Raw genomic sequence first — 71,013 nt, 5'->3', positions numbered from 1 at the left:
TGGGCAGTGGTTTGCCGAGAGGTCAGAGGCGCGGACGCCGAACCGTGGCAGCTGTAGTTAAGGTTAACTATTAATAGGATGGGTTCAATGCAGAGGAAAGTAAATGAAGGAAGAAAAAAAACTTGTAACTGGTAACAGCAATGAAGAGTGAGAGTTGCCTGTCATGCAGTTTCCTGCGACGACACTGAACATGAACAGGGACACACGCAAACTATTCTGTAACACACTTATCACATGTGTAATTCTGATTCACCACTGAGGCAATGGCTTTGAATCATGACTATAGGCTTTATCTTGTAAACACAACCGTCATGTGCGTTTAAGAGCAGTTCCGGTGTTGACCTGCAGAGGGACACCTCGCCTCACTGGGTCCAGGGGTCAGTCTGAGACAGAACCTGTGTCAGACACATCAATTTGAAGAGCCACGATGGCAGGTTGACGTTACAGCGGGCAATGCAGAGAATCAATCAGATTTAACCACAGGGGCTATCATTACAGCTCATCTGGCTCATATAAAATACACGAGGGGTGTTTGAGTAAACAACTAGTTAAGGCATGCGGGAAAGAAAAGGAAATAAATTAATACATGTGTGGCTCGAAAGATGCTTTTTAAAAAATAAAATAAAAAAAAAACTAACAATAAATAACTTATGTCATCCATCCATCAATCCTATCGGGGAGTCGAATGTGCTGCAAACCCAGTTACATAGCCAGTGCCTGTAACTCAATAGTTCAATCTTTAATTTGTTGGGGTTTTTTTTTGTTGTTGACTGCAGAGACTTTTCACACAAATTTAGTTCTATTTTCATACAATAAGAACTCAATCATTTAATCTCAATCTTAAAAAGAAGACTCTTAGATTATCATAACAGAAATATGAAGAAACTTTCAGTGACATCATGTACTACAATGGAATATCAGTTCCAGTACTGGATATACCTGATGTCTTTCATAAGACCTCTCAGCTGTGATGTGATAAGAAGTGATATGGATTAGTCCAGGGCCCAGTGTGGCGAAACGGCTTGCAAGAAGGCTCCAATATGTATATCCACAATGCAACAGTTATAGGAGGGTTTTTTTTATTTTTATTTTGAACATTTCACTCTATTTTACTCCAGAGGTCATTAAAATTGACTTTATGTTGAGACTGGAGTAATTTTCCATAATCATTGCTTTGTTTTGTGCCATTTCTCATCACATATACTGTGCGCCACAAGAAAGCAAAACTTTGAAAGTTTGAATTTGAAGGTTGTTGGGCTGTATGTGGCCCCTGGACGAGAATGTGTTTGTCACCCGTGGATTAGTCGAAGCTTTCTATAAGTCACGCTTTGTGGCGAGCATGGACACACAAGGAACAAGCAGTACACTTCTTTCTCTGTATCTCTTGTACTTTTCTGATATATAAGATAAAATATTTGTTTTTTTATTATTTGGGTTTTGGGTTGTTGTTGTTTTTTTTTTTTTTAGCTTGTTTAGTGTATTTTTGTGATTACAATCAAATACAGAAATGGACATAAATGGACATAAATGGTGCAGCAGACAGACACACAGACCAGACAGATAAGAAGATGTCAGGATAAAACACACACACTCTCTCTCTCTCTCTCTCTCCCTCTCTCTCTCTCCCTCTCTCTCTCTCTCTCTCTCTCTCTCTCTCTCTCTCTCTCTCTCTCTCTCTCTCTCTCTCTCTCTCTCTCTCTCTCTCTCTCTCTCTCTCTCTCTCTCTCTCTCTCTCTCCCCCCCTCCCTTAAAGTGACAGCTTTGGTTGGAGGACGAAGAAAAAAAAAAAAAAAACTAAACAGGGATTTCACCAGGGACAAGGGTAAGGGAATTGGCCAAATTAATCGTAACCATCATGAGGTTGTTATATCACTGCCACATCTGTCCACGTCTGGCTGATTGGCCCGGACGCCTCCTGTGCGGCGCGTGTTTGCGCCACCGCTGTCCGTGCGCAGTGCGCTGTGGCTCCGGTGCGCACTGAGCAGCCATGCCTCCGGCGCGGCCCGGAGCCTCAAACTTTCATCAACAAAGCCCCCAAAGTTCGCAGAAATCGCCCCGAACGATGAAGGTAAGTCACGTCAATCTCCTCTGACAGTCCGTGCAACAGGGTCAGGTCCCTCTGGAGACGATCCTCCACGGCGCCGTTTTCTCTTTTCATCCATCCAGTCGCGACAAATCCCAGCTCATTTTGCTGGAGTTTCTTTTTTTCAAATTCACACCTGTTGATTTGTCTGTCGATTACTTTGAAGACTCACTCAAGTTGAACATGCGAAATGTAAGAAATATCGGATGAAGCAGCAGAAGTGCATCCTTCATGCATGATGAGACTTTGCATGCATGGGCATTATGATATTAATGTGTTTAACTTGTCCTGTGTTGTTCCATCTACTGTCCCCCCCGAAAGCGTTCATCTCCACACACTCTTATGGCTTCTCTCTTTGGAAACAGGCCTTGTATTGTGACTTTAGTCAGTTTTCACTTGAACCTCAATGTGCACGATTCTTGCAGTCGTTCTCTATAAACGCAGTGAAGAATATTGAGTGTTTTGCAGCTGTGCACGCACACATTATTTTTCTGCAAAGTAATGGCTAATTGTGGAATTTCTCCCGTACATGCATTTAAAAATCATATTCAGTACTCATTCAGCTCACCTTAAAAATCCACCACCATTTAATTGACTTTACTAGATACAACTACCGGCAAAAGCTATCGTTTACACTTTGGTCCCAATTCAACATTTAGCCGTCAAATCTGCATAATCTGTTTGGATTCAACCTGAGATTTAGTGATATGTGATAGAGAGTGGGAGCAGATGGCCATCATATTTTCTGAGTCTGGATCTGGCACAAAAAGGGCTTCCAAAAAACCACATAATGCAATATTTCTGTAAATGAGACAGGTTTAATCCCCACTGTGGAGGAAGCATGCCAGGAAGTGGAGGAGGTGAGGTGGGAGGGCTGAGGGTTAAGTTAATATTAAATCATGGTTTGTTTGGGGGTTTTTTGGTTGTTTTTTTTAATAATTATTGTAGTGCTCCTGGGTGCAACAGTTGAAAAATGCAATGTTTAGAAACTTTGGAAGATCATTGCAAGATCTTTTTCTTTTCATTGATAAATAATCTGGAAAAATTCAGTTAAGGACAGCTACCCTTTAAGAAGGAACAAAGTTAACGTGGGACATATGGGGTGTCAAACTGTTGCTCCTCTCTATCAGGGAGACACAGTTCAGACATGTGTGACTATTTTGACTCGGTCTGACCTCCGACTGGCTTCATGTGCAGAAGGTGACAGACTCACGTTGGCACGCCAGCAGTCTTTTTGTCAGCTTCTGGGGGACAAATGAATGTCCAGTCAAAAGCATGTTGGGTTTTTGTTTTTTTGCTCCAATCAGCATACCTATGAGCACTGCATGATATCAAGAGGTATTGTCATGATGATGTGAGTCACGATAAAAACACATCTGCAGCTCCCAAAAGCAGCGTTTCAGATGCGACTATTTCCATTTATTTCTATTTATTTAACAACAAATTATCAAACGCCAATAATTTAAGCTTAGCTTGAAGTTCTCGGCGTCTGAAAGGCTAAAAATCTGGTGATCGTATCTATTTTCTGGGATAAAATCATGACTCTTTGCTCCAGGTATTTGGGTATTTTTTTCACGTGGCGTGTGTCTGACACGTAGACAATGAATTCACTCCCCTCTGACCTTTTAAACAGTCCGCTTGTCTGACTGAGTGAGTGAGCGAGCGCACTCGCCACTGTACCTTGTTAAGTCCGCGTAATTGCTTTTCCAGCTATGTGGAGGGTTTAGACAGGAAGTTTTAAATTCATTAGGGAGTGATTTTGGCCGTGCGCGGTTGTTGTTGTTGTTGTTGGTGGGTATGTGTGTGTGTGTGTGTGTGTATGTGAGGGCCCTGTCAAACCGCCAGAGGAGGATTTTGGCCCCAGCTGCTGTGCACTGACACTTGGCCTTGAGCCTGCAGACACACCCATGTCAGCATCAGCGGCTTACATCTTGCAAATGCCCCGCGGAGACGCCACATAAAGCAATCTGCTCCAGACATATGGAGCAAATAGTACAAACGAGGACCGCAGTAATGTTCAAAAGTTTCTCAAAAGCTTTGTCAGTGATCTAAATATGTGTTGACAAAGCGTCAATGGGATGTTTAATTAATATGTCATGGGGGCTGTATGCAGGGCTGAGCTTCAGGTGATGCTTAATCTACACTTTCTTAAGGATTAATCTTAGATAATCAGGGACAACATGGCAAGATACTGAACTTTAATTCCCCAATGTTCCCGTCACTCATATGGGGGAACATTTCAGACTTTAACGTTTTAGAAACAGACACTTAGAGCTTCATCCAAATAGCTATGTGACCCTGCTCGTCTTGTCGTATAACCTTTTATAGACCTTCTAAATGTTTGTCAAACACAAATGAAAGCACATTTTTTTAAATCGTTCCTGAGAAATCCGCAATAAAACATCACATCCATTTTCATTATATTAATTACACACACACACACACACACACACACACACACACACACACACACACACACACACACACACACACACACACACACACACACACACACACACACACACACACACACACACACACACACACACACACACACACACACACACACACACACACACACAGTTGGTCCACCCATACAGTAAATACATCATTCCCGCACAGTAAAGTTCATTTAGGGCCCTTTTTTGAATCTATTTTTAAATCCATTAATGAGAGTCAGTGTTTGGCTCCGGTGACGAGAAGTGCATTACCAAATGGGTATTTTCTAATTCTGGACGTTTGTAATTCATATTTCCGCACGTGATTGAAAAGCTCACAAGAGGACAAGGTTGATTAAAAACAATCTGTTTATTTATGAAATAATCTATTCTATTCTCAGTTGACATCTTTTTCACAGACGGAAATGTTCACAAATTGTTTATGCAGAATAGAATTGATTAAACCTCTGCACTCCTTTGTATGAACTAAATCTTCAAAATGAAAAGTAGAAACAGAAATCACTATTGTTAGTTCACACTCAGTGGAAACACTCATTCATACGGTGTAACATTACAAAGTGACATTGTGGAGTTGAGATTTCAGTCGAACTTCAGTGTTCTTTTTTCATTATTATTTCTTAAAACGTCAAGAATATACTCAATTATTAATTATTTTTGTCTTTGAAAAATAAAAAATTTAGCGCATATCAAATGTATTTGTAATCCTAATACCGAGGACACATACTTTCCTCTCAAGTTTAATGAACTGGAAGCGTTTTAAAGGTGATCTGGATCGATCAGCCTCAGCAGTATGACCACCGAGCGGTCAGTTAAATAATAATGAATGTCTTGGCTGTGAGAAGCAGGAAAACTCGTCTCTTTGTGATGGACAGATGAAGGCCGAGCCACTATTCTGCATGCGGTCCTAAAGTTATGGATGATCGGTATCTCTTTAAGAAATGTTATTATTCTGTGGTCCAACCAGAAAATAAACACTAACTAATTAAGAACAAGACATTACATCATTACTTCCACTGTTAAACAAGTGTGAATCTTAAAAAAAAAAAGTAAATTCTACTCGGATCTGCTTTTTATCAAGTGTTTGTATACTTTATTTATGTTGATCATGTTGATTGTTCTTTTGTTTACACTTTTCACTTTTATTTACATCCATACAGTTTTTGATGACCAATATGTATAAACTGGAGTGTATATTTGATTGTTTGTTGTCTATCTTCCATTAATACAGCAACATCCCCGCCTCTTTGCATGTCTTCCTTCTATCTGTGGTGCTCGGAAATGCTGATGGCTTATGGGTATTGTAGTATTTTGTGTTTTGAAATAATGAATGAAACAGTAAAGATGGTAAGAATTGTGTTTTTGTTGTGTGGATGGATTTAAAAAGATTGGCTGGCATTATTTAACTCATTCACGTTCCAATAGATATATACATATATGTAAATACACTAACTTGAATTTTTTATTATTCATTTCACAGATTCAATTAAGTTAAATGTTTCTCGTCGTGGCCTGTTGCCTAATATTTTTGGATTTATTTATATTTGATTTAATATTTTATGTCTATATAAAATGATCAGAAAATTAATGAAACTTCCACTTTGAACGAGTTTTGAAGTCTTACAGATTGTTTCGACGGTGCTGAGGAGTTCATATTTATTCCTCGAGGTCATCATAATGAGCTGCATATATACTTAAAGCTGTATTTCCCTGCTTTGTGGTAGGTCTTGCCGTAGATAAATCTAGTAGGTCTTAGTTACTGTAGGAGCATCGCACTTGACGTCACGGTAGGAGAGGAGCAAAAGGTTAACCAAAGAGCTCAACGTAACAAAATATATTAACCACTTTTCTTTACATCACCCATTGTGTTGTGTGAGTGTTGCTGAAACCAGAGTGCTCCTTACTATAAACTTTAGTATTAGCACATGGATTCGTGTGAAATATAATTTATAGGAAGTTAAACGTCTGTATTTTGTGTGTGTGTGCTCTTTTTGTGTGCCGATCCGTTATGACTTGCTGGTATCTGTGTTGATCTGACAGAAGAGATCCCTCGGCTTATAGCACTGAGCTGCCCAGCCGGCATTAATCTGCTTAATAGGGTCAAAACTCTGATCCAAAAATACCGTCTCCACTAAGCGAGAACCCCGCCACATCAAAATCAAACACAGGGTCCAACATGCAAGGTCAAACATATTGCTTTCATTCCGACACTGAGGATGAATTTCATGGTATTTCTTTGTTCTGTTGAGACTTTATTTATTTATATTTGTTTAAAGGGACTTCTTTTTTAAATGTTTTCCAGCTTTGTTGTGTCACTGTCATTGACTAGAGTGAACACAATTTACATTTTTATCGAAACTTTCTGTAATCGTCAACAATATTGCATGTGATCAAGTAAAAAAAAATCAGCTGATTGTAAAAACCCACCCTCATTATTATGTTATATTGTTATTTCAATATGCTTGGCTGAATTATAGCCCTCTATATCAACATTAAAATAAAAATAAACATATCTGCAAATGTGTATTCTTATTTAAGTAATTTGATTGTATTTTTGTTTTATGAATAAAATAACTTCACATTATCTAATAAATATAAGAATGAAAACTAGCTGGTTGCACAAGAGGGTCATTCACTTATCATATCTTTAAAAAAAAAAAGTATTACCAACTGTATATATCCTCTAAGAGCAATATTATTGCAGTTTGGATCAAAATTTGCTAAAATATCCACTGTTTTCTTCATCGGTCCCTTTTATTATGCATTTCAATGTTTGCTATAATAACAATAAAATTAGCACTAGTTTTATATTGATTTAATCTGAATTGTCCTTTCTGGTTTTTTCTTTATTAAATCAAGTGTTTTTTCTCCAGTCCAGACTTTGTGAATAAAGAATAAAGTTGCTAAACCGAACCAATGAAACATGATGCTTTGAGCGTTGGAAAATAGTTCATCCTGATAAAACAAAACTGCAGCCAAGCTATTGTTGAGGTATGCAAAATCATCCTGTTATTATTATAACGCAATGAATGGGGTTGTTTTGGCTTGTCTGTGTATTTGAGGCAGATCATATTGGGTTTTATTGAATAAACAGTATTTTGCACTTTAACTTAAATATTGACCATACACAAATTTCTTACTAGCCGGCTAGCAAAGGGTCAGCTTGTACTTAAGTTAGATCCGCTTGAACATCTGTTCATCATGTTTACACATGTTTACACATGTGAAAAAAAAAGAAAAAAAAAACACCCACACAAGCAATGGCAGCTTAAAATGTACAGCAGCTCTGGGCTGCTCGCATTAGCGTATCTCCTGATGCACATCTCTATATTCACATGAATGCATTTTTTTTCTCTCTCTCCCTGTCTGTGCCGGGCTTGGCTGGGTTTGTGAGTGTCACAGCATCACATCCAGCAGGAGTTGTTATCTTCATGATAAATCCCCAGGTATTAATAGCATGACGAGAATAGTTGCGGCAGCACGGGTTTGGCCTGGGCCCCATATGACACCCCTGTTTCATGCTGTCCTGTCACCACCCAAGGTCATTTTGTCCCGATTGTTCTTTACCACCGCAAAGGATTCCTTGCATTTAAATGTTGGGACCAAAAAACACTTTAAATAATTGCAATTGGTCAAACATCTTACACTCAACTATTTGCAACTAGCATGTTTGCAGACAATTTCTCCATCTTGCTTTAACTGTCCCCGGGTCACGACGTGCCGACGGGCAACTTGGAGTCACCAAATGACCTTAAATGCATTTTTGTTGGACAATCAGATTAAAGCAGAATCTCTGGAGAACACCCCATTTATGCTCAGAAAGAACATGTAAACATGTTAAATTGGATGCAGTCCGATATGCAGTGATAATATTTATTAAATATTACAATTATATCAATTTTTCTCATATTCAAGTCACTTCAATCATTATTTGCACCAAATATGCAAAACAAGTTGTTGTTGTTGTTGTTGTTTTTTAGCTTGTTTGTACTATTTTGGGCAGAATTGGTTAACAATAACAAATTATTTATTTATTTGTTTGGTGTAATATAATGACTTCGACATATTGTGGCATTTGGAAAAAGCTTGTTTTTGTAACGAAACCACACACGTGTGTGCAGAGAAAAACATGCTGTAAACGTGAATAAAATCGAGAGAATCAAGAACAAAATCGAGAGAATCCGATATTCTAATAGACTGATGATGAATCGGATGCCATCAGACGAGACTCTCAACTATTAAACTGCTGATGCGGTCTATAAAACTAGAATACGGACTGCAAGTCACACCATTAGAGGGGCCGCCATGTTTGTTTATACGTGCATGAGCAGAAGGGACTATTTCTCACGAGGGTGGGATGCGCACGTGCAGTAACAGCGCTTCGGCAGGCTCTGCAGGAGGGAGTCACAACCGTGAAAGAATCTTTCCACCTTGGGAGTCGGTATAAGAGCTTTAGAGATACAGTGAATCTGACGTGTAAACTGATTATTTTGCGGATACACTTGTATTCGTTGCCTTGTAAAAAACGGCCTAATATAAAGTTTATTATCAATAAAACATGCGAATGTACAAACAAAATAGAATAAGTCGAAACGGGAGACATGGTGATCACACAGCGTTGACATGACTCTAAACAGTAGTTGTTCACACATACTCTCGAAATTGTACAAGTGGATTTTTGACCTTCCTGGATGCCTTCGTGTGTGCAAATATATTTTTACAGCGTGAGGACAGGAAGCTATGGCGACCTGTGCCAGAAGGTCGCTTTGTTTAGTGTGACTTCAGATCAGCTGTAACCTCTGTGGTTTCTGCTGAGTGCCTGGGGGGAGGGGGGGCTTCTCTGCTCTAATAATGGCACGCATGAGAAAATCACTTTGTCTGAATTACTGCTATGTTATCTTAACGTGTGAAAGAGCACACGGTTAAAGAAAAAGGGTTTTATAAAAAGATAATGAAGAAGTTCTGCTGTACGGGAAGTAGACAGCAGCTTTGGATCCTCTCTCATCCTCCTCCTCCTCTCCTCTGGGTCTTGTCCGTCAGGTTAGCGGAGGTGTTGGAGCTCAATAATTGATTGTAATACTGTAAATAGCTCAGTTATGGATACGGTCTTTCTGGAAGAGTAAGTGAGTCGAGCATGAAGAAATCAGATAATCTAATGACACCGTTCCAGTCGGCAAAGCCTTGAATACCTCAGCGAGATCACTGAGACACACACACACACGAACGCACACACACGTGTGAGCGTGTGTGTGTGTGTGTGTGTGTGTGTGTGCGGGAGGCTTTTGCCACAGCTCTGGTTTCGACTGCAGCGTGAGGTTACCTGACGTCGTCCATCGTAGATGAGTTGCTCTGATCCCCGTTGAGAAGGAAGCAGAGAGCAGCGGCGGTGAAACACCTGTGGAGCTTCAATATCTTCATCTTCTCTTGAGTTGTTTTATAGATTATTAAATACAGCGTTTAATCAGAGGAAGGTAAGAAAGTGTGTCTAATGCTAACTTATTATTCGGCCTGCCTCTTTTAGAATCTTTACAGTGCGGCTAAATTGTGGTTTTTCCATTGTAAGTTTTTTCCGCTTTTAACATAATTGTTTCACAAACATGACAGGTGAAGATGAAACGATGATATCAGGTCATCGGCCACCTTTTATATGCTTTGATTCAATTTTCATTCAGTCCACACAATGGTTGTCTAAGCCCGCTTTTCACGTATTTTCTGCACCTTTATTTGTTTCCAAAGCTGTCATTTAAAACAGCATTTCTTTAAATTGCAGCCAGGAAGCCTTTAAAAAGAATACATCTGTGTGACTGGGTAGAAAATAGATGGCAGCTACACACTGAGATGATTTATTTTATTACTTTGATCTCGATTTGCGATTTCACTCCAAACAATAGCTACCAATCACCAGTAGACAATCAATTTAACAATTGTTGACATGGTATTGCAATCCACATTTTCAATTTATTTTCATCGGAAATCTGGCCGTCACTTCCAATGCAGTCAAACTTTTTGTCTTATTCGAGTTTATGAAATCCACTCTGCATATTATGGGAGCTGATAACCTTAAAAGAGCAGAGGACAAGAGGTTTTGATTGAATTGCTCTTTTGTTGTGGTTGTTTTGTTTCTTGTGTGGTTTTGCATGCGTGTTAAAGCCGATTCTCTTTTACACTTGCGCTTATAAACTGTCTCTGAATTTTTCTCACAGTTTTTGCTCCCTTTTTTTCCCCCCAGCTCATCCTTGTCAAACCCTTTTTCTCTTGATAAATCACTCTTGATTCCCTGCCAGAGGTCCTCTCCCATCAACCCGTCTATCCATCCGCCCACCCATCAACACCCATTCTGTCTCATTGTCACTTCACTCTTGCCTCGCCGTCCTCATCCCACCCAGCGCTTCCACCCACATCCGTCTTCCTAACAATTTTCATGTCATCCTCCTTGTTCACATTTGGTCTTGTCTCGCTTGCGCTCTTTCTCTCACTCTCTCTCTCTTTCTCTCTCTCTCTCTCTCTCCCGATGGGATTGGTATCACTGGCTCTGGTTTTAGGTGGTGACTCATCTCTGGAGTCTTTAATTAAACATCTGCAGCCGTCAGCACCCGGTCAGACACTCACACACACACATATGGGATCACACAGAAGTCCACATTTAGATGAATAGGTGTGAACACACCTGATAGAAAGTCCCAATGGCTCAGGTGGGGTTTTTTTTTTTTTTTTTTTTTTAAATCAAGGACATAGATTTAGAAATATTCTGCTTTCTTATTGACAAATAGAAATGTGGATCAGTGTAGTTTAAATGTGAGCCCGGGTGTCTGGAAGAAGGTAGGCCACCGCTATCACAGCACAGCCAGTAAATTATGTACTAATGTATGCGCTGCCCCAGTTACCTTGCACCGTCCTCTCCTCCGACAACCTGTTTCAGGGTCAAGACAAGGGATCCGGCTAGACTCGTATCCGAGGACAGGTGTTTGTGATTGTCTGCGTACAAAAGAAGTGTGTGTGTGCAACACGTTGCCCGTTTCTGGCTGCGGTTTCGAAGGTGTTGAGAGACACACAAGGATCATTTGCAAGATATAATAAATAATCCCGAGCTGGACTGCATCAAAATACCTTCTTGTTGTTGTTTTAGATCTATTCTTCTCCTTTTTTTTCACAGTTACATGACTCATCTGTGCCACATTCACGGGCTGCTGGAAACAAGACTTTACTGCAAACATTTATCCGTTGAATAAAATCAAATGCTTTACTACTGATACGCTCTTTTTCTTTCCATCCTCTTGCTGTCTGACCTGTCTTCTTTGTCTGTTATGATCGCTCTCGAATGCATTTTCCTCTGTGTTTGATGACAGATTATATGCGTTCAGACGTAACACTGTTACTTGATGACGGTTACCATTTAACATGCTCTTATTTATGATATCCTCACACTGAATCTGTTTTTCTCCTTGTCTCAGACTCTACAGGGGGGGAAAAAGAGCAATGAGGACTTTCGCTTTGCCCGGTCAATGTGAGTTCTGCTGAAGATTGGATGCATTCACACACTACTGCTGCTGCTGCTTCTGCTGCTTCAGGTGACTGAGTCTCCCACCTGTTGCGGTCTGTGTGCGATTCTCTTATCCTGGTGTCCGAAAGCTTTACACTGGCTGCTCCTCAGCCATGGAGGTGGCCCTGGTAGACTTTGAGAGCCTGGATGGCCTCGGCGGCAGTCTCGAGGATGAGGCGGACGCCTACGCCGATGAGACTACAGCTCTCACTGTGGACATGCCACCAGAGTTCAACAGTCCAGGCAGCAGCTACCGTCTGCGAGCCCATCGACTCTCCCATTACAGCCCGGTGCACTCCTGCATCTGGGAATCCACTTCGTCCTCGCCTGTTCCACAGATGCTGGAAGTACCTCAGTCTCCGCTCCTGTCCTCTCCGAACAGAGAGGGACCCGGGAACTGTGCAAGCATGATCTCAAACTTCAAGCTGCTGCTGAGCAGCGAGGGCACGAGGGAGAGCGAGAAGATCTTTCACCGGCTCACTAAGGAGTGCTGTGAGGATCTCTTCATCGATAAGCGGGGGCTGGACGACGGAGACCAGAAAGTCATCATCAACATCGCCGGCCTTCGTTTCGAAACGCAGCTGAAAACACTCGACCAGTTTCCTGACACTCTTCTTGGGGATCCTCAGAAGAGGATGGACTACTTTGATCCGATGAGGAATGAATACTTCTTTGACCGGAACAGACCGAGCTTCGATGGGATTTTGTATTATTACCAGTCGGGGGGTAAGATCAGACGACCAGCTAATGTTCCCCTTGATGTCTTTGCGGATGAGATTGTGTTCTATGAGCTTGGAAGCGAAGCCTTGGAACAGTTCAGAGAAGATGAAGGGTTCATAAAAGATGTAGAAATCCCTCTGCCGAGCAACGACATGTATCGGCAATTCTGGCTGCTGTTTGAGTACCCAGAGAGCTCCAACGCAGCCCGAGGTGTAGCACTCGTGTCTGTGTTTGTCATCATCATATCCATTATTATTTTCTGCATGGAGACATTGCCAGAATTCAGAGACGACACTGACCCTGTGGTGACCACGGTAGTTCAACCTTTCAACCAGTCCAGGGGTTTATCCTCGGTGGAATCGCCCGGCGGAAACCCGACAACCTTTACTGATCCTTTCTTTATTATCGAGACGGCCTGCATTGCCTGGTTCTTCTTTGAGCTGTGCATCCGATTTTTGGTCTGCCCCAGCAAAAAAGAGTTTTTCCACAACCTCATGAACATCATCGACATCATATCCATCATCCCTTACTTTGTGACGGTGGTCACCGAGATGGCCACGACGCCAGAAGAGAGTTCGGGACAGAACATGTCTTTAGCCATTCTCCGAATCATTCGCCTGGTCAGAGTGTTTCGTATCTTCAAGCTCTCGCGTCACTCCAAGGGCCTGCAGATCCTGGGACAGACCTTGAAGGCCAGCATGCGAGAGCTCGGTCTGCTCATCTTCTTCCTTTTCATCGGCGTCATCCTCTTCTCCAGTGCCATCTACTTCGCCGAGGTAGACGAGCCCAACACGCAGTTTGTCAGCATACCCGACGGCTTCTGGTGGGCCGTGGTCACAATGACCACCGTGGGCTACGGGGACATGTGTCCCATCACCGTGGGGGGGAAGATGGTGGGCACCCTGTGTGCCATCGCAGGTGTGCTGACCATAGCTTTACCTGTACCGGTCATCGTTTCCAACTTCAACTACTTCTACCACCGAGAGACTGAAGCGGAGGACAAGCTGCCTTTGACCAATGCTGTGGAACAAGCCATGAAGGCCGAGGCAGATAATAAAGAGGGCAGCAACTCCTCGCTCAATAAAGCCAACGGCATCTGGCAGACTGACAGTAGCAAAGGAAAATAATTAAAGCAAAACACACTTTTCAAAGAGGAGAGACTCCCCCCAAAAGAAGGAAAAACTATCAACCAAACTGAGACAGTGTGGAGATGAGAATAATGCCGAGACTCTGAGTGGGATCGATTTACTATTCACTGTACATTATGAAAAAACATGTTTTTATACCTTACGTACCTCTTCTGTGTTTCATTTCAAATTGAAAACCTGAGCAGGCGTGAAATTATTCACTATATATATTTTTCATGGTTTAATTTACTTCATTTTGGAAATCTTAGTTTCATATAAAACAATAATAATTCTTTTTCATATTTCATCACTATATACAACAGGACTACATTAACAGACTTTATACTGTGTTCATTTGGTCTTATTTCCATTATGTTGGTCATCATTCATTTTATGAACAGGGATAAGTGTCTTTTATGAACCTGAAGGCAGCAGTTTCATCTCATGGCAGTAAAGCGTATTCATAAAACTTACAACTAGTAATATGAAAACTACAACAAACATATGCTTTATATTCTACCAGCTTCCTGTTATTTATCTCACAGTGTAAAAATCATAAGGAAAATAATTTACCATTTATTTTGCTTGAAATAAACATTTCGCGTTTGATGCTGATGATAAAATGCTATGATGGTCAGTATTTTGGAAATAAGACCATGCTTTCAAAAAAAAACCCATAAACCTTACATTTCCTGAAAGAGTTGTGTGTAGAGTCGCAACCTTGTTGCATCTATTTATTTTAGAATGTATTGTGAATTTTATGTATTTATTCAGTTTCTTTCATTAGTCGCAAGAGTTTAAAAAAAAAAAAAGTCTCCACTGCAAAGAGTCTAAGTGTTTCTACATAACGTATTATAACGGAGTGCCTTGATCTATGTATTATTGGAATACTGTTGAATTTGCCATATATATGTAATCTCACTAATATTTCCGTTTATGACTCAGTATTTCTCATCTCGATTTGTTTGACAACACATAAGCTTGTTAAGAAACTATTCTGTCTGTGTCCTTGCACTCGTTTGTGATTATACTCATTATTTATTGATATATATTTCATTTGGGATATACGTTTCGTTTGGACCCAAATTACAGTTCATCAAAGTACAAGAGATTTATGTCATTGATCCAATCAGCTGACTGATATACCTGTCAATTCATGATGAAAATGTTTTATGACTGTGGATGTAGATCTTCCTTATGGAAAGCACTGCGAATATTCAAACTAAAAGGAAGAAGCCAAAGAGTTTTGCTTGAATTCAGGTTTAAAGGGAAATGTTACGGTGCAAAGGGAAATAAGGCCATAATGTTGCATGACCCAGGAAAAACTATAAAACTGTAAGGTTGTATGTTATCTCACTTCTTTTTTAAGAAACTTGTTAATCTGGGCCCACGATTTTAATAAGGGAAGGAAGGAAAGAATGTGTGGACCCTTTAACACGTCATTGTTTTAACCAGTTGACTAATAACAACACTGCATGAGGATGTGACTTCACGCTTGAGCGATTATCTCCAATTGCAGATTGTGGGGCTCATGATCTTAATCAAAAGTCTTTAGACTAAATGAGGCTGCAATGTGAAACATGATTCAGAGCCGCAGGTGTTTTTTGTTTTGTTTTGTTTTTGTAAACTGAGCGCTAAATATTTGGATGGTTTTTCTAACTCAAAGTTAACTTTCTTTATTCTGTGCAATGCATAATTAAAACTAGAAGAACTTTAACTAGACTAGCGGCTTAGCCACCAGGTTATGATGTATTGGGGTTTTTACAGCTAAAACGTTTCAAAGGAACTTCAGTGTGATGAGATGAATGGGACATTTTTTTGCAGTTTCGCAGTTTCTTTGGGCGAATTTATTCAAAAACGATGAGCCGCGAACATCCCAAAATCTAATCGATTGGTACTTGGATGATGATAAATCATCCCTGAAAATGACATGGAATTCTGCTGAGTAGTTTTGTGGAAAACCTGGTCAAATAAATACATACAAACCAATAAATACACCCACATAATCATCTTGGCCAACTTTCGTTGGAAAACGTAATAATTTACCAGGCAGTTTTCAAAGATTCGCTGTGGCGACCGTAGACAATCAACATTTGCACAAAAATGAATCATGTCAAAGGATTCACACATTTTTCCGCCTCAATTCATGGATGTTTTCTGGGTGTTCAACAATCAGCTGTAGGATGGCAATGGTTGTAATCCTTAAACATGATGGAGGTTTTTTTGTTGTTGTTTTTTTATTTTTTATTATTTAATATAGCTGTCTGTAAAGTCACTGTTCAACTGCACAGGTTCAAAGGGAAGCTGTACCCCCGAAACTCCCGGGATCGTCACGGCGACAGCCGGCCAGAGTTCATTACACCAACAAGACCATCTCACTGTAATTGTATGTATGGTAACATTTCAGTATTTAATGTACTGTGATGTATATGCAATACATTCTGAGATTTTGATTTGTGTCTTTCTTGTGTTTTATACGAAGTAGCCCGTGTTTGTGTATGGCATGTACATGTGAGAAAGACTGCACACACACACACACACACACACACACACACACACACACATGCATGAACTCAAACACTCAAAGATTGAGGACACATAAAGGAAGTCCGTATCGTTGGACGTCCTTCAGACATGGGGAGGATGCCCATCTCTGGTTGACATGGATCGGTCTGTTAACGCTTGTTAGTTTCACCTGACACTCTTCACTCTGGACTCGCCCCGACACCTCGTCTCACACTGAGGAAGACTACAGTCGGCTTAATGCATGCACACTGTCCACATTAGAAATCGTCAGCTCAGAATCCCAAATGAAATCATTCCGCTTAGCTAATAAGTGCAGTAGCTGTGGGAAAATAGATGCATTACAACATGAGATCTGAACTTTCACGGCTGCACATCTATACTGTTTCTACGGGATACAGCTAATAATAAATCAGAAACCATTATAGCTCTCGCAAGCATTTTTCTCTTGTTTTATAAAATTTAAAAGATGCCGTGTGACTCATGAAACCCATAATGACACATATAAAGGACAAATTGACAAATATCTTGTTTTCCTGGTCAAAGAGAGAAAATAAAAAACACAGGCAATGAAAATATTACAGGGAGTTTGGTGGCAATGAAATGTATGACGAGCGCTTCTTTTTCACAGGAAAAGTCAAATTAGCAATGCAGATGAAAATGTTTCACAGGCAACTTTAGAGCTTGGTATCATTCTGTGTCACATCGCGACTGTTGTGTTAATATGCAGGGTTGGGAACAATAACGCACACTGTGTGGTGGGAGCGACAGAGGAGTTCTCACTGCTTGTTTTGGTAGAATTATCATGATAAGCTCTGAGCAGGAGCCCTTAAAGAGGTGGGTTAGCGACCCCGGGTTTTTGACCATGAGAAAAGAGGAACATTCAGGGACAGTGAGTGAAAACGGAGCTGTGAAGGTAAAGAGAGAAAGGAGGGAGGACGACGGCTCGGAGGAGACGGGAGTTAGGAGCTCACATGATATCTGCTCAGTGATAACGGACTGTCGGCCACATGGATCCCTTACAAGCAGGCATGGAAATAGGTTACAAGTGAAATGGATCCTCGCGTCATATATCTGTATGTACACACACACACACACACACACACACACTACTACTGAGACACACGTCTGTATACCGAACCATGAAACACACGTTTAATTGATGAAGGTGTGAAAGGGTGCTTTGACTATTAGATCTTGTGCTTTTTTTCTTGTTCTGAGAGTCTTCAATGGAAAACCTCCAATGGTTTTGGACCATTTATAGAAAGGTTTGTGGTATTACCCAGGTGTACCTGAGAATAACCCCGTACAGGGAAGACGAATAACATGCAAACGACCGACAGGAAGGTTCACATCAGTTTTGACCGATCAGAGATTGGAGATTTGACCACCTGTCACTTTAAACTTCTGCAGACTGTGCAATCTTTTATCTCCACGAAACACTGTTTTCCTGGTTGTCAATTAACACTGATGCAGCGAGGTCGACACTTTCTCTCTGAGCGTGCAACCAGAGACAGTGCACCATTATTCTGAGGCTTTAATTCTTTTGGTAACAGTTAAATCCATTTTTCCATCATACTTCAACAAAGAGAGGGCCCTTGTTGAGAGATGACATATTTCAATATGAAGATAATCCAGGTTTGCCAAGTTTTCTAGCAGCTGTGTTTTGACTAGGAAACGCAGTTGAGCTCACTCATTTACATGGAATCTAATGCAAATTGCTAAAGGCCGTCCAAAATACCACGTTTATCTCTCAGACAATGAATAAGACAAAAGAGAAACAGTTTTGTTTCGTTTGGTAAATCTCTAAAATCGCATTCGATTACAGTCATTAGACACCTCATCAAATTTGTATTTGGAAATGTAATCCCGGGGGATTACCCAGTTACTCAGTAATAGATACTTCCAGAAGACATTTCCAGATTCCTTTTTCTATTTTGCCATTTTTTTTAGAGTATAAAAGGAAATATATTCAAATGTGTCAACAATACAAATTAAAAACAAATTAAAACAGTTTTAGTCGATAACCACATTTCATCAGATCTCATTTTGATTTTTACACTTTGATTGGTCCCATAAAGAAATAAAGAAAAACTATATTGTGTGTTGCAGAACATTCAAGTCTTATTAATGTGTAACTTAATTTACCGTTGTTATTATTCATTCCCACATCATATAGATTAACAGATGGGATGTTACATGTGGGTTGTTCGTCACTTTTATAGGGTCAGTTAAATTATGAACAAGCTTGATTAGTAGATGTATTTTCCAGAGGAAGGAAGAAATGTCAGATGCAAATGAATGAAGTAACGTAAGATTTTTCTGTCACTTCATATCAATATGATCTATATGAATACTCTCCTGTGCATTGCACACGCACACACCTCACACACATTGACAAAAATACACATACACATTTGTATTTAAAGGCAAAGCTTCACACCGATGTAGGTACAAACTATTTGTGTGTCTGTCCAGAAGGTTGTTTTTTTTTCACCTGAGCATTCCTGCAAGTGACAGAATGAGTGTCATCTTTAACACACCGTATGTGAAGTTAATCTGAGCTTAGACTGAATGTTCTTCCAAAGGCACACACACACACACACACACATCGACTGGCACATACAGACCAAAATATATTGAACTTTCACACAGTTTATCTCATATAAACACAGCTTCTTTTTTGAAACCAGAATAAGGTTTGTCTTGCATGACTTTTTTTTATTTATTTTTTAAATTCAATCAAGACACAATATCATTAAAATGGAAATGAACTACTTTACCGTATGAGTTTTGTGTGATCAGTGGACTGAAACGGCCCGATGGAAGATCCCTGTCAAGTGCTTAAAGATGCATGAGAGCGTCCTCATTAATGAGATGCTTTGATGGAAAGTTCCACGACTGAGTGTGAGATCTGGAGAGCGAACGAGACGACGCAGGAGTCTCCCTCCGTGTGTGTGTGTGTGTGTTGTTGTGCGTGTGTGTGTGTGTATAAGTGGTCATGTATAATTAACTCTGTCTGGTGAGAACAGCCCACCCGCCATAGAGATACAGTCAACCAGGGGTGCCAAACGTATTTTTGTTCAGGGGTCCAATTTCATCTTGAGTGGGCCGGACCAGTAATATAGTCCCACTAATCTAAATATCCTTTAAATAAAACTTAAAAGTTTGTCTTTGTTATGGCGCAGAGTTTACATGATGAAAACCAAACAATTACTGAAAATGACTACAAGCTCAACATAAAGTACATTTTAATGAAACCGTCTGGTGCAGAATTGATTGAAATTTCCCCCAAACTGCAAAATGTTCCTAAATCATGTTTAATTTGATATGTTTATAAGTAAGATAAGAAAGACCCAGATACAATCATATTTGCATTGTAAAAAAAACAGAATTCTACTTTTTGCAGTTATTGTTTCTGTGTAGGTTCAAATCACTCTATTTTTGTTTTTTAATTGTTGGAATATTTTGGTTTTGCTCTTGTTCTTCTTTAATCTAACAAGAATGTATGTTAAATTCAGTAAATAAACAGTAAAGTGCATGTTGTCATGACAATAAGTTGTATACAGTTATTTACAGTACAGTTGTTATTCACGCTGAAATTACTTTCACAGTTCACTGCAAAGCGTGAAGTTGCATGAATAAGCGATTCAAACGCTTAGATAATAACTCATGGAAACACTTCAAGTGTAGGGGAATTGTGTTTGCTTGTGTAGCTCTTTTAAAGAACTGCAGTGATCTGATTACAACTATTTAACTACAAATCCATTAAAAAGGATGTCTTGTGATACTGTTGAATTTGGGTCTTGGACAAGAATATGCATGCATAAAATAAAGCAGTTTCCACATCCCTCAAAAAAAACCAAACCAAAAAAAACAACGTACCAAATCATTGGATCATCTCCGGCTGTGATGGGTACATTTGTCCCTAAAAAACAAAAAACAAACCTCAAAACAAGCAGGAAAACAATTGTTGTTACTGTGCTGTGGAACAGTTTGCTACCTTACAGCCAACAGTCATGAGAAGATAAGAGCAGCGGTGGTTAAACCATTTCCACCCTGAGACCAATTCAGAACAAAACTGCGCTTCATTACACCGAGTCATGAGATCCATGAAAAAGTCATTCATAAGTCAAACAGAAGTCCATAATAGACGGAGGCTTCATCGCCTCCTCCAGAAATGTGACATGCGTGGCTCTGTTAGTGTTTTCATAACAGGGTTACCATTATTTTCCATAAAAAACCCGGCAGGTAAACGAATGTTTGGACTCGCTGTGCTGAGAATCACAAGGTCATGATGCTGATGACGATCGTATGAATGTTGCCGCGAACGTTGGTGGCGGTCGGCGGGGCCGTCGGCGCAAAATGGGAGCCCTAAAAATGAGGATTAGATGAAGGTAGAAAATGTTCAATCAAGAGTTTAGGACAAATGCCTGTTTTACGAGGAGCAGACATTTCTTGGTGCTGATGCGCCATGTCTTTTGCTCAATCTATTCAAATGGGATCCAAATTTAGAGATTTAGATAAAACACAGGAAAAGATTAGAAACTCCCCCGAAAAGAAACCTGTCAATCTGTCACTGGTTATCACTGAGCATAATCACAATGTCATATGGACACACACACACACACACACACACACACACACACACACACACACACACACACACACACACACACACACACACACACACACACACACACACACACACACAGTGAAACCTGACAACAAACATCTGTCTGTCTGCTGATTGAGTCAACCAAACTAATCTAAATGATCCCTCAGATTACACGTCTGTCTTCAGGACACACAACCAGTGGACTTCACATGCGCCATGCACAGTTAAAGGATTTTATACAACTAACTGGCATGACTTTTTGAACAAGCTTGACGCAGAATGGCAGCCGTGCAGGGTTTTTCAGGCCGTTATATTGCTGTTAATTGTTGCATATATAGTGATCGTCTCACTTTTGTGTGTTACATAACAAGAAGCTGAGGATCTGTTCTTATCTAAGTGAGTAGCATTGACTGAGAGACCGAGCCAACACAAATGGTGACCTTTGAAGCAGCTGCTGACTTTCTTCTGTCTGGTTCATCTCTCTCTATCGCTCTCTCTCTCTTTTTTTTCTGTCATATAACTGGTGTAGTACAAAGTACACCTAATACACCTTGACCAGGACAAAGGAGCTGCAACATTTCCAGAAATCAGACAGTGGCATACTTTATATTTAAGCAAATCACAATTGTTATGTTGTCATAATCCAGATTTTTAAAGGAATTTGCCAGCTACTTCAGGATGGTGTAGATTTTCCTGTGTTATCTGAACAACATGCTAAGAGCAATTTAAATCAGTTTCTCTGTTGCAATTTCAAAAATGTTCCACGTTTTATTCAGTAGCTACATGATAGGAAAATAAAATGTATCCGATGCTTTGACACAATCCTAATTGTACTCAGGTACCCTAAAATGTGAGCAAGTATCTCGAAAGAACCACATTTTCATGGGGTTAAAAAAAAAAAAGTGATTTCCGAATCGGCGTCATTTATCAATTGCTAAAAATGTTTTGGAGCAAATATTTATGTTATCCTGCGGCCATTTAGCAGAAGCTTTAAGCCCAAGTGACATTGATCTGACAACCTGAGGGAACACAGTAAGGTCAGATAGACTGACACACTGCACTCAGAGAGGAAATAAAGGTCGATCGAGTCTTACGTATTTAGACGGAAACATTAGTAAGAAGCTGTTACCAGAGTAACTCTAAATCTCAGAGAACTCTAAATCTCATTATTTGGAAGTTTAAGACCTACTTATTGCAAATGCCCCAGTATCGTGTCCTATATGACAGATTATAGATACATTTCTTTTTTTCCACTGATTTATGTTTCTTTAATCTGTGTGTTCATACAGAGCTTTTATCTACAGGGGTTTATACACACACACACACACACACACACTGTCAAAACAATCGACCGTCTGTCTTGCTGCTTAGATTCCCGTCTCGGTGTTGTTGAACTAATTTCCAGTCAGACAGAAAAGTTCAGTGTTTTAGTTTGTTTATTTTTTCATTTTTTCATTTGATTGATTTGTCGATCAGTTGGTTCGTTGTTCGGACCAGTCTTCCCTTCATTTGTTCACTCATTGCTTCTTTAGTTCGTTCCCTTGCCTTGTGCGTTTGTTCGTTTTCTCAGTCGCTTTGCCTTTCTCTAATATCTCTAATATTTCCATTTGTCCAGTTGTATGTTCAGTTGGTGTTTCATTGATTTGTTCATTGAGTAGTTTCCTCATTTCTACACTTTTGTCTTTGTCCCTTGAATTCCTTGAGATTCATTCCTTCTTCGTCCATTGTGTCCATTGGAAGGATGTTCAGTTGGAGAATTTACATTAACTTCATGGCTCCTTGATTAAATGTGGTTGGGATTTTTAACTTTTTTTCGTGAGAATATTCTATCAGTATAGAAGCAGAAAACCTCCCAGGTTTCTGGCCGCTGCCTTTCAGACACAGTAAGCCTGACCGTTTATCAGTATGGAAAACAGAGACACCAAAAACAGTAGACATGTGCATCTGCCCATGTGCCATTACAAATACCCAAAGCTGGCAACTTTTAGTTAATGACACCAGAGAAGCAGTTTATAAACTCCACCTGGTCAATCCGTTCCTTCGGTTTCTTCTTATAGTGACAACCATGTGTTATTTCTGATTAGCAGATTTATTTGAGCCTGTCCAGGGTGGAGGAAGTCCTCCGTGTTTTCCTCCCACAGACATGGACTCTGCTCCGTCTTTACAAAGCCAGCTGGTTGGCAGCTGACTGGCTGGATCAGTGGCTGATGTAGAACAGCAGCAGATGTGTGTGTTATCCCTATGATCCATCCACACCCATTATATAAGAGGATCTCCCTCTCTGCAGGTACAGGCCCGTTTGTTTGTTCCAGCGCTCCACCAACACATGTCACCGTTCGGACGGAAGTGAGAAAGATGGAAGTCATGTTTGAGGGAAAAACCACACAGCTTCAGATAACAACTAAAAATGAAATGTATTTTCTTAGTTTTCATTAGAAATGTTCATGCTGAGTTTTCGTCTCAGGACTAATCCGAAGAAGGACAATTGTTAGAACGAAAAAGAGAGTTGCTATTGAGTGAGAGTCATTTACTGTCTCATGGTGGTTTCTGAAAATGTTCCAAATAAAATAAGGAAACTACAAACAGGTAATGGGGCTAAACTGCCAAAAATAAGCGTGGCTAAAACATGTGATACAGCTTCCAATTGACAAAATAGCTGAGACGGTTATAAAGATCAGCAATTCTTCATTGTACTGTGTATGTGTGTGTATGTGTGTGTGTACCTGACAAGCTTCCTCATTTCAAAGAAACACTCAATTTGGGTTTGCCCATTCTCAAAACCGTATTTATCCGAAGCATTAATTATGCTGATGTTATCGGTGTTTGATAAATTCCAGGTCAGACCAGAGTGACTCTGCTCCGGTCTTGTGATAAATTCTTCAACTTCTGGGATTATTACCAAACAACATTTTTAACAAGAGGCTTCTTATTCCAGAACTAGGTTTACCCATTACTAGTTGAAACCAATAACACGAGGAGCATTTATAATCATGATTATATTGCAAAACTAAAATGATTTTATGATTTGCAATAGCAGTCCACAATAAATGCCAATACATCCTAATTACTTCAACAGATACGAAGGAAATATGAGCATAAAGAGTTTTGTAATTGTATACATTAATTATGATTAGACACATTTTGAGACATTATTCATCACTTTTCTGCACTGAAGTGGCCCTCCAGTGTCAGCAGAGGCCCTTAAACTTTCCAGCCTCCTCATCCAGTGTCCACTGGTGTCTCGAGGATTCACACACTCAGGATTCACATTCTCTGGACTCAAGACTCAGGACTCCAAACTCACAGATTAATCACTTACAGACTCCGGGCTCAGATTTGGGACTCACAGACTCAGGATTCAAAGACTCAGGATTCAGGAACTCGTGACTCACAGACCCAGAACTCAGACTCAGAATTCAAAGAGTCTGGATTTAAAGAGTCTGACCCAAGACTTGAGACTCAAATACTCAGGACTTACAGACAGGACTTGCTGATATACACGCAGGTATTTTGGATCCCAAATAGGTGGGAAATAAAAAGGTTTTCCAATCAAAACTTATTATGCCTACTATATTACCTGAATCTAAAGTCATTTGAAGATATCTAATGCTGGTACATTATTATATGGACACTTTTCCACCAAGATACATTTTTATGTTCTTATATTAATGTACCACTTTGAAATCACATATTTCATCCCAGCTCCCTCTAAGATTTATCTGGCTCTGCTACTAAACAGAGACTGAGACACAACAAATTCTCTTTATTTTCCACTGGAAGATAAATTAATAAAAGGGCATTTATTAGATGACAAGTGAAACATTAGAGGACATCTCTTTACGGTTTTAAGTGTGCCAGATGCCTGGAGGCTAAAAAACCCTCAGCAGGATCACAATGGACAAATCAACATGCGTCAGCCAAGATAAGTAAGAGCATAATAGTTTATTCATCTGCAGTCATAATCATAATACCAGAAGCATGTTAATATGTTACAAAATGGCAGAACTGAATCAACTCCAATAAACAACAAAAACGCCTTCAGCGACTTCTAATGTTCATTGATTCATCTGAATTCCCAGAACTCAATGGAATCGCCCCTGAAGAGGAAACGACGACGTGCCAAAAGACCACTGAGGCTTACTAGGAATTCACAGCGGTTCGGAGTATTAACTTACCATGAATCAAAACGCACATTCTGATTTAAAAACCCTGAATGAATGAAGCTGGACGGATACCAGATAATTAAAATGACATTCACACGTCCAGCAGCAGTAAGAGCGTTCCGCGGGCGCACATCACCACGCAGCACTTGATTTGTGCTCGTGGAGGTGAAGCAGAGTTCATTACTTCAGTCATTAGGTATTATGCAGGAGGATTGGGAGGGATTAACAATCATGTCGTTGTGCAGCACATCATGAATGGGCAGCACACATCAGTAATAAAGTGTTGAATCACCAGATAAAAAAGCAAAAAATGTCTGATTTTGGCATCAAAACGATCAGACACCGTTTGAAAATCCATTTTCACGTGACATTTTACATGAGAGCAACTTGATATCAACCCGTGATTATGGTATCATGAGTCTAGTTTTATCTGTTAATATCTCTGTTTTGGATTTGTACAGTTAATTTCTCATGTTCAACATCAGTTAGTAAAATGTCAACTGACACAATGACACTGCAACTGGGAATCAGTGAACATGCCCATGCTACTGAAGCGATATAATGAGCGAGAGTAAAAACAAAACAAAACACACACACGCACAAAAAAAAACTAAATAACTAAACATGGTGCAATTTCTTTGTTGATTATTTACAATAAATCCTGTTGCAACGTTAAATTATGATACAAATCTACTGAGCAATGCAGCTCATCTCACAACTTGCGTGACCCCTGCAGATGTAAAAGAGTAATTAATCAGCCTTTAATGGCATCTGGTGTGTCGCCAGGAAGCAACTTCTTTTCAGTTTAGCGATTTAAAAAAAAAAAAAGGAAATGAACTCTCAAAACACTCAAGGTTTTACAAAGAATACATTTACATTTCTGCTTGATGTGCTCTCAACATAGACAGGAAACCTGCTTTCTTGTTATGACGAGACTGAGATTTTTGTAGATTGGTCATCTCTGGACGTCTTCTGGATTGGCAGGAGGCTCGCAGTGAGGTGACGAGTGTCAATGTCGTACTGGCTCCGGATTTTAATCCACTGCAGCAGCAGGAAGACCAGCATGAACCTAAAATGAAGACATGATTCAAATCATATGGGAGTGAATATAAACATTGGTGTGAAAAGATCCTTAGGTTGGAGAAAAGATCGTGGAGGGATGTTGTCATACCTGTCCTTTATGTTCTTGTTAATGCTGAAAACAACCGTGCTGAAGAAGAAAAAGGAGCAATGTCTCACATTAAGCCAAGTCCAGAGCATGAGTTCAGGCATCTGCCTGAACAGATCCTCCAGTCTGAAGGACACAGAGAAAAAACAAACAAACAAACAAAAAAAAAAGCATGTCAAATTAGTCAAGGGTGAAAAATGTTTTTTTTTTCACATTTCAGCAACAAGGCGATTAAATAACTTTGCACAAATAAGTAATAATGACCAAAAGATTAGGAAGGATAAAAACATAAAAGCCAAAAGGTATTGCAACAGTTACATCATAGGACGAATGATAACTGTGAGAAGAGGCAGAAGCAAACAGAAAGGTCATTCAAAGAAAAGGGATCTCAGTTTGAATGGTTGCAATGAAGTCCTGATTGCAACTTATGTAATGTCTCCGTACAAGAAAATGTGAAAGCACAGGTTTTAACGTCACTGACATTTATCATTATGCTAAAGTCAAAAGATTTATTTTATATGATAACTTGATGTGCTTACGTGTGGCATAATACAAGAGATTAATCACGCACCCGACACATAGTTATTTTCTTAAATGCCATTATTTCTTCTTTACGGGACTTTAAATCTACTCAATAGTCTGAGAAGTTTTTATAACTGATGGTTTGATTCACCTTATTAATCCTACTGACATTTTTCTTGAGAGCAAACACACCTCCTCTACTTCCTCTATTGAGTCAAATTGAATTTTTTTGGGGTTCGTATCTTCATTTGACAAACTCAGCCGCTGTGCTGTTGTGTTGCGTTCAGCGTGTTATTCACCTGTTCCCATTCTGGAGTACGGCGTTGAACAGCAAGAAGGGAAGGAGCAGGTAAGTCACGAGCCACGCCGGGAGTCCAAACTTGCTCAGATAAGACACCACATTAACCACCATTGCTGAAACACAAATGTGAGCAAACTTAGTGTTTTGTTTTTTTTTCAAACTGAACTGTAATAAACAAGGAGTAAATGCTGCTGTGATTGTGTGTGTCTGTGTGTGTTAAAGCCATACCATTGTTCAGCATATCAGAGAACAATGGAGTGGCTTTGACCGATGGATATTCTCTGAGGTCCTGCTCAGATGTGTTTTCCTGCTGTGACGATTCGCGTCCATCCAAAGATTTCGGCTTCAGCACCTCCTCGTGCGTCAGTGTGGTAGTTTGGTTGTAGCTCTGCATCTCCTCCAACCTTTCTTGGAGAATCAAACATGGGGCCAGATCTGCCAGGAGACATACAGGCCAAATGTAGGTCAGCCTGGGAGTACAGATGTTTGTAAAGAACGATCTGTAGTTGGCTCACCGTGACACTGGAGGAACTGAATGGCGTCTTTGTAGCCTTCGTGGAAGGCTTGTTCTAGAGGCTGTAGAGGGAAACAACGCACAGCGACAGAATTAGAAGATTGGCCTTCTTCAGCAGCTTTCATGGATTCAGTAAAACAGGCCCGACCTCTAAACCGAGGGGGTAGAGCGCGTTGAGGACCCTGATGCCGTTCGCCACGTTGCCCTTGAGAGTGACCCCGGGGGCCATCAGGTCCATCATGCAGGGCGGGTCTGCCGGGCAGATGTCGATGTCCCCGGAGAACGGACACACCGTCAGCGTGCGGTTGGAGGACAGAGGCATCATGGGCTGAATGCCGCTGAAGCCACCATCCATGTAGTGCTGTAGTGGAAGTCGCGTATGTCAGGATGCAGACGGAACAACATGCAACAAGTTCACCTCAGTCAGACACGTACAACTCCCTGAAAGGTGGGGGGGTGGAAGCCGCAGTATCCCGGCACGAAGCAGCTGCACAGGAGAGCCTGGGGACAAAATAGTTGCATTAGTTTGCTTGAAAGAGGTTTGAAAAAAAAAAAAGAGTTGAAGTTGCAGAATTGAAGGCACGGTCTCACCTGCACGACGTCTTCTTTGGAGTGATATTCAGAAAGGACGATCTGCTGCCCGTCGGACAAACGCGTCACAGCCACAGCGAGGCGGCCGCTGGACATTTGGTGAGCGTCCGGAGGGAGATATTTGTGTAAAACATGCTCCAACCAGTGGAAGACATTGATGGAGGGGTTCAGTGGCCCGAGCGTGAGCGTCTTCAGCTGTTTGGCAAAACCAATCATCTCATCCCGAATGACGACTGGATTAAAACAGCAGAACTGGGATTAGACACGAGAGGCATCGGAAACAAACATGGAAGGACGAACCAGAAAGCCACTCACTCGGGTTGATTTCACAGACCACGGCGGCTGCAACCAGAGATCCGGCGGACGCTCCGAGGACGCAGGGGGCCGTGCGAAGCATCCATGGGGCAGATGTGAGGAAGCACTGGGCCACTCCTAACTGGTAGGTGGCCAGAAATCCAGATCCGGAGAAGGAGATGGACTGAGGAACTTCAGAGTAAACAGAACTGGGAGCCATGATCCAAAGTTCTTCGGCGATCCCGGATGATAGTTTTGTTAACCCTAAACGCTGAAAACTATCAGCTGCTTGGCAATCCCAGTCAAATGAAAGACACGGTGGAAACTGGGCGAGTGTTTCATGATCAGTCTTTTAAACAGGCTTCATGCCATTTAGATATACCTTATTTGTCATGCCCATGTGATGGCGCTCAGCTCGTAACACCGTCAATGGCTTTTTGTCTGTTTCCTCATGTGGAGTAAGACTGAAGCACTGAACGTTCTTCTGTCTGTCACAAATCAGCACGTAATCAAAAACAGTTTTTCTTGGATGCACAAAAGCTGCTTTTAAAATCAAGAAAACAATCAACAGGGTGTATTCCACTGGGGAGTGGTTGACCTTTTTATTTCTAAAGAAAGAAAGAAAAAAAAAACGATTGAAAATGTGTGTCAAAAACTGTTTGGTAACTCTGACCCTCCTCTGGCTACATTGTTGGGAAACATGATGAAGTTCCTGTGATTTTGTAAGAACTAAATGAGATAATCAATGACGTCCTGCTGCTGTGGCGCCCTCTGCAGGCAAAGCCTTGACACTTCTTTTACCGTCCATCCAACCATCAATGCGTCCATAGCATGTGTTTACGATATAAATTAATACATAAATAAAAGCACGTGGATGAATCCAGCTTCTATATTAAAACTTTTATTTTACAAAGCAGAAACAAAAAAACATTTCACAAAAAATACAAACGCCATAGGCTGACACAATCTACAAGTATAATGACTGGCCTTGATTCAAGCTGCAACAAAAGAAGGTTTTGTGTGAACACAGTTGTAATCCTCTCTGACACACGAATGATTCTGCTGTCATTTCAATGCTTCTCTGTATTATTTCCACTGCCTGTAGAGTGATTATGATGAGCCAAGTCTAGCAAGTAAAAACTCTGGTGATTATTTATATGGTTGAGTATTGGTATGATTGATTACTTCACAGTTGTATGCATCCCTTAATGTTAGTGTTAGTCCAGATCAGTTATACATGCATTAATTCACAGCAAAATAGAAAGGAATCTTAATACTACACGTTTAATACTCGAGTGCTATGTGGTCAACCTGCTTTTAGATAGTGCATTGAAGCTAAAACTCACAAGATAAATACACCAGTGTTGTCTCTGTGATTTGTCTTATTCATTCTTATCTCACTGGTGTGTCATGTGGAGGAGGCTGCGGTGAAACGCGATCGGGGGAAACCTCAAAGTGCCTCTCGACGTACTCCCGCACCGGACTGCCGTCTGGAAGGCCCTTCTCCGGAAGGTGCTCAGGGGACGCGGCGGGATCAACCTGCTGCTGCTGCTTCCTGGTGTCGTGGGGGAGCTTCAGGAACCTGGACGGAGCAGGAGAGGAGACCAAACGTGTTGGGACTTGCGCGCTGATGTGGAGAGACGGCAGAAAGGGAAGGACAAAACCCTAAAAAGAGGCCGAGACCTGAACAGGAGTTTCTGCCCTCGCTCTTTTTTGATGATGTTGAGCTTGTAGTAGTGTCGCAAAGCACGTGACATTTTCTCATAAGTCATATTGTCTCTGTTCTGTAAGGGGGAAAAAAAACAAACAAACAATGTTCTTTATGACAATCCAAGCTCTCATGTCTATTGGCTTTTGACTTTATTTCAGGTGAAACATACAAACACAGAATCTAACCTTGTGATTTCCCCACAAGCGTGCCAGCCCGTTCGGGTCCACCACCTTGAACACCAGGCTGTCCTGGTTCTCCCACCGGATGTAGTCTTGGTACCGATCATCACACAGCAGCTGATACACATAATCCCACAGCAGTCTGCACTCTGGCCCAAGATGTAAGAAAGAAAGGAGGAGATGCGGTGATATATATATATATATATATATATATATATATAAAATGTGCACATTCTGATGGCTTTTAAAGAAAAATCTGCACTGGCGATGCGCGTGGAGATACCTGGGATTCGGCCGCTGGCTGTGTGAAGTGGACTCCTCGCTCTCTCTCGACTGGACAGGTTGAGCGGCTCCGAGGCGTTTCCTTCGGTCCGGACGGGGAACTGAGCTTGAGGCGCTGCAAGGAGGACATTCACTGTTCCGTCGAAACCAGACAGGACTAAAGATATATATATGTGTGTGTGTGTGTGTGTGTGTGTGTGTGTGTGTGTGTGTGTGTGTGTGTGTGTGTGTGTGTGTGTGTGTGTGTGTGTGTGTGTGTGTGTGTGTGTGTGTGTGTGTGTGTGTGTGTGTGTGTGTGTGTGTGTGTGTGTGAACTGAAGAGAGAGAGAAACATGAAATCAAAACTCACTTTGAATAATAAAATGATTGTGTTCTACCCACTGTTGCGTTGTGTTTGTGCACCAGGACTTGTGTTCACGGCGGAGGGATTTCTGGGGGCGGGGCTGGGCTCTGGTGGGCTGCTGGATTCGGTTCTGGCGGCTGCGGTGGCGAGAGACGGAGAAACTGCAAGAGAGAAATATGAGGAAATGTGAAATCCCAAAAATGAAAGTAAAAGGGACTTTGCAGAAGCTTGGAACTCGTGATATTTTTCTAAGAGCCGATGTATTATTGAAGAGCGGAGATTGTTTTATCACTGGTGAACAAAGAACAGAACCAAGTTATTGTTTGGACTCTGGAGTTATCAGACCGTTAGTAACCAAAGGTTGGCCCATAAAAATAAAAAAAAGATTCATGTGTTAGTAGTGTTTTATGGTCCTGGTACTTTAGTGCTTCAGTCTATTGCAGCCTTGTGTATATATATATATAAAAAAATACTACATGTACTGTCTAATCTGATGAAAGAATCCAAATGAAAAACACAAATAATTGCATGTTAAAATCATATTTTCCAGAATTTTGCATTTTACACGGCGAGCTTCTGAAGTGATAATGTTCAGTTCAGGATCAAAATCAATATGAAAGATCAGTGGAGAGAAATAAAAAAAAAAAAAAAGCTTTCATGTTTCGTCTGAGCATGTTCGGCTGATCAGGAAGTATTCATATCCGCAATGTAACAGGATGAACGAGTTTGATTTGATATGCAACACAATCAACAAGTGTGTGGACTTCAAATTCAGTGTGTGGTGTTAAGATTACTTGTTGTGGAGATCTTCCTGGCTTGAGTCAAGAAGAAAAAGCTGGTTTGTAATTGTAGCACATCACATTTCTGTTGCCTTTTGTTGTCGTATCGGATTAAAAATGTATCCTTGAGCACTTTGCCAAGTCATTCCTTTGACAAAGACTTAGAAACTTAACTCCACTCTGCACTATTGACATATAGACTAAAACTAAACTAATTATAGCTTATTTCCCAATTTTACCCATGTTGTTTCCAGGATGCAGTACGTGTCCACATTACGGCACTCCCAGGGAGCTGATGGGGGTGAAAGTTCTAATTTGTTTGCATGTTGTTTGTTTGCTCAAGGACACAGTAGTAACCTGTCCGCTGTGGGAATCGAGCCTGCAAACCTCCCAATCCCAAGTCTGCTTCTCTCACTTCTGGGTAACTCCAGTAGTCTTGAGGTATTGCGTTGACGTTGATGCTGTGCTGTATATTACCGACCTGAGGAGTCGCTGACCCTGGGACACCTCGGCTCTCGGGCATCTATCTGGCAGCTGATTGGTCCGGTGACCACAGAAGGAGACTGATTAGAGAGGTCACTGACAAGACTCCTCCTTTGTTGCTTCACACACTGAAGGATCTCGTACAGGACGTCACCTTTAAAAAGAATAAAACAAAAAAAAAGCAAAGGGTGCACATGAAGTACACAGCCAGTCAGCACACTGTATATGCACACAAACATCATTTGTACCCGAGTTGGGGCAGCGGCGTCTGAAGTCTTCCTTGGTGAGAAGGCACAAAGCTCTCCCGTTCATCTCGAAGTGACCCCTCTCCGGCCGGCGCAGAGAGTATTCCCTCTGGGCCCAGTGGAGCCAGTGGCCCACGTCGTCCTTATCCCAGAGAGACGGGTTGATTCCTGAGGAGCACAGCAGGTTAGTCACGCAGCGGCTGTGTTTATGGATATTTAATGGAATGTAACTCCAATGCTCACTCAGTCTTCCAGGCAGATGCCACAAGTCTTCCTGAATGGGAGGATTGGCCAGGTCAGCTTGGTTAGAGGGGGGGTCATGCATGGTGGGAGGAGGGACACTGTTTTGTCCTGATGAGGGTTTGCTTTCCTCGTGTTCTACCTGCACAACATCAACACATGCTCATTAAGTGGGACAGTAATGCAGAGCTTATAAATGATCAAACATTCAGGATTAGCTTAAAACTTCATCAAAACAAAGCCTCGTGAAACAGGTTGGTTCTGAGACGTCCACTTACCTTGATCACAGGCGAGGGGGAAGTTTTCGCCATGGATTAAATCCTGCTGTGTTTTCCTCTGCAAAACGAACACGACTTCCCCATAAAGTCCACACATAAAGTTGGAACAATAAATCAAATTACCTATGAATCATACAACTCTGAGCTTCGGAGGAACAATACAAGCCTTCGAAAAAAATTATATACATAAAAAAAATAAAAAGTCTTTCACATTCGTACCTTCCGGGAAATGAAAACGAAAGAAAGTTCATCCAGGCAGGGGGTGTGTGCGCAAAAGACTGATTGGAGGAAGCAACTGCGGAGGACATTTCGCCAAAAAAATAAAAAAATAAATACAAAATCCGAAAGAGTTTATGAATGAAACGTAAAAAGTAGGACAAAATACTCTTTAATGAATGAAACAGTGGATGACGTCACATCCACGCTTGATCACCTTCATTGGGAAAGAAGAACTTTTCCAAGGTGAGAGGAAAAAAAAGAGAGAGAGAGAAGGGAGGATTGGAGTGATCAGAAAGCGGTGGGTGTGTGAGAGACAGTGTGACGCTACAGGAAGAAATTTGTGCCAATAAACAGTCCGGAATCGGAGCTCCTCCTCCGGGTTCCAGGAAGAAGAGCGAGCGGCTGACGGGAGAGGCAGGAGACGCAACGCAGGTGAAACTGTGGAATTACGCACAGAAAGTCCGGTTGCTGGTTTTCATATAAATGCGATGATCGCAGTTGAGGGTGCAGAAAATAATGCTGGAATATGTGTCGTTTATCTAGTTGAAGTGTGTGTGTGTGTGTGTGTGTGTGTGTGTGTGTGTGTGTGTGTGTGTGTGTGTGTGTGTGTGTGTGTGTGTGTGTGCAGATTTTCAGCTTGTTTTTATTTTTTTTTGCGATATTAACCCTTTTTGCATCTTTTTTAATCTCTTGGAGGTCGTGCAGAGAAACAGAAATCGCACGTATTGACGAAAGTAACATATTTAATGAAAAATATCTCTACATGCTATAAAAATAACATCTTTCACATGTGATATGTGTTCTATAATATATTGTGTGTTTTAAAATGGACATACAGTAACTTGCATTTGTTTTATATGTAAGTAAGTAAGTAAGTAAAATGTATTTATAAAGTGCTTTTCACAGATTAAATCACAAAGTGCTGTACAGTAGAAAAGGTAAAAACAACAATATAAAATGTATATACATGTGTAAAATTAAAGTGACACTAGTGAAAAAATATACACACTGAATTTAATTAAATACAGTGCACTAAAGATTTGCAATGTAAGTTGATTTATCATGATTTGTTTTTTAATGTACAACTTTCACCAAATGTCAGCCAACACTTATCTTCTCTCTCATTTTTTTTTTTTTTCCCTCTAGAAAATGTGGGCTGAAAAACTGGGGAAGCAGCTGGGCCACCCGACGCGCTCGGTGGCTGGATGGCTGGTCAGTAAGTTCCTCACGTCTCGTAACAAGATCTTGGAGGAAAGCGCAGTGCGGCTGAGTGGGATCCAGCCGGGGGACACGGTGCTGGAGCTGGGTCACGGCCCGGGTCTCGGACTACTTTCTGCAGCCAAACTGCTCACGGGCCCCACAGGCCACCTCATAGGGGTCGATTACTCTGAGTACATGCATCAGGTGAAGTGGATTGAATTAATAGCGCCATTGTCTCTTTTGCATGACACCAGTTTTAAGAGTAGCATAATAAATAACGAGTTTCATATTCTGTCATGTTCACAGATGGCAAAAACACAAATGGAGGAACTTATAGCCAGCGGGAAAGTGAGTCTACACCACTGTGATGTCGCAGCCATGCCTCTGGCAGAAAGCTCAGTTGACAAGGTCTTCCACTGTAACTGCTACTACTTCTGGCCTGACCTCAGGAAGGGAGCCACAGAGATACACCGGGTAATGAAACCAGGTAGGCTGAAACTCTGCAACAATCCAACACATTATATTCTTACCTGTGTTCTTCATGTATTGTATTGTCAAATGGGAAAACTTGTCATAGACTTTGTCCTTCTGTAATGCTGCAATGTCTAAATGTTAATGTCCCCATAGGAGGCCTGATGGTGACCACACTGAGGCAGTTGGCGGTGGCTACTTTTGCAGCAAAGCGAGTGATGCCTGGGGACAACTGGCGGCCAGAGGCCTACATGGCAGCTCTGAGAGATTCTGGCTTCACTGACGTCAGGATGGAAGATGAACAGCATAAAAGCATAACATTTCAGGCAATATATGCCACAGCATCGAAATGAGAACGTGTGAAAATGAGTTTTCTTCAAATATGAAAACCGAATCTGTGATTTATCATAATGATAAAGCCAAAGCGCGATCAGAACTTTTCCTATTTGGGAGTGGAGTTCTCTCTCAGCTGCACCCCATTCTGTTGGTAAAACACAATGTTGTATATTGTTTGAGAGCTTTGTGATCATTTTGAAACGTTAAAGCACATTGAATGCTGATACTTTAACAAATAAACTTGGAATAACAGCCTTATTTTGCTTTTGGGCAATGTGATATTCATCCATTAATCGATTATTATCTCCTCTCCAAATGGGATAGCAGTGGCAATATGGTACACAAAGAATAAGGCAGGGATGTCACTGAAACTTTTCCTACAGCTCCATACATCCATACGTCTTTCTTCTGTACTGATTTATTAAGTCCAGGGTCATGGGGTACAGGACAGTGTTTGTTCTGCAAAGAACCGACTCATCACAGGGCAAACACAGAGATACATTCACACTCTCACAGGGTTGATAGTACAACTCTGTTAATTTTAAAGATTATGTTCAAGGATGCCATCAAACACATTTGTGTCAATTAATTTTAAAGAAGAGACATACACTGTTTTCTATCTACGGCAGTTCAGGAGACGAAAGAATATATGTATTTTTATATTGGGTGTGCCAACAATTCTGTTTCACCTACTGGTTTACACCCTTTAGCAATGTAGGACTTCTATTGTTGTATTGGAACTTTACCACTGTATTCTGCCGTCACACAGTTGACCTTTATTCAAGAAAATCGAAGAGCACAGTTGATGATTTAGCATGTCGAACTAGGTGTTTTTCTAAAATGTCTTTATTTCCATGCTTATTAAGCCCCGTCTCCACCGCACACAAGTCTTGTACGTATATACATTTAATATAATCTATTCTTTATTCTCATTTATTTGATTTAATTCATCTCGTAACAACTTGTAATGTATTTTTTAGGTTCTATTATACGCTGTAGAAGAAATTCCCTCTGGGATTAAATAAAGTATTTCTATTCGTTTCTATTCTCTATTCTATTCGTGCATTTACATGCTATAACAGAAGCAGTCAGTAGGTGGGGATCGTTCGTCTTTTAATAAAAGGAAGAAGAAGAAGAAGACCGGGAAGCACGCACCGGTGACGTCATCACGTCAGAGCCTTGGAGGGAGAAACAAACGGGACGTGGCACGACTGTTAAAAAGTTCACAAGACTGAAAAGTAAGATTCGAATACGTGTTTTACATCGAGTAAATGTCGCACCGATTCTGTTTTCTTATTTTTGCTTTGCGAACGTATTAACTTTAACGTTGGCAGCGAGTGACACGCTAGCTACAATAGCCTCCTCGAGTAAAGGGGCGTCACACTCATAAATAATATACACTCATAAATAATATACCATCTATTATTTCCATGTCGTGTTTTTTGCAGGATGCAGAGGGCTTCTCGTTTGAAGCGTGAGCTGCAGATGCTGAGCACCGAGCCTCCTCCCGGGATAACGTGCTGGCAGACCGAGGAGCAGATTGATGACCTCCGAGCTCGTAAGACTCCCTGACCCGGTGTTTCTCACAGTTTCACCTCCAGGGACTCTTTGTCCATCAGTCCCTCTACCGAGACAGCGATTTAAAAAAAACATAGCTGGTGAATAATTATCATACACGTGCAACTAAAACGAAAGGCACCTATAGGATCCAGTCTTATCATCACATCAATAACAAACATTAGAACATATCAAAACAGGTTATTCCAAAGCTATACAAAATGTCCAGACGACCTGTGGCAGAGCTACAAACTTGACAAACGATATAAAGTTTTGTATTGTCGTTAAACCAAAAACAAAATCAAGCCTGGATAGCCAACATAACTCATATAATGCAAAATACCATTACCGTCCAATACAATGTGCTGCAATTGATGTATTGTTGTAAGATTAAGGAGAATTAGTGTTCATGGTGTTTTTTTTTGTTTGTTTTTTTTTAGCTAAACAGTAAATACTGATTGAAAATGGGCAAATGTGTTTCAAAAAGCAATTAATGAAGCTCAAATACATTAAACCATTAATTTTCCTTATTTCCCTGCAGAGATCGTGGGTGGATCAGGAACTCCTTATGAAGGCGGTCTCTTCTCTTTGGAGGTCAAGATTCCCGAGAGGTACCGCGTTTAAAATGTCATACATTTTTCTGCCACTTCCTGACTTTTTTTTATCAACTTTGACCGACGTGTTTTTGGTCTGGCAGGTACCCCTTCGAGCCTCCCAAGATCCGTTTCTTAACCCCAATCTACCATCCAAACATCGACAATTCAGGACGCATCTGCCACGATGCTCTGAAGCTCCCGCCAAAGGTTGTGCTGGATTTTCATAAACTGTGTTTGTGTTTTTGCCGTCGTTATCCGGGTTTGAAATGGGAACGTGCCTGCTTGTGTCTATAAGTGACAACGTTTTCTCTTTTGTCCTGTGGTTCAGGGAGCCTGGAGACCGTCCCTGAACGTCTCCACTGTCCTCACGTCCATCCAGCTGCTCATGTCCGAGCCCAACCCAGACGACCCGCTCATGGCTGATATCGTGAGACACACTTTGGAAAAGTTTTTTTTTTAAATATTATAGAAGCGATCTAAAATTAGTAACCGAGATCGAAACACAGATGTGAAGGCTCCTTCATGCTTTCTGCATCGTGTGTTCGTGTGTTCATGTCTGTGCGCGTTTCATAGCGTGACAATCCCGGAAATATTTCCACTTCTGGTGGCCGGCGTTCACCACCTTGGCTACAGTTGTTTATATTTCACTCAAGGAGTTCCGAGCGGTCTGGCTGTCTTTATATTTTAAATTGGGATTGTACAGACGAGGGATGCCCGAGGATCTCCTCACACACGTGGTCAGTCCATTGCTGCTGTTTGTTGCTCTGGCACATGCTCAGTCTGCAAGCTCACAAAAATTCGACTTGACCAGACAGGGGACCCGCACATGCCGGGATGGATCACGATATTTATGTCCCGTGGACGAAGAAATGCATTTCAACCGACTTCTTTTTTCCTTTTATGTGTTTCTCTTGCAAGTGTATAATAGATAGATGGATGGATACTTTATTAATACCGAGGGAAATTCGAGAAGTAATTTTTTTACACTCATCTTCTTTCCACTTGAGTGTGTATTATGTGGATTACCACAGAAATGTAGAATTGTGTCTAGTAAAGATAATTTTAATCTGTTCATAGCATGAACTCGCCTCTAATGTTTTTGAATTCCAGCCAAATGTTTTATGCCTTTGAAGAGGCAAACAGTATAAAAATTCAGTCACAGTTGCAAAGCAAATGTTTAAATTGTGAACTTTGGTATAATATTGTTAAAATTGCAGTTGTTTTATTACATTTTCAGGATTGTCATGTTTTGTAAAAGGAGAGTTCAATGAATATGAATTTTCTTACATATAAACACTTTGTTGCATCAAACAAAGACTTAGATTTAGAGTTCTACTTATTTCTAGATATTGATTAGTCTTTATTTCCTATTCTGGCCCACTTGAAGTTACCCCGGAAGTAAAATTGGTTCCACACCCCTCTGTATAGAGTGTTAGTATCATTAGAGAGTAAATGTTTGTGTATCCTGCACTTTTAACATGATACTTTTTTTGACTCTAGTCATCGGAGTTCAAATACAACAAACATCTGTTCATGGAGAAGGCCCGGAAGTGGACACAAGAACATGCTGTTCAGAAGAACATTGTAAGTGTCGATAAGCCACCATTGAAGAAAGATTATTGGTTTGTGACATGATGGCTGTTGCTGTGTTTGCTTCTGTACAAACGAGTAATGTGTAGTGGCTTTTACAGCCCAGGAGGTGGTGCTGTACTCCTGTAGAACGTTTTCTGTTAAGATAGCTCTTCCAGTTTTGCCTCGCAGTGCCAGCCCTGGGATTAAATCTGGTTTCTACCTGTCGTTATTCAGGGAATCGTGGAGAGTAACAAAGAAAATACCCCCGATCAGAATGTCTCGTCCCGAAAAAGAGAGTCCGCCAGTGCGCAGCAGGAAGAAGAGGCACCAAAGAGAACCTGTCTGTAGTTTTTTCTTTATAATGGTCTTCTCTTGAAGTACCGGTTAAAGAATTAAAACCTTTTTAATTTCATCTTGTGTTCATTAGTGAAATGTGTATATACATATATATATATATATATATATTTGTGTGTGTGTATTATTTGTTCTGTTCTATTAAATGCATTGATGTATTTTAATACAACGTCTTGACTTCTTTAGTTGTATGCAGGAGCCACTCGGCCGCATAAACACATGTACAGAATGAAGATGATAATTTTATTCAAACATATACCAGTTGTATACAAAGTATGTACATCCTAAATGGTACAAGGCTTTTGTGGGTTTTTTTTTTTGTTTTTGTTTTTTACAAACTAACAATTTCTTTCTCAATATATAAAATTATATATTTGCTGTTTATAAAAAAAAAAAGGGAAACAAACATCATAAGGCTGTAGTGAGTCAATACCATGCTAGTTCAGAGGTAGTTACATTGAAAATACACACATTGCTACCCTACGCTAAAGTCTGCAGGAGTAAAGATGCATCCCATTCAGTTTGAGTGACTGCGAGTTGTATACATGGGATCCAACCATGTAAACCAGACGAAACAGCTTGTGTGACCAGTTTACCGCCACACAACATTTTTATTTTTTTTTATAGCAGATATACTATCACACAGTTCTAAAGTTCTATATCAGAAAATAACATTTGTGTGGATTAAAAAGAATTAGCTTACACTGGTAACGTGACCCGGTGTGTCTGACGATGAGTCCCTTTTTTTTTTTTTTTTTTTAAAAGACCTTAGCAATAGGATAGAGTTTATATTTAAAAACAAATAGCAACTCCACTTAAAAAATAGAACCAAACAATCTGTATCTTCTAAGTTGCATTTCTCACAATCACATTTCATTACAAACATTTACACTTAAAAAAGAATCTACATTTGCTAGCTAAACTCCCCCCTGGCAACACCGCTGATTTGTCTGATGCGTTTTACGTTTAGCGAACGGCTTTTATCTGAGGTTTGTCCTCGACGTTCAAGTCCACGATCGACACAAGTCCACTGGATAGTGTCTTTAATATTTGTGTGATTATAAAAGTAGTTGCTGTTCCAATAGCAAGTCATTCTTTTTCTTGTAGTCTTGTCTTCTTTGCAACTTCTCCACTGTCCCTCGCAGTTTCTGTGCTCACTCTCTGAGATGCTCGCGGCGCGACAACTCAACGAGCATCTGGCAGTGCGATGATGGTCCTTAAATGTCTTTTAGTGTCCCAGCTTTTTCAGGCAGCTTTCTTAGAGGTTCATAGGCCAGAGAAGAGGTCGTGAAAGAGTGATAAAAGAGGGCAAGTGCTGTTGATCACAAACCCTCCAAACATTCATGGTCACTCTGGCTCCCTCATTCTGCCGCTCTCTCTCTATCTCTGGCAGTGGGGGTGGGTATTTGGCAAGGGATGAGGGGAACGGAGGAAGCGGAAGAGCAGTGGGAAAATCTGACGGGATCCAGCCGGGATTGGAGCGTCGACCCCTCGCTGCAAGCGGCGTCGGCCTCGGTGAGCGACACTTGCGTTGACGAGTCGGAGCAGGAGCTCTTCTCCGTCTCCACGGAGACCAACGAGTCAAAGGTGTGGTCCCGCCGGAGCTGTGGGTGGGCTTTCGGGCGAGGCCAGAAGAAGAACTGAGAGTGGTCTCTCGTGAAAAGGAGAAAGAGGAGAGGGTTGAGGCAGGCTGGCAAGGGCTGGAGGAGCAAGAGGACTGACTTAAGCACCTCCTCCCCCAGGGAGAGGAGACCCAGAAGAGAGCAAAGGGAGAGGAAAGCCACCGGCACATAGAGAAGGCCATTGGTGAATATTAACCAGGCGACATGTTTGATCATAGCGCAGTCCCACAGGCCCTCGCACTCCCCCCTCAGCAGCTCCCAGTACAGGCGGATGTATGAGCCAGTGACTATGAGCAAGCAGAGGGTGTTCATCATGATGAGAGCCAAGGGGAAGCCCAGGGAGGACGGCAGCCGAGAGATGGGGGGCGGCAGCGGCGAGGGAAGGCAGAAAGGTGACGACCCATACTCCCCAACGCCGACCAGGGGAAGGGAGGCCAGCGCGAGGGACAGGCTGAGGCAGAAAAGCGCGCACGTGCGCACGCTGCCGAGCGACGGGGACTTCCCGTAGGCCCGGGCGCACGTGACGCTGACGCCGCACTGCACCGCCGCCAGCGTCAGCAGCAGCACGCTCGCCTCTGAAGCGAACACCCACACCCATCCCGTGGCCTGACACCCGGGGCCCCCCTCCCAGCGGGCGCCGTGGTGGCCGAACTCCCCCAGCGTCAGAGCGTCCACCAGCGCCAGCGTACACGTGCACACGCCCGTCAGCAGGTTGGACGCGCCCATGCACGCCACGGTGAAGCGGAGCGGCGACAAGTAGCCGGGCGAGCCGAAGAGGGACAGAAGCAGGACGGAGTTCCCCATGAGAGACACCAGGGAGATGGACCAGAGGCCAACTCGCACCAGCCAGCTGCCCAGCAGGGAGTCACACGGACGGAAAGGACCTGGAGCGACGCAAACACACACACGACTCGTCAGCAAACTGCATTTACATCCACTTTTTTTTTTCTTTCGATTATGTTATTTGCTTTACCAGGTGTGGGTGTGCACTGGACGCTCGTTTGTAGTTTGGCTTCCTCGATTTCTAGCTGGAACTCCTCCAAGTCGGGGTCGTCTGTTTAGGGGGGGGGGGGTGTCAAAATTCAGTGTTACAGACTCATTTTGTCGACTTTTATCCAAAAGCGGTGTCTGGAAATCCATGCAACACAAACAGATCGAGTCAGGTCCAATTGTCCCTCGCAGGTAATGTGCATGATAAATGATGCCGCCTTAAGTGGTTGTTGCGATTTCAAATTCCTTCACAGTGGCAAGAAAAATATTCATTCACGATAATTGGCGCTCGCATAACAAAAACAAAAACTTGATTGGCATGTTTTGATAACATATTTCAATCAGTGATGTGTTATTTTGTAATTCAGTTTTATTATTGTTTCTTTGTGGTACGCCAAGTTGTTTTGTTGTTGTTTTAATGGCTTAATGGGTATAATTAAAGTTGAATTTCGGTTTATTTTCTGCAACCAGAAGGATCGTCTTGGTTGTTTGTGTCTGTTGCTGGGCAACTGTGGTTTCAGTGATACTCATGCGTTTCAGCCAGGTGTTGTAACACCGAGCACATCAACAGAATGGCCGTGGATTTTGATCTTACAGTGTGTGTCAGCGTGGATGGGGTACACAGCTACAGTCCTCTTGTGCAGGTCTTCGTTCGTGCTCTGCTCCGTGTCCCACTGACCGCCCGGTTTGTAGCTGTCACACGAGCCGTATACACAGCACTGGTAGGCATAAGGCATCTCTATGACCCTGCGGGAAACAGATTCTATTATTACAAGAGACAAAACGATCATTGCCACAACAGAAATAAACATATTTATGATGTGATCATCACTCCTCAACCCACTGGTCATTTGGACTGCATTTAATTCCTTTTAAAGTGATGGAAACAAAACATGTTTTGTTAAAAAATACAATTTCTATCTCTTCAGATAATATTTTATCTACATTCCATGTTTTTGTTTTATCTTTTTAAAACACCACTTTAAAAAAAAAACTTGTATTCTAAACATCTATTAATTAAATATGTTTTAAATGTTTATTAGTACTGATGTTGCCCTTTGACGACTCGTGTAGACATAATTATAATATCACTCAAAGAAATATACAGATTTAAAATAGAAACGTAATGGAAACCACCCATCTAAGGAATCAGCTATTCTAATGAAAACAGCAGGAGGAAAAAAGAAGTGCTGACAAAATGACCTGGAGACGAATAATATCAGTTTCATTGAGGATCAAGACTTGACGGCTGAGGTTACAGGGAGCTGCACTTTATGTCAACTCATATTTTAGAAGAAGTAAAAGATTTGATGTGGAGGAGGGAGACAAAGAGTGGAAAGCAGTTCTTCTCAGGTTTCCAGCAGCTTCCTGCATTAATTAGACAGAGTTGTGTGTATATTTGTGCTTTTTAAGTCTTACATTTGGTAATCACACTCAATATTGCATTTAAGTACTTTTCAACCCTTTTATTAATATTTTGTATGCCCCTTTTTATGGACCTTACCTATTTGGTCGTGTACTGTTTGTGAATTACGTTAGCCTGCATGAAAAATGAAATACAAATATAATTTGACTGGATCTTTAGAGTTGACATTTACTGTACACTTAAAGCACATTAGGAATGATGAAGGGGATCATTTTAACACTTTTAGTGTGTGATGACTTCTTTTTTAGGTGCATGCAACAATGCATTTTTAGGAAACCCTTGTGAAAAATCAAAACATTTAAAGCCTGGATCTACGTGCTTTAAGACACAAACACTTTCTCCAGCTTCTATGCCAGAACTTCTGTTTTGGGCAATGTTCTACAGTATTGCTGACACTGCACTTTGATCACATGCCATCTCAGGTGTCTTTGAAATTCACTCTTCATTTTCACTTCCACCACACCTTACGAGGCCTTCGGGGGTCTTTGTAACAAGAATTGACTTGCTGCTAACAAATGCTTGCTGGTTGTTGTAATGCAGCCTGGGAATGGCTTGCAGGGGGAACACTGTAATTAGTAAGTTGTCATACCTGGCAGCTCCTGCTTATGTTGACGATATTAATAGGAACACTGTGAGAGAACCGATAATTTAGAAGGGGAAGGGATGCATTATTCCTCACAGCCAAAGGATACACACCTGCACCAGTAAGGAGCCAGGTGCATTCTGTTTATTAAATCTTAACCGTTTTTTAACGTGAAAACAAAGATCGGAGACCACATAACGCACATAATTCTGAATGCTGCAGAGTGTATGTTACCTCATATGGGGGAAGTGATCGGGACTGAAGGCCTCGTATAATTCTGTGTTCCCCCTCAGCTTGAGATGTGTGAGACCACCCAGACCGCCAACTGGCACTGAGCTCAGATGATTTTCAGTGAGGTCCCTGAGAAAGAGAGAAACAAGTGATGAATATAATATACAAGGCCAAGCTAAAGTTTTCCAAGTGTGTTGTTATTGTAGAGGATACTGGATATCCCCCCCCCCCCCCCCGCTCCCCTGTAACAATAAGGCCTTGTCTCATTGGCGTTTCAAACGCATCTCTATCAGATTCCCACGAGATAATACTTTCTGTCAGATGTGGAGTGTCTGTTTATTTAACCAGCGAAAACTTCAAAAAACATCTTCACACAATGAAGCGATTTTGTATTGGCATGACCTGAGCTCCTGGCCACACTGGGTTTTTTTTTCAGGCAATAAATACATTTCAGCGTTCTCTGTGGATTCAGTAGTTGAGTAGTTTTCGTGGCCTCCACTTGTCAAGTGCAAAGTGTTTGTCAAAGCCCAAAGCTTGAAGATACCAATTATCTTTAATTAAAGATACAGAGATTCAACATATCATTTCAGGAGGTAAATTGACATTTGTTAAAAAAAAAAAAGAAAACACACACACGCACACAAATGAAAGCTTGAAGTCTTAGTGATTACTGTGGATCTGTGTCTACTCACAGTTTGATCAAAGAGTGGAGCGAAGCAAAGGCATCCGGGTGGATCCATCCGATCTCATTCCAGCTCAAATCACTAAAAACAAAGGAAAGTGAAGTCACTTGGAGTGAAAGGGAAGATGTTTACACACTGAAACTCGTGTGTCATCTGTTACTGCCACTAGATGTCAGTGAGCTGTCACAAGTCCACATCGTTTGATCCTAAATAAGTGTCTTTGGTGGACGCTTTGGAGTCCTGGACAGCAGGTCAACATGACCGACCGCTCTGTAAATAGCTGTGGTTTACTGTGTTTCCTGACACAATTCTCCCCCAGTCAGCATTAATGTAATCGGTGAGCCTTTTAGGCTCTGACCCTGTTTCAGGTTCCCTGGTTGTCCTTCGTCGGACGATATAATAGAGTTTTATCGACGGCATGCCAGCGACACCTTGCAAGATTTGTTGTTTTGGAGAAGCTCCGACCCATTTGTGAAAGCGTTGCAATTTTACCTGTCAGTGGGGTTTTTTTTTTTTTTTTTATTTTAATGTGGTAAAATCACATAGTTGGATACCATTGCGCCAGCAATTATTTAAAGAATGTCCGACATGTGAGGAAAAATGAGCTGTTCGCACAGAGGTTGACTCACAGTGCTCGTAGCGAAGTCAACTGCTGGAAGGTGCTTGACTCTATCCTCTTGATCTGATTATGTTGTAGCCCTCTGTTGACACACATATAGGGTTACAGGCTGTATACACATTGCAGGGTGGGGATCTTTCTGATGCATTTGTGCGTAATTGTCTTGGCAGTAAAAGTACTCACATCTCCTGCAGTGCGGAGCAGTGAAAAAAGCTGGGCAGATCCGCTATCTGGTTGTGAGACAGCTCCCTACAGAAACACACACAGAAACAAAATCACAAGCTGTCCACTTTTATATTGTGGAGGAATTATGAGGGTGACGCATGACGATGCTTCTTTTTTTTCAGTGCGACAGGGTTTCATAGTGGAGTGATGTTACGAATGATTGCTTGAGGGTACAGCTCTGCACATTTGGGTCTTGGGTATCAGTTGTTTTTGGGTTTTTTTTGCGCCTCTCACTTTCCGTTCCCATGTGTGTGCATTTTACTCACAGCACTCGCAGGCGAGGCAGCTGCTCGCAGAGATCCAGAGGGAGAGCCGAGAGCCCGGCTCGAGTCAGAGTCCTGCAGAGGGAAAGAGGAACATCTGATCATTGTTGAAGTGCGAGCAGGCGAGAGGATCCCCGAGTCTTGTGAGTCTAACTCGGCCAGACAGGCAGCTGTGTAGGTTGGCCAGACCTGTCAGTGGATGGCATAACTAGCCGACTCCTCCCTATCCTTGTGTAAGTGTCCTACCCTGGAATCCTAAAGCACACAGTGTGTCCCTCCGGCAAAGTCTTATCTTATGTGGACACCTGCAGATGTACTTCGGTTCTCCGTCCTTTGTGGCTGTTGGTTGAGTAATAATGCAATGGGGGTGTTGTTGCTTTAAAGGAAACACTCACAAAATCTCCAGGCTGGTGGTTCCTTTTAGATCTGGAAACTCTCGTATCTGTGTTGCCCCATTAAGGGAGCTGCAGTCAGACAGGGAAAAAGAAAAGAAGAAAAAAAAATCAGACAACTGTCTTTCTTTCCCCTCCTGCCTCTCTCTCTCTCTCTCTCTCTCTCTCTCTCTCTCTCTCTCTCTCTCGCTCTCTCGCTCTTTCACTCATACACATACATGCATGAGCACACAGACCTTGTCTAACAGCTCATTTCAGCCATCAAACATCTCCTCCAACATCAACACAGGCCTGTTTTGGCTGTCTCAGTAGACATCATAAGTCACACCATTCAGCATGTTCTTACAACAGCCTCTCTCTTACCACATCAGCACACTGGGCAGCAATACGCTAACACAACATCATTCAGTAGGCCATTACACATGTCCACTCAACTCTCACTGCAAGGGATGCAGGATGATTTAAACAGTGTTTGGGCAAACTCACTGGAATGGCTTCCACTGACCGCATACTCACAGCGTGTGCAGCTTGGGTAAGAACTGGAAGGCGGATTTTCCCACGAACTGGATTGGATTCTCGTAGAAGTGACTGCAGGAAAAACCAGGATTTAATCAAGCTGTTTAATTTGTTCTCAAGAATGGGTTGCACGTGGTGTTGACATGACATTATAATTGCTTGTTTATCTGTTATGTGTACATTGCAGCAGTACGGGTAAATAGTAATCTCACATGGTCTGGAGCTGCGGGTTTCCCACGAAGGCCTTCTCAGGAATGGCTTTGATATTGTTGTTATGGAAGCCCCTACAAATATAAAAACATACTGTTAGTCAGACAGTCAATCATTGTGTTTTGTGTGTGTGTGTGTGTGCGCGCGCGTGGAGGAGGGACAGAGTGTGTGTATGAGTGAGACGCAAGTCGTATGTCCTCATGTTGCACCTGCCGTGGCACAGCTGAAAAACATTTTTGGACACATGAGACGTAAACACACGCACATACGCTGTATCTGTGACACATATACACGCTGTGGAACATCTGCTGAAGCCGAGGCGAAAACATGGCTTGTGTGTGTGTGTGTGTGTGTGTGTGCGCACACGCGTGTGCGTGTGTGTGTGTGTATGTGCAGGCAAGCGGCTGCGTGGGTGTGTAGCCAACACCTGCTTAGGGCGAGAGAGATTGTATCCGAGTGCCACATTAAAATCACTTAACGGGATTACTTGGGATAACACAACCACGACAGTCATTCCGGGCAGGTGTGTTTTCGTGTACGTGCGTGCGCATACTTACAGTTCCTGCAGTTTATTCAGCGTCCGGATGGCCACAGGGAACTCCCGCAGATCATTGTAATTTAAATCCCTACAAGAGGAACAGTTATGAATAAATGATCTGTTGAAGGATTCGGTCCAAACCATGATGGAGCTTTTACATCCCCTGCAATTGAAGTCATACTTCATACTTCACACAAATAAGATATTCAATGTTTCTATGCATGAGAACGTGTCTGTTTCCATATGCATGCGAGCCATTTCCTCTCCGGTCTGGGCGGCTGACAGCTGTGGAGTGTGAAGTTTGGGTGTGACCTTTGACCTCTGTAGCCCCGGCCCAATTATTTAGGTCTTGGTCTCATTAGTTTCCCAGGAAACACTGTATCAAAACATCCATTGCTAAAAGCTGACACAGTTCATACGCAGGTGGCAGGAAAGGAGGTTTTACTGTATTTCTCGCGCACAGACACTGTCGATGTGCTTGTCTGCATGGGAAAAAGGGTTTTGAGTGAGCGCGCACGCGCGCGTATGTGTGTGTGTGTATGCGTGCATACTGCAATTTACTTTGCCAGATGAACCCGTGCCAAGGCTTGTGTGCATGCATGTAATGTCTTTGAAGATTTCCAGCAGTCTAGATCAAACACACTAAAAGCCCTACTCCCCTGGATTTAACTTCATTCTATTCAAATATTAAAATAGCTTTGATGAACACACTATGGGGTGTGTTTGTGTGTCTTTCAGTGGCTGCTGCGAAATGTTTGTCTCCGTCTGCTCTGTCTTGTTTGCATACGCCGTCGCACTTCCCAGCGAAAGTCCGGGACGGCTCCTCGCAGTAATGATTTTGTAACGCACACAGGGGCTTGGTGGAGGGTGGCGATGATGCAGATGGTCTCTAGTATTTCTCATAAGCGCGGTCACCGTGAGAGATTAACCCCTCATGCCAGCGCAATCCCCACGTCAATGACACCTGTCATCCCGCTGAATCATCTGTCCCTCCACCACCACTGACGGCCCAGACACTTTAACACACACTATTCTGGTCCGGAGGGCTCCATCCCTCTTTTTCACATTCTCTAGTTTCCCCTTCATCCCTTTTCACCGGGGCTCCGCTGACTTACACCCCCGTTTCCTCACATTTCCCAAGCATGGATAATGGCTGAGAGTTGAGTGTAAAGCCGGGCCGCACGTTTGGTGATTGCACGAGCAGGAGCGCTTGCTTATCTGCACACACACATGAATGTGCCCACACACATGCTCATAAAGAGGAACGCATAACTTTTTTTTTTTTTTGCTGCACTTCAACAGGTTGTTAAGCAGCGGGGCCAGAAACTAGTGTTTTCATCAGACCACCGTGAATTTTTGCAGGAGACGTCGCTCGCAACCTTCTCCATTTCTCTCGCCTCCTTTCCCCACCTCTTTCATGAGACCGTGTCAGTTTTCTGTGGTTTCAATGTTGGTGCGTAGTCGGGCTGTAGTTATCAAAGCGACGGCACGTACTCCGCTGGAGCCGCACCGTGCTGAACTTGACCTTTGCACTACCGAGCAATTACTTAGACAAAACACAGAGGAATCTGTTGATGATACTTCAAAGTAATCAAAGAAGATCTTTTTCTTCTTCGCATTCCTGCCGTTCATTTATTGGTTGTGGTTTTGAGAAACGTTCAGGCACCTGCTGAAATTACCAGACCATTAATCATTATGACTTTACAATTTATCGCTACACTTCATTTTTTTCTTTTGGCACACTTGGTACATATGATTTATATATATTTAAAAAGAAAAAAAAACAGAAAAAGGCTTTAAATTTAAGTGTTCTATGGATCACCTTTAAACACACACGTACGCACACACATGCACGCACACACAACTGTAGCCAGATGCACAGTCTGAGTAAATGGACGGCGCTTGGTTCTATTACCTCTCCAGAGTTTTTCATATATCTCGGGGGTTATTCCGAGGCAACGTGATTGCTGTAAACACTACCATACCAAATGAATGTTGATACTTGCTGATACTTTGTCATCACACAGCCGGCATCGGGAGGTACTCATTTCACGTTGATGAAATGAAATCACTCGAGGGTGTGTGCGTGTGAGTTTGTGGAACAAGCGCAAAGTCTCATTTTAAAGAGTAACCACTGTCCGAAAGCATGTGTGAATGCATGTGTGTGTGTGTGTGTTTGTCGATGAGGATGTGTCTGTGTGTGCTTTCGGGATACTCACAGCGTCTCCAAGCTGTGTAAACCTTCAAAACATTTCGAGCCCATGGTCTGGATGTGGTTGTTATGGAGATGGCTGGAAAAAGGCCACAAATATTTTTCAACAAATCAGAAATCACTTTCTCAAAAACGTTTCCACGCTGCAATAATCACCGCCCTGTTCTAGGTCAGCAGAACACATAATTTCTTGGGTAAGTTGAGAAACCGGCGCATAGGAGGGTTTTTGAATAAGCAAATCAAGATGTCACTCACAGCACGACAAGCGCGGAGAGATTGGTGAACGCGTAGTCTGGGATGTGTGTGATCTGGTTGAGGGCCAGCGTCATGGCCTGCAGCGAGGGTAGAGAGTCCAGGGCCCGCACTGGGATCTCCGTCAGGGAGTTGTCGTCCAGCCACAGGTGTCTCAGTGAGCGGACCCCTCTAAAGGCCTCGGCCGGGACCTCGGACAACAGGTTAGCATCAAGGCGCCTGCAAGGTGAGAGGAACTGAGCTTAGCATGATAAATCACTGAGTCTGAGTACAGCGTGCTTGCTTGTGTGCTTGTGTATCGGCACTTATGTGCGTATTAGTGGTCGGGTGTCATGGCACCCAAACGCTCTGGCTTACAGGAAGGTTATTATGAGAATTACACATCCTTTATTCTCCCTCTTTCATCTCTGCTGCGGCGTCTCAGAGAGTCTTCATTATGAATTATTCCCATGCTAAATAAGCCATGTCAAGCTTTACCAGCACAGACGTGCAAAATATAATGGGAATGAGACACAATGAGATACAAACATGTGGGAATTACTGTTTTATTGTCCCTACTTTGTCATGTAAACATGTTATGCTTCAGGTTTTTTCTTCTTTTCTTTTTAATAAAAGGAAAGGGCAGAAGAAGAGAAACACCGTGAAAGATGCTTAATGGGAAAAGACATTTTCACCACGCTGACACCAAAATCCTTCTTTTTGGATAATGAAGTTCTGACACTGGACCCAAACACTCTCACATGTACACTTTCATCTCCCCAACCACACAAACCTCTGTCCTCTCTCTGCCTCCGTGTCCTAAACCCACAGTGCAACAAGAGCGGACGCACACCCCGTGTAAATACACACAAGCATACACACTGTCGATAGTGATGAATGACCCCCTCAGGGCAGAGTTGACAAGCTGAGACCACTTCCTCCTGCTATTCTTCTTTCTTTGGCCCTTCACACTCATTCATTAATCTCCTTTTTCACCCCCACCCCCCCGGCCCCATTCACAGTCACATTTTCTTTCTTACATCTTCACTGATGCACTCACCGCCGCAGTGAACCCCTCTGCATCTCAGTCCTTAACTCTTGTTGGTCTTTCAAACATCCTCCCTGATCAATCTTCCGCTGGGGTTCTTTGATTCCCGCGCTGCGGCTCCGCCTCGCTCTCCTCGCCCCTCCGAGGCTTCGCCAAACAAAGTGCATCATCAAAGTGAAATCTGAACTTGAACTGTGAACCCTGGACTTTTCTCCCCGGGGAAATTTTCCATCAGGAGAGCAACTGTATACACTGGCAGATGCTCACACACAAGCACACAGAGAGACGCCCTGCAGCTCACGAATGTGCGTACCGCACACACTAAAACAACTCCGAGAATTCCTCGTCGTCTCGACTTCCTGAGGACACTTTCTTTTTTCTTTCTTTTCTTTCATTTTTTTTCCACGGTGCTAAACATCGTCCTTGTGCATCCTGTGGGCTCCAACTGTGGACATTGTTTGTCCCCGACCCAGATCACAGGATGAAAGCTACGGAAGGCCCTTCAACTTTCTGGGTTGTTCTCCGGGGCAAAATAATAATTGCTCCTTTGGGTGGACCTGCCAGGTCTGTCGAAGGTCCAGACAAAACGAGGAATGTTCCACAGGAGCCAATAAAATAGACTATTTCCTGTCCATCACATCAAAGTCTGACGTACGATTACCGGGAGTGAGAAGTAAGGAGGGAAAGAGAAAGATCTTTTAAATGATGCAGGAGATCTGGGGACCTGGATATGCTGGTTCAATTCTCCAGATGGCCAAACTTTTATAAAGAGAAGTAACTCGGAGAAGCACATTTCAGAGTCACTCTAGAAGCTCTGTTATACTGATCTGAAGCTGCTTGTGAAAGTCATCACTGGTGATGACATTTACTTAACCTTTTGGTTGAAACCCCAAACACGTCTTTCTGCCTGTAATAAAACCTCAGATCTAAACTACAGCTCTCTTGTCATTTGTTGACAAATTTCTTAATTCAGTTTCCTTGTTGAGAAAAGTATTTCTGAGCGAGATTACGGCATGATTTATTTGGGATGAAAGTCTCATTTATAGATTTATATGAAAAGAAAGTCAGTGCGCTGACTCGGTTGGTGTCTCTTTCCGTTTACCTGGTGTGTTTATTGTCGGTGAGAGGCGCCGACAAGCTTCACTCTCCAAAGCCTTTCCAGTAATCTTTCTCCGCTGAGCTTATCATTACTATAATGACAAGGTGCGTCTCTATACACTGGATCGGTGTGTGTGTGTGTGTGTGTGTGTGTGTGTGTGCGTGTGTGTGTGTGTGTGTGTGTGTGTGTGTGCGTGCGTGCGTGCGTGCGCGCGCGCGCGTGATTCATTACTTCAGACAATCTCTATCTGAAATAATTTGGAGACCACACACTCACGCCTGTGCTCACTCACACTCTCACACACACACACACACACACACACACACACACACACACACACTGAAGACAGACAGACATCATTATGACAGCAAATTGTTCATTCAGACATACAGGTACTCCCACGAGTACAGCCTGAGCTGAGCTTGCCTGGAAGTACACTGTGTGTGTGTGTGTGTGTGTGTGTGTGTGCGTGTGTGCGTGTGTGTGTGTGCGTGCGTGTGTGTGTGTGTGTGTGTGTGTGTGTGTGTGTGTGTGTGTGTGTGTGTGTGTGTGTGTGTGTGTGTGTGTGTGTGTGTGTGTGTGTGTGTGTGTGTGTGTGTGTGTGTGTGTGACGGCATCGGGGGAGAGTAGATCTGCTTTGTACCAGACAGGGAAACGTTGTAGGTGGTATACAAGTTACGTGTGTGCGCCCCTCCTGCAATACAGCTCCAGTTGTTTGTGCGTGCGCGCATGATGAGGGAAATGGCTTTATGGATATTTACAAAGAATTAATAATTTGGAACCCGTCGATGTGCAGTGCGTGTGTGGTACGAACCTCGGGGGGGCGAATTGGGTATGGGTGAGGTAGTACAGATGAGGTGGTCCACATGCACACGTCCAAACGTGCACACAGATACACTGACCCACGGATTAGACAATTAAGCCACCAAACACTCTCATTAGCCAGGGGGATAACGGTGTGGGTGGTGGGAGTCGAGCGGAGGAGTAGGAGTGGAGGAGGAAGAGAGAGGGAATTGATGGAAAATGGGGTTGTTTCACAGCTCATTGGAGATGCTCTCCCCGGCCTGCAGTGTCTGCTGTTTCCCTCATGGCTTCCAGATGCTACCATGAACTGCACTGACACAATCAGGCTGTGACTCCTACCATCGGCGCTGAATGCGCAACTGTTACAGCCAGCTTCGGGTACGGTCTGTAATTTGTCAGTGGTACTCTATACCTGCGCTGCGGTTAGCGTTGAAATGTGTGGGTGGCCATGGGATGTTTTGTTTCCCTGGAGGATGAGGCATGGTGATTGTGTGTTTGTGTATAACGGAGGAGACTCACAAGGACAGGAGGTTGGGTAGGTCCCATGGAGCATCACTCGGAAGCCTCTCCAGTTGGTTGTTTTGCAGCATCCTGAAAGGTATGCACAGAATGTAGATATGAGATCTATCCAGTTGATTTAGTATAGCGTGCGTCCGTGTGTGTGTGTGCCCGCGCGCACATCAGGCAGAACAAATAATTCCATCGTGAGGGAAATCTGACACAAGAAGGAAAGAGCCAGTGAAAGCTTGAAGAGAAGCAGAGAATGAAGGGCAGAGAAAAAGAGAAAGAGAACCTCCTTGGGTGGCCTGCTGATGTCATTCTTAGAAGAATGGAGCAAAAATGAGGAGGAAGTGGGGAGCAAACAATAGCTCTCTCTCTCTCTCTCTCTCTCCCTCTCTCTCTCGTTCTCTCTTTCTTCACCCTCCTTTGCTTCCTCTATCTGTTGCTCATTCTGTCTTCACAGTTTTACTCTGATCTTTTGGCTGAAATAAGCTCACAAGTCTCCGATTTGTCACCATCATGCTCTTTTTGTGACATCATGGTTGAGCAGAGATTTGTCACAACAGGTATATATAAAAATTAAATTAAATAATATCAGATGACAACCTTCATGCCCCTATGATTCAATATGATTGGTTATTTAGTGATTTAACTCCAATTTAAGTGACACAATATTGTATTCTGGTTGTCTCTATATAAAGATCAAATTTCTCTCAAATGACTCAGTGCTTTTCTAAATAAATCCATGTAGGATACGATGAATGCTTTAGTCTAAATCTGCATTTTTTATTTTAATTTTATTAAACAAAAGGAACATGGAAAATATTTCCACTGGCATGACGATGCCATGATAAATACACGAAATTGAGTCTTTTCCTGTTTCAAAGAAAATCCCCACTGGAAGCTTCACTGCATTACATCCGAGGTTCATAACCTTGTGAGTGTGTGAGAGAGAGAGGGAGAGTCAGCAGGGACCTTACAGGTACCCTACATAAGGTCAGCGGTGTATTTGTGTTCGACATGGTTTGACTTTCACTATTAGGGAAGGAAACCAAAAGCTCAGCTGCTCTGAGGTCGATCAGCCCCTTCAAAGTTTGCTTTGGTGTTATACGGTGTGGCATGAACGCTGCTGGACCCACGGTAATTTAAAATGTACGTGTCCTTCTGCGGTCATGGCATAATATCCCAGAATGCATGGCTGGTCACTCGTTCTCTCTCCCTGTGCGTTTCACATCAACAAGGTGGAGGAAGATCATATTGCATACTTGGTGTGTTGCCCCAGGTTCCCTCAAATGGGAAGCCTCGGTTTGCCAGCTTACCGGTAGTTTGTGTTCTGTTGATCTACTTATCAAACTTTTCTGAACCAGGGTCCTAAAGGAATTAAGCCAATCGCCAATCTTCATGCTTAAATTCCTTCTCAAACACCCACTAGAAATATGGCTCCAGCTCATTAGATGCTGCACTTCCAAGTCAGAAGGTACTATGTTTTTTTTTTTTTTTTATGGCTCTTAGCACTTTTTTTGTGATTTAATTCTTTACAGCAGCTCGAACAGTTGGTGGCCATGGATCATAAGACTATAAACACAGAATAAGGAATGGGGTGTTAAGAGAACAGCTTTGAATTGAGTTCTCCAGTGAATTTTTTTGTCACTTGCTGTAATCTGGGTGGGTGGTGTGACTGGGAGGTCCCTGCATTACACCTGTGTGCATGTGTGTGTGTGCATGCGCAACCAAAACAGGCCTTGTTTAGGAATGAACAGGCGGCACGCAGAGCAGGTCCCCCTGAACTCATAAACTTTAACTGCAGTTAATGACGCATAGCCTGTGTGTTTTATTCAAGACAGGAGAAAAACTCTTGCCCCCCCCCCCTGAAAAAAGTATGACTGGAACAAACCTGCAATGGCAATGAGGGACTAATCAAGAGTGAGATAGGTGAGAGGGAGTAGGAGTTTACTTACAGGACTTTGAGGTTATGGAGACCCTGGAGAGCGTGGCCTGAGATATACCTCAGCTGATTCCCTGAGATACGTCTGGAAGAGAAACACGAACATAATAAAAGAGACCAGGAGTTTAAAAAAAATAAATAAATAAAATCACATACACAGGCAAGTACAACTCTCCTAAGAAAAGTTTTGCTTTATTCAATGTTTTTGGATTAGGCTACGATATGACTTAATCCTCGAGTTACTGCTTTGGGGTGACTGTTGGGGCAGTATGCAAATAACAATATTCTATTCCCTTCAGTGTGTGGTTACTATTGGCCCAAAGCACACCCTGAAACCCAAACCAATCCTGGGAGCTCTGATGAGTGAGTAAAGACTGAATTGAATGAGACTGAGACTGGGTCAACAAGTGCAGTGCGTCAGTGGAAGTGCACATGTGTGTGTGTTTATGTGTGCCTGTGTATAGTAAGGTGTATACCACGTGTGTGTACGCAAACACATGTGTGCGGCGCGAACGCACGCACTAATTTCCACGTCCTTGAGGTAAATTGGGCCCAATCGGAGGGGCCTCGCGGACAGCGAGGCAGTAAAACCACACACATTCACACAAGCAATCCAATCAGTTTGTTTATCAAACACAGCACCTAATGGTCATTTGTGAGTGTGTATAAGATGTCCAAATAAATAACATTCAGTCCAACAGAGTAACTCTCAAGGTCACAGGCTGGAAGCACGGTTTAAACAGATTTGGTCTTCAGTGCTCAAGACCACCCACTTTTATTAAACACACACACACACACACACACACACACACACACACACACACACACACACACACACACACACACACACACACACACACACACACACACACACACACACACACACACACACTCGTTCGAAGTTATTCACTGGCACCCTCCTCCACCTCACACCGCTGCTCCACAGGTGACATTTGCCTGACATTTCAGCTCTATGCCGAGCAGCCTGCCTCTGGCAACATTGCAGCGTCTGTGCCAGAATATTGAAATATTGATATAGAACGCTGTCTGCGTTTCCAGCCCCCCTATCGTCCACTTGGTAATGGATGAGGGCTTCCAGCAAAACTCCCTGTGACATCTGATACTCATGTCAACATGTCTCATTTGTATTACAGTGCAGTGGCAAACCGCACTGCCCTGCCCACGCCTGCCAAATTTCACACTCGGCTCAGTGGGACTCTTATAGAGCTCATATCTATCAACACAAACACTCACACGTCCACACTGTACATGCATGCCCACATCAGCATAACTTCTTCACAGAAGGCGGTGATGGTTATCTGTCCTATCGCGGTGGCGTCTCCTCGTGCCTCCCAAACGCATTCAGACAAACACCGAGGTCACCGCACGACGCCCCTCCGTTTGGATTTCACATAAACGACAGACAGATGATTGGCAGGTATTCTCTAACCTAACGGGGTGGGTGGGGGGAACCTCTTTGACCCGTCAGATTCTAATCGTTAATTATTATTTGAAAATAAGTAAGGCCAGTTTTGGCCTTTGATCGGGTTTCTGCTCACGGAGAAGCTTGTGCCCTTTTGCTGTCACTTAGAGGATGAAAGCTCTTTGTCCTCAAGTCCATTTCAGTTTCCACAGTTGCACCACTTGGTCACTGGGGACAACTTCGCTAGCTACTTTTCCAGAGGTAACTGTTTCAGTAGGCTTTCCTGAGGTCCTGACACCAGTAAAACACATTTAAGTCGATTTCTGCAAAGACCCCTAAGTGGCTTCGCTTGGTTGCCGTTCAAACACAATGATTAGTTACAGATGCTTTTGATGGAAAAAAGATATAGGTAGCACCAAAGAAAAATAAATGTCTTTTCTATGAGAGGATGAAAAACACCAGTAATTTAAAGTTTCAGAAAACAAACATTGTAGTTAGGGCCATGGTATGATGTGCAAGTCCTCCTGCCAACCCAGCCTTTCTCTATTAACTGCAGAATTGAAGCCAAAACAGCATTAGAGTCGAATCATGTTTTTTCTTCTTTTTTTTCTTCTTTTTTTTTTTGCTGACTTCATTTGTCAAATGGATAATTATGTCAAAAGTGAGGATGGATATTGAATAAAAGAAATGTTCAGACGTGCTTGATAGACATCAACAGTGCACCAGCAGTTGCCACTGACCAACTGTTTCCATGATATCAGTGTGTGTATTTATGTGTGTATGTGTGTGTAAATGATTGCACGTATGAGTGAATGTTCCACACTTAGCCTCCGAGTCGTTCCACATCAATCTCATCCTAATGAAAGGCGCCTTGCTCTTGTCAAAGCACGGCTCCAACTATTTTTTTCTCTTAATTTGATTTGGGGATTGTTTGAATTGTTCTTGGCCCCTGTGCTGCATAGATAAAAATTCCACCTCGACATAATTCAAGTCTTTTGAAATGATTCATAGGTAAAATAACAGAGGCCAGAGTTGCTGGTACGTAGGGGAGAGAAATGAGAGGGATGCTGCTGCAAACAGAGGTGAGACCACCCTGCTATCGGTGCTGATCAATGAGGGTTTAACTGAAGCATCCCAACTGCTGATTATCCCATGTATCACCATGTCCTATTGCCTCAAAATAATAAACAAAACGAGGGATTAAAGGCCGAGAGAACAAAGACGGCGTGGTTTTTGGGGATAATATCTCAGGTAGTGATAGTCGCAGTGGCAGCCGGGACAGGGTGCTTGATGGGAGCTGATGATGAAAGCAGACAAAGAACAGGCTTTTATCGGAGTGGGGATGATTTGTGCGCGGGTGTTTTCTCTACGTATACATGTGTGACCTTTAACACCCTGACCCATCAATAGAGATGCAGATGGTTAAGCAGTTGAGCCTCCGGGCCAGCCTGTGGGTCAACCACTTAACCCACCGTTGCCCTCTGAAATTGCAGGAGTAAAATATGGACACATGAGGTGTCTGTCTGTGGAGAGAGCGAGAGAGAAACACGCTAACAAAAAAACAACGTTGGCAGCGCTTTAAAGAGACGGCGTAATTGACCTGAATAATTCCAGCTGTGCGCTGCACCTGGAGCGTCAAGCCAGCCAATATCGTAGCCTCTTAACGCTCACCTACGTCATACTTCTGGCCTATCGGCAGACAATCTTATCACAGCGAGCAAGACAGGCAGGGCAGCACTCGCCTCCGATTCCCACTGCTCGTCTTCTACATTTGGAATTCACATGTGCGATAGTCAGAGTCCTCTGATGCGGTCGGATGAATATTCCAGAGTTAAGAGCGACTGCCAAAAACAGGATCACTTTTACAGTATCGGTATTTCAGTCTCCAGTTGATAACAGAAGCCAGGAGTATATTCTGCACCCATTTACTTAAGTTGGTAATAATGTACGTCAAAGAGGCCAAGCCAGCAGTTATCGAGAGCCGGGCTGTTTCGCCTGTCAAGTCACTCTGAATGGTCTTATTTGAGCTCTGTAATTAGGAGGTGATTGATGGCTAAAGATAATGATAAGACGAATACAAGAGACCTCATCCAAACGCTTGATTACAATGGGAGTCAAAGGCGAAAGGCACTGCGAAACGTGATCTGTCGAGGTACAAACTGCATGGACTTTGATAATGATGATAGGCTGGAAGCACTGTCGCCTTCTAAAGTGGTTTTGAGAAAGAGCTTCTAAGAGGGCAGCTTCACCTCCGACTATCCACTGCCTGGTTCAAGTTGCAATTTGACCAGCAGTAGAAAGTGCATCTTTGATATCAGAGCGGAACATCCGAGAAGAGGATGTCTTTTGATATGTCAGGTAGATGAGTAACCAGGCTGAGACTCTATATACTTGAGAGTGGGCTTCGCTGCCCTCTCATTAATCCACAGACTTGCAGTCGCCGCTCTTCAGGCTGCGTCTGACTGACAGTTGCACGCAGGTTTGTGTGTTTGGATTGAGGAACAATTCACTGATCAAAGTCTTAAATGAAGGCTTATTAAGAAGGGTATCCGAAAAGGCAGCAGAAACCTTCAATGGAGGGGCAATTACATATATGTGCTTTATCAATATTAGTGTCACCGCTAGACAAAGAGAAATTTCACCATCAAAGGAACCCTATTATTTGCGCTTGAATTCTACAAGAGCGAAGAACTGAATGAAGAGAGACCATGCAACACTATGCAATTTGCATTTGTCCTCTCAGTAATGTAAAGCGGGAAAAAAGTTGGGCTTCTTGCCATTCGCGGACTTGTTTTGGTTTGCAAGCATGTGGAGAGAGTCAAAAAAGGGATAAAAAGTAGAAGTTGTAAAGGCTCTAAGTACAGCTTGCAATCGCCTGCAGTAAAATTGAGATGGGGGGGCTGCAGAAATGAATTGAATGGGAGGGAGACAGTGAACTCTGAAAGGGGGGGGGGGGGGGCAGTGAGCTAGAGCAGCCCAACATCAAACAATTTATCACTCTACCAGTCACAACATGCCAGCTTCTTTGCCTCTCCCAGGGCTACCAACCAGTGCTGTAGACCCACATCAAAAGCCGTCTCTGTCAAGCCAGCCGTGTTTGTGTTTAGTGCCCGGGTTTGTTTTTCTAAGTGTCATAAGTTGTTGTAATTATAAGCCGTCCACCCGAACCTCCTATACTCCATCCATCTAAGTCATTTTACACTCCCTCGAGACATCATCATCATCATCAGTGCTCATCACCAGAAATGGTCAACAGGCTCCAAAAGATTGGCTCCAGGGCAGGGACATCCTTCTTGGAAGAATTACAAAGCAACATCATTTCTCCATAAAGTGCCAGAGCTTTGAGAGCAATAGAGATGAGGCAAGATCAACAGGGCTGTAAAACTCCGGGAAGACCGTCTGTGGTTCTGCAGGTGGAACCGCATCCAAACCCCCCCCCCCCACCCCCCTAATCCCCAGTTCCCCAATGCAGAGAAATGTCAGCCTCAGTGTTCAGCGTCACTCTGTTCTGTGTGGTTCTTATTATTACGCCAGCAGCCTTATCTGACAGTTTTTACGACTGCAAAAAAAGTTCAGATCAGCAATTCAATAAAGCAGAGGGAGAAAAAAAAAAGTCTCGAATTCAATATTGAGACTTTAATGTGTCACCAAACGTAATCGGCCAGCTTGTGTTGTGCTGTTCAGACGGAGCCTGACTGTGAGCCGAGCAGTTCTCCAGCTAACCTTGTGCTTTCATCATCATTAGCTCATGCTTCACAGGCCGCAGCTGCAAGAATTAGCAAAGAAAACAGCGGTCTGTTCAAACACCCCAACGCAGACACAAACATTGCAGGATTCAGAAGTAAAATAATCACGTGAAGGCTGACATACACACATAAGCCCCTATGAATTACAACACGCCACACACTTACACACACAGTCACGCCCGGAGGGCAAATCTGTGGGTTGCTTTTGTCAAACCCAGCTTAAGCTGAATTCTGCTGAGTGGTCAGATCAGATATCGGCGAGGCTGACTGAGAATGTGTTCAAAAAGTTTAGCAAATTTGCTACGCCGTGTTGTCTTTCAACGGCCCTGTGAGAATGAAACCAATACTTTTTACACTGCGAAGCACCGGACAAAATGTAACTGCACCGCAATGTCAGAAATCAATGGCCGCAATGGGGGGGGGGGGTGAAGTCATATTTACATTATAATATCATGTTTTTCTAGTTTCATTTTGTCAAATATAATTAGATTTGTCACTTGCCAAAAAAGTATATTGAAGTTTAGTGTTATGGGAGCAATATCAAAACATTTCTCATAATGCTCAATAGTCCCCGAATTGAATTGTATAAGATCTTTGAGCAGGGTTTTTTTTTTTTTTTTGTCTCTCTTCTGGTGACTGTCCTGAACTTCTACGCTGTGTATTTGTCTTGGCGAAGTCTTCGTTTCTACGAGTGTCCTGCTCCTGCTGAGCGGTCCAGCTGAAACAAAGTCAAAGAGGGCAAGAAAGCAGCAGTTTGGATGCATATGACCTGCTCTGTAAATACTTTAAAGACCATACATTCACTCTCAGAGTGACTATCAAGTTCCCTTTGCACCCACCCCCCCACCCTCACCCCCCTCCACCCTTTGTTCAGTCATACTACGATATTGCCACAGGCGGATTCTTCCTCGGAGAGATCAGAGACGGGCCAGAATCATCAACCCCATGTATGAATGCCGGTGCATGTGTGCGGAGGAGTTACTGTTTCTCGTCTCGTGTGAGCCGTGACAGCGAAGGCTTGTTAACTGAGCTGAGCAATCTCTCACACTCACAGTTCCGATAACAAGTGCAGTCGATGGAAGGCTCTGGGCTGGATCTCGCTGATGTTGTTCATACTCAGATCCCTAGGAAGAGAAAACACCGGGTATCAGCATCTGAAGTATCAATCACTCTGCAACTGAATACGGTCCTTAGAAGGTTCTCGAGCATGTTGGAAATACAGTTGTTTAATTTTTTTTTTTTTTTTTTTTTCACATGACAATCCATCATGAAGTGTAGGGAGTAGGACAGAGAGAAAGGTTAGAGGGTTAGGTAGAGAGGTTGGAGGACAGAAGGGAGGAGAAGGAGATGTAGAGGAGAATTTTCCCCAATGAATCATTGTTGGGCAGCTGTAATTTCCTCCTCATCCCAGTGACTCTTTCTCTTTTCCAGATGTCTCACTCTGCTTTCAGATCTGACCCCTCAAGTCTCCTTTCATATCTCTCTCTCTCTCTCTCTTTTCTTCTTCCTCTGCTCAGCCTCTTGTCTCCTTCTTCCTCGGGTTTCTCCGGAGACCACCTCCTTTACTCTTTGTTCACCTCGGTAACATAGACGCGTAGACTCTGTTTCTCTGCCTCTCCGACACTTTCTGATGCGAGAGGGTGTATTGAGGGGCGAGTGTTGACGCAGCTGCGTCGCGGCAAAAGGGAGAGGTGCAAGATGCTGCACGCACACACACACACACACACACACACACACAAGTTCCTTAACACTCAGCGACGCCTTATGTGTCAGCCTCTGGTAGAAAACATGTATAACCTTGTGGCCCAGTCATGTAAGGTCATCTCTTTGATAAACACAATGAAAGCAAGGACGTGTTACGTCACCCTTCTTTTCTTTCAAAGCCCTTGGGGTCTTGCATCAAGAGTGAGGATCAAATGTGTGTGTGTGTGTGTGTGTGTGTGTGTGTGTGTGTGTGTGTGTGTGTGTGTGTGTGTGTGTGTGTGTGTGTGTGTGTGTGTGTGTGTGTGTGTGTGTGTGTGTGTGTGTGTGTGTGTGTGTGTGTGTGTGTGTGTGTGCGTGCGTGCGTGCGTGCGTGTGTGTGCGTGTGTGTATGACACTAACCATTGCTCATAAAGCCAGACCACCGGGCTTGCGAGTGTAAACTGTGCTCTCAGAAGCCCTTTGCTGTTGGGAGTTTTGACACACTGGCTGTTTGTTTGTCAAGTCAGCCAAGCTGACAGGGAGGCTGGATGGATCTGTCCTCAGACATGATCTACATCCAGCTCCAAGGGCATGTGGAAAGAAACACTGCATGGCAACACTCCGTTTCAAAGATCTGGGTATTTGAGTTATAATTAGCAGACCAGACAAATTCAGTATACCAAGGGGTTTTGGTGCCCAGTCAAGGATAACATCTGACATCAGGCGACGGCCGAAACGACTGAGAGTGTCACTTGAAGAGAGGACGTGCGTTCTCACTCGCTTTAATGATTTTACAGTGTTGGCTGTTTCCATTTGACATGGGATTTTGTAGGTCAGATAATTATGTAGCTATTGAATTTATTTTTTTCCCATATAAAAGCCTAATTATGAAAAGTTAGTGTCCTTGCACAGGAATTTCCTGTTACAAATGCTCCCCACCCCTCCTGGGAGGTCTGGCTGCAGAGAGATGGCTTCAAGGTGGAACTCAAGGATATACGCAGGGCGGATGCTTTCAATCACTTAACACTGTTCATGACTCGCGATGGCAGGATTAATGATATCACTTTTTCCTGTTATCAGTGTTACTCAAACTAACTTTCAGGGAATTCGTTAATTACCAGCGTTTTCCTTTTTGTCACATTGTGCTGGAACATAACATGCGTCGCAGTGGCATCATGTACGTTTATGGTGCAGAGTGGGAATATTAAGTGTTTGCGGTAATGTGCCAGAAAGTATCACAAGGCCAATAAAAAAGGAGAAGCGGGAGCCTGCAAGCCAGAGTAAATACTCCGGGTATATGTAAAGACTCATTCATGAAGTAATAGAATATTCATTCAACATCAAAGTTGTGTTTTCATGAAATGAAAAGCCAAGTCCCATTTAAATATTTTAACATAATGATATCACTGTATATTATTCTTTATCCTTTTTAGTATTGAATGACTACAGTCAGAAGTGAACAAGTGAGCAAATTAGCTTTGAAAAGAGATAATAAATACAACACGAGAGGAAGTACTAAACCTGAAAATGTGCGAATAATTATCTCTCTTGGAACGCCATCATCTAAAATGATGCCATAAAAAGTATTCCACCATATAAAAAAAAAAAGTATATCCTTTCAAAATGCTTAACTTCCCCAACATATTTGAACAAGGAAGCGCTTGATTCTCTTTGAAACAGATCACATGGAAAACATTTTTTTTAATCACACACACAAATCCATAAAGTTACGATCACAGTTTGCAGAGTAGGTGGCAATGATTTCACACTCCTTACAGAGAGCTGGTTGGGATCTGTTCCGTTGAAACCTCTGACTTTTAGGGCCTAATGTTCCCTTGGAGTGCACTGTGTCATCATGCCCTAATCTGAAGAGCGTTTGAGCCTGGCAGCGGATTTTATAGGATTTCCTCGTTTTCTTAGATTGAATAATTCCACTTGAGATACAAGAAAACATCACATGAGCAACGCAGGATGTGCAGGTAACTATTACTGCAGGGTTCAAACATCAGCAACACGTAAAACCTTTCGCTGTCCAAAAATCAGACTGGAGTTTGTCTATAAACATATAATCAAAAACAATCCTGCGCCAGGCTTCTGCTTGAAGACAATCCCCGCTGAGGATGGGTGGAGGCAGATTAGGCCCCGGACACCACACCGATTCATCACACACACTCACTTTTACACCTACGAGCAATTTGCAATCAGCAATTAGCCGGAAATACATGTTTTTGGACCGTGGGAGAAACCCTGAGAAACATCCACATACGAATTACTAGATTGGCGACATGGATCGGTGACAGTTCTGGTGCAGGAAAATGTATAATGTGTGACTGTCTGTGGAGTTTTAATGATGGCAACGTTCTGATATGGGACTGCTTTCTTTTCTATGGGAATAAATAGCTGTAATTGGTTGAGATGCATATTGCATGCAGTGTGAGACTATCGAAATAAAGCATTCAAGATGATATTTTATTTAGTGTATTTTTTTGACCAATAATTTTTTCATTCGCGATATTTCATCAACTAGTATAAAGTGGAAATCATGGCAAACATTTAAAGTGAGTTATTGCTGCAAAAGATAACGCTTCCAGATTAATTCTGAGATTTTCAAAGACAACGAGACAACTGGTGATGTTTTATTTCATATTTGTTGTGATTGTGCTTTTGATCTATTTCAATATCTATTTATATATGGTAAGAAAAGCGCTGATTTCAAAGGTGTATATCTGTTATGCATATTGTCTTCCGCTTTTCTTTTCACACAATCTGTTCAGCCTTCGTGAAGTTATTTTGAAAAGAATACAAGTAATGCATGTAAAGCATAAAGTGATTATAGAGTCACCATGGAGACGAACGTCACAAGAATCCAGCTGACGTCACGTTTGGACACAGGAAGCACACGAGGCCTCACGAAGGATACACACCTTAATCCTGCTCGTCTGTGTACTTATTCTACTCAGAAAAAAATATTTATGGGAACACTGTGGTGGATCATTAAAATGAAGCGACGCACACACACACGCAGACGCACACACCCGGCTTCTGGGGATGCGCCCGGGGATGGAGACGGCTCTCCATTATCTGGTCCTGATTAAAGAAGCCATAAACAAACGTTGTGTGAAGTCCATAACAGCGGCTTCACTCAGACAGAATAAACACACAGCAATAGAGAGAGAAAATGTTTAAAAATAAAGACACACACACTGGTGAGTCATGGGGAAAGGTTGAATGCAGCTCAGCTCGGCTGTGCTCTCCAACAAGCTCATTGGAGAGAGAGAGAGAGAGAGAGAGATTTCTGCTGTGCAGGCCAAGGCCTCCGCTGACAACTTGACGTATCGTTGGAAGGCACTGCGTTATGGCTTGTTTTTAAAATCAAATAACAGCTGTGGCTTTTTTAAACCATGATAATTATGATTGATGACTACCACATGTGCATTGTGTCGGCTGGCGCTGTGACGTGCAGATATTTTCAGCGCAAATAAACGCGAAAGAAATGAGAAAGAGGGAGCTCAAAGGTTTTGCAGGCTCCGCAGTGTGTATGGGAGTCTCACAATTAGAACTGGGGGGGGGCGGGTTGTGTGTCCCGGTTTTATGGGGCAACTCTGTGTGTGTGTGTGTGTGTGTGTGTGTGTGTGTGTGTGTGTGTGTGTGTGTGTGTGTGTGTGTGTGTGTGTGTGTGTGTGTGTGTGTGTGTGTGTGTGTGTGTGTGTGTGTGTGTGTGTGTGTGTGTGTGTGTGTGTGTGTGTGTGTGTGAGACAGACTCCGACTGGAGGCAAGCATGTGTGTCAGTATCTGTGTCTGTGTGGCAGTACAATATTCTCTCCGTTTATAGGTGGCTGCGGTGTGTGTGGTAAGACGTCTGTCGCTCATTTTCACACCCCTATTGTTTCCCAGTGAGCCTGCACATGTGGCGGCTGCAGTCTCTCGTCACACTTTCACTATATCGTGGACGTTGCTGGGCCGTGGAGTCTGATTGCGGCGTTGGTGTCCACATGGTTCATTTTCTTTCCTTCTTTCTTTCTCTTTCTTTTTTTTAAAAAAATTCAGTAAAGAAACCACTCTTCCCTATCTGGGCCATCGCGGCGTCAAGACAGCAGCCTGATATCGCTCGTAAAGACAACACATCTCTCAACTGACAAAGACACGCAGGCCATCGCCTCTCCTCAGATCTCCCTCTGCTGCTGAATGACGAGCCGGCGGCCAGTCAACAACGTTTGGGGACAAAGAAAGAAGACATAGAGATGCTCACCAACAAACACGCTCACAAATGGGCCTCCTAAAAGTTCCTTTCACCCCCCCCCCCCTGTTTTGTTTTTTTGGTGAATCTGCAGAATGACAGTGAAAACCCTCGGTGATCTCTTTCCGCTTCCCCGGAGAAGAATTTCATTTTCGTGTGTGTGCATGTTCTTGTGTCTTTAAGCACAGAAGCGTGAGTGAAATTTAGGGTCAACGTTGCAATTTAAGTGGAGGGGAAGAAAAAGAAAAGAAAAAAAACTAGCATTTTTCCGTGGCTCTTCCCTTCCGATAGCACTGATAGATCGCTCAAGTCTGTCCTCTGCAGAGTGTGTAAAGTGTATGCTTGTGTGCATGTGAATGCAAGAGAGGAGAGTTTGGCACAGGAAGAAAGGTAAAGTACTGGATATTTGACTGCTTTATGCTGTGATTGATAGAGTAACCATGGCAAGGAGCTTGTCTTAAGGGAGGAACGGAAGCATGAAGAAGCAGAGGTACATTTCCATTCATCGGCCTGGGCCCTTTCAGTCCCTCTCTCTTCTGCCACTCTATTGCTCGCACCCTCTTTTCTCTCCCCCATTTCTGCTCCACATTTCAATTGGGGCATGGGGTTACGCAGCCCTGCAGTTACAATAATGCGATTTATCATATTTCCTCCTTGCCGTCAACAGAACTACTGAAGTATGCTATCGGCTGGCTGATCAAAGACCCTGTGTGTGTGGGTGTGAATGTGCCCCTAGCTCCATTGTAGCCAATTTCAAACTGGAAGCATTTCTGACAAGAGCTGGTGATTTAGCGCAGCAAAACAACTGGCCACATCACGAAAAACACCCCTGTTTATGTTGAAAGACGCACACACACACATACACTCTTGTGCACACTTGAGACAGGTTTGTTTTTTGTGGGGTCTATGACGGACCACCCTGGTGAGTGAATATACATTTAGACTAAGAAAGATAAGATCAGTTAGTCAGGTGTCTGTTTGTGTGTGTGTGCGTGTGTGTGTGTGTGTGTGTGCGTGCGTGTGTGTTGGGCCTGATGTGTGTCGGTCAAACAGAGCCGAGCAGAAAAGAGAGGATTTCGATACACATCACTGAGTGGAAATACAGTGTCCCGCCGGAAAACAAACACTTGTATGGAAAAACTTTGGGCACGTTGCTCAAGCATAAAATTACATGCAGGTACAGAACATTAAAAAAAAAAAAAAAAAGGAAGAAAAGCATGGGAATATAAAAGACCTACATCGGTGGATTGAAAAGGATGTTTTTATTGATTCTCTCTCTTCCTCTCTCATGTACACATACAGAATCAATTATCTTTCTCTCTCTCTTCATCACTTTCTTCTTGCCAATCCCTTTCTCTTTTGCTCAGGTGGAGACTTTTACCAAACAAAGCACTCATAATGGCGGTAAGCTCTGTGCTTTTGAAGGTGGCTTATCTGAGAGGAACATTAGAGTAATAGATCTTTAGTGGAAATCAACAACCAGCGCTTTGCCCAGAGGGCAGGAGTTCTGCATTAGGGCTGCCTGAGCCACACCTTGGCTGTCTTTTACTGTAACTATGACAGTAATGTCTTCAGTCGGATTCAGCCCGTCTGATCCTCTCCGCTTAGCTCTTTGAAACAGTTAAGGCACGATGAAAGAGGATCTATTATTCCACACAATGCGACTGGTAGTCAGCGCCGGGGCACCGCCTTGAAGAGGGTCTAAATGGCTGTGTGTGTGTGTGTGTGTGTGTGTGTGTGTGTGTGTGTGTGTGTGTGTGTGTGTGTGTGTGTGTGTGTGTGTGTGTGTGTGTGTGTGTGTGTGTGTGTGTGTGTGTGTGTGTGTGTGTGTGTGTGTGTGTGTGTGTGTGTGTGTGTGTGTGTGTGTGTGTGTCTGCTCGCAAATTGTATGCAAGAGTGAGTTCTAAGTGTGTTTGCTTTTTCTATCTGAATAGACTGACTGCTTTGGCATTCAGTTTCTCTGCCTGTCACACATGAGCTTACACACACACACACACACACACACACACACACACACACACACACACACACACCACAAAGAGTCAGGAAGGAGGGTACAATGCTGTCCTCCCCCTCCTCCTTCCTCTAAAGAGTGTGTGTGTGTGTGTGTGTGTGTGTGTGTGTGTGTGTGTGTGTGTGTGTGTGTGTGTGTGTGTGTGTGTGTGTGTGTGTGTGTGTGTGTGTGTGTGTGTGTGTGTGTGTGTGTGTGTGTGTGTGTGTGTGTGTGTGTGTGTGTGTGTGTTTTTCTCCCTCTCTACCAGACTTCCTGGGAGGGGTACACTGCCCTTTGTGTCCGAAGGCACTCTCTCTTTATCTTTCCCTCTCTTATTCTCTCCTTCCCTCATTCACGGGGCACAAAGAGCAAGGGAGAAGGCGAGGAGACGTCTTTCACCTGGACAAGGAGGGCCACGGGGAGGACCCCGCCACAAAAGTCCAGGGAAACGGAGAGGGAGGGATGCAGGGCAAAGAAGAGATAATGAGAGCAGAAAAAGGAGATGCCTCAATGTTTTGTGCTCCTCGCTGCTTGCTGCGGTTTTGGGGAGAATGACAGGCGGATGTCTGGGTGGAGAAAGCGGCTGTTTAGTCTGAGGCCATGTCATGGGAAACATACTTGTGCCCTCTGGACTTATTCATACCCTGGTATACTGTGCACGCACACACACGCGCGCATGACACACACACACACACACACGTGCACACACACACTCCATGTCCGCTCGTCACCCTCCCACACACACCCTGTCATGAGATGGAGGGGAGGGGGGTGAAAGGTCAAGCACTTCAGTAATGGAACAGGAAGTGTTGGAACAGTCGGCACTACACAACATACTACTGCCTCCAACATGTGGACAGGACTGACAGGCAGCTGTTGTGAACAGGCCGCGGCTTCGGGAGGCGCAGAGACAGATTCAAAGTCCTGCCGCAGGCCTCTAAATCTGTTGTTTTGGCCTGTATATTTAGTCTGGTCTCCATACGCGTTTGTTACCTGCCGTGTTTTGTTTCTTTCGCCATCAAAAGGTACGCTCATCGCCATTTGAAGGACATGCCAGTAAAAACTGTCAAAGTAGCGACATGGATGTGGGGAAGGGGGTTTACAAATTTCACCACTTTTCCACACATCCTGCGAGGGTATCTCTTTCAGAGGTGTTTTTTTTTCCTTTACGCTGATTCGAGGCAGATTCTCAGCAGTGGATACAACAGTAAACGAAACCCGATGAGTATTAGTGTCAGGCTCTATTATGACTTCATTTGGTTGAATTGGCAGAAACAGGAGGACACTGGATCTAGTTAGAGGACTGCTCAAATCACTTCTGCCCCCCCCCCCCCCCCCCCCCCCCCCCCCCACCCGCCTTCCTGCACTCAGATGTATGATCAGCTCATCTGCTCCATATATTTAACGGTACCCATTGATAACATCTAGAAACGAACTTAGATCAGCGCTTGTTGAAATATTACCCCGTACCAACGAAGACATGTGGCTGCTGTTGGTTTTAAAGAGATTTAGTTTGGCCTCTTGCCATGCATGTAAAAAATCCAGATTTCCTCTTTCGCTCCTTCTCAGACATGTAATAGAGACTTGAGTAAGTCTGGCTGCAGTTGCACGGGCCCTGCAGTGGCAGAATTCCCTCCAGCGTCCCTTTATAGCAGATGGAAAATTCACCTGTGAAGTCCATTCTTCGGGAATATGATGCCAAATTCCCTGCAATGATTATGCCATCTCAGCGAGTTGACTTCTGTTTCTGCAGTCAGATCAGTTGAAACGAACCCTCTGGAATTCAGAGTCTAAGAACAGATTTCATCACACTTGATCGCACAGCTTCATTCTTCTCCTTACCTTCTGGTTTGTGCATCTTTTCCCTCCTGAAATGCTTGGAAACTCCTGTGAGGTATTCCCATTCGCCTCTGCTCTATGTGTGTGTGTGTGTGTGCGTGTGCGTGTGCGTGTGCGTGCACACATACATGTGGGCATTTGAGGAATATTTTTGTTCCCTTTGGCACACCTCGAATTTGGGAAGTAGAGTTTAGTCACATCAGTATTTTCCTCTGACAAGTTCACACTTTTACCCTTGAAAAGTTCTACACAAAAATCTGAACTTTTCACAACAGTCTTGTTAAATTGTTTCAGTTTTACACATTGAAAGTTCAGTCTATTCTATCGGTGTGTTTAGGTTGCACAAATGTAAAAAAAAAAAAATGTGAACAGAATAACGGATAAGACATGAAGGCATGACCCACGCTGTATGTTTAATGGGGTGGGGATTGGAAAACTGAACCAGAATAAACGGACAACATCAGACCAACACCTTCTCCATCCAAAGGG

The 71,013-nt window shown here is 42.8% G+C and overlaps 6 protein-coding genes across 6 annotated transcripts; 3 read left to right on the top strand and 3 right to left on the bottom strand.

Annotated features, from left to right (window-relative positions):
• Positions 1-12,192: 12,192 nt before the first annotated feature.
• On the top strand, positions 12,193-13,926 carry kcna10a (potassium voltage-gated channel, shaker-related subfamily, member 10a; the record flags this gene model as incomplete). The annotated part of the gene is made up of 1 exon (XM_080496953.1): positions 12,193-13,926. The coding sequence occupies one exon, from the start codon at positions 12,193-12,195 to the stop codon at positions 13,924-13,926; it is 1,734 nt and encodes a 577-aa protein (XP_080353079.1).
• Positions 13,927-26,154: 12,228 nt separating this feature from the next.
• On the bottom strand, positions 26,155-28,840 carry pnpla1 (patatin-like phospholipase domain containing 1; the record flags this gene model as incomplete). Its single annotated transcript, XM_080496952.1, has 9 exons — positions 26,155-26,299; positions 26,402-26,524; positions 27,220-27,334; positions 27,450-27,629; positions 27,737-27,797; positions 27,884-28,096; positions 28,171-28,236; positions 28,327-28,559; positions 28,642-28,840. The coding sequence occupies 9 exons, from the start codon at positions 28,838-28,840 to the stop codon at positions 26,155-26,157; spliced, it is 1,335 nt and encodes a 444-aa protein (XP_080353078.1).
• Positions 28,841-29,581: 741 nt separating this feature from the next.
• Positions 29,582-33,296, bottom strand: etv7 (ETS variant transcription factor 7). Its single transcript, XM_080497128.1, has 9 exons — positions 33,161-33,296; positions 32,886-33,024; positions 32,646-32,810; positions 32,396-32,551; positions 31,174-31,296; positions 30,794-30,907; positions 30,517-30,659; positions 30,304-30,404; positions 29,582-30,202 (listed from the first exon to the last, which is right to left on the bottom strand). Exons 1-9 carry the CDS (start codon positions 33,191-33,193, stop codon positions 30,013-30,015), a joined length of 1,164 nt encoding a protein of 387 aa, XP_080353254.1. The 5' UTR covers positions 33,194-33,296; the 3' UTR covers positions 29,582-30,012.
• Positions 33,297-33,768: 472 nt separating this feature from the next.
• On the top strand, positions 33,769-35,631 carry LOC308130773 (putative methyltransferase YdaC). Its single transcript, XM_080497228.1, has 4 exons — positions 33,769-33,811; positions 34,526-34,783; positions 34,886-35,066; positions 35,207-35,631. Exons 2-4 carry the CDS (start codon positions 34,529-34,531, stop codon positions 35,401-35,403), a joined length of 633 nt encoding a protein of 210 aa, XP_080353354.1. The 5' UTR covers positions 33,769-33,811; positions 34,526-34,528; the 3' UTR covers positions 35,404-35,631.
• A 942-nt stretch (positions 35,632-36,573) lies between these two features.
• ube2t (ubiquitin-conjugating enzyme E2T (putative)) lies at positions 36,574-39,552 on the top strand. The gene is made up of 7 exons (XM_080497380.1): positions 36,574-36,624; positions 36,835-36,944; positions 37,485-37,554; positions 37,641-37,746; positions 37,868-37,966; positions 39,040-39,123; positions 39,346-39,552. Exons 2-7 carry the CDS (start codon positions 36,836-36,838, stop codon positions 39,457-39,459), a joined length of 582 nt encoding a protein of 193 aa, XP_080353506.1. The 5' UTR covers positions 36,574-36,624; position 36,835; the 3' UTR covers positions 39,460-39,552.
• Positions 39,553-39,779: 227 nt separating this feature from the next.
• Positions 39,780-61,887, bottom strand: lgr6 (leucine-rich repeat containing G protein-coupled receptor 6). Its single transcript, XM_080497288.1, has 17 exons — positions 61,825-61,887; positions 55,617-55,688; positions 53,677-53,748; positions 50,231-50,446; positions 49,983-50,054; positions 47,783-47,851; positions 47,228-47,299; positions 47,016-47,087; positions 46,503-46,571; positions 46,111-46,182; positions 45,803-45,868; positions 45,630-45,701; positions 45,010-45,081; positions 44,321-44,446; positions 42,673-42,824; positions 42,061-42,141; positions 39,780-41,971 (listed from the first exon to the last, which is right to left on the bottom strand). The coding sequence occupies exons 1-17, from the start codon at positions 61,884-61,886 to the stop codon at positions 40,827-40,829; spliced, it is 2,562 nt and encodes an 853-aa protein (XP_080353414.1). The 5' UTR covers position 61,887; the 3' UTR covers positions 39,780-40,826.
• Between the last annotated feature and the right edge of the window lie 9,126 nt (positions 61,888-71,013).

Source organism: Blennius ocellaris, assembly GCF_963422515.1.
Source record: "Blennius ocellaris genome assembly, chromosome: 5".
Taxonomy (NCBI): domain Eukaryota; kingdom Metazoa; phylum Chordata; class Actinopteri; order Blenniiformes; family Blenniidae; genus Blennius; species Blennius ocellaris.
The sequence above is the reverse complement of the archived record's forward strand: the minus strand, read 5'-3'. Positions and strand labels throughout refer to the sequence as shown.

Coding starts and splice junctions, on each gene's coding strand:
- lgr6 (XM_080497288.1), bottom strand. CDS start 61,886: ATGAACAACATCAGCGAGATCCAGCCCAGAGCCTTCCATCGACTGCAC. Junction 47,300..47,782: donor CTGAATAAACTGCAGGAACT/GTAAGTATGCGC, acceptor TTATATTTGTAG/GGGCTTCCATAACAACAATA. Junction 42,142..42,672: donor CATCCACGCTGACACACACT/GTAAGATCAAAA, acceptor CCCCCTAAACAG/ACGACCCCGACTTGGAGGAG.
- ube2t (XM_080497380.1), top strand. CDS start 36,836: ATGCAGAGGGCTTCTCGTTTGAAGCGTGAGCTGCAGATGCTGAGCACC. Junction 37,747..37,867: donor CTCTGAAGCTCCCGCCAAAG/GTTGTGCTGGAT, acceptor CCTGTGGTTCAG/GGAGCCTGGAGACCGTCCCT. Junction 37,967..39,039: donor ACCCGCTCATGGCTGATATC/GTGAGACACACT, acceptor TTTTGACTCTAG/TCATCGGAGTTCAAATACAA.
- LOC308130773 (XM_080497228.1), top strand. CDS start 34,529: ATGTGGGCTGAAAAACTGGGGAAGCAGCTGGGCCACCCGACGCGCTCG. Junction 34,784..34,885: donor ACTCTGAGTACATGCATCAG/GTGAAGTGGATT, acceptor TCATGTTCACAG/ATGGCAAAAACACAAATGGA. Junction 35,067..35,206: donor ACACCGGGTAATGAAACCAG/GTAGGCTGAAAC, acceptor ATGTCCCCATAG/GAGGCCTGATGGTGACCACA.
- etv7 (XM_080497128.1), bottom strand. CDS start 33,193: ATGGCGAAAACTTCCCCCTCGCCTGTGATCAAG. Junction 30,405..30,516: donor GCTTGTGGGGAAATCACAAG/GTTAGATTCTGT, acceptor TCCCCCTTACAG/AACAGAGACAATATGACTTA. Junction 30,203..30,303: donor GGGCAGAAACTCCTGTTCAG/GTCTCGGCCTCT, acceptor TGCTCCGTCCAG/GTTCCTGAAGCTCCCCCACG.